This window comes from Psammomys obesus, unplaced genomic scaffold (genome assembly GCF_907164565.1).
Source record: "Psammomys obesus unplaced genomic scaffold, mPsaObe1.curated_primary_1811, whole genome shotgun sequence".
In the NCBI taxonomy this organism is placed as follows: domain Eukaryota; kingdom Metazoa; phylum Chordata; class Mammalia; order Rodentia; family Muridae; genus Psammomys; species Psammomys obesus.
Window position 1 is genome coordinate 215,312 of NW_026593895.1, and position 72,089 is coordinate 287,400.

At 44.5% G+C, this 72,089-nt stretch overlaps 1 protein-coding gene across 1 annotated transcript; it reads right to left on the reverse strand.

Moving 5' to 3' along the window:
• Positions 1-22,212: 22,212 nt before the first annotated feature.
• On the reverse strand, positions 22,213-29,984 carry Prokr1 (prokineticin receptor 1). The gene is made up of 2 exons (XM_055617452.1): positions 29,500-29,984; positions 22,213-22,926 (listed from the first exon to the last, which is right to left on the reverse strand). Exons 1-2 carry the CDS (start codon positions 29,982-29,984, stop codon positions 22,230-22,232), a joined length of 1,182 nt encoding a protein of 393 aa, XP_055473427.1. The 3' UTR covers positions 22,213-22,229.
• Positions 29,985-72,089: the final 42,105 nt, after the last annotated feature.

A 72,089-nucleotide genomic window follows, 5' to 3' on the forward strand; every position in this document is an offset into this window, starting at 1 on the left:
GTTGGAGTTGGAACACCTGTAGCTGCTTTGTGGCTATAGGAAACATCTGTGTCTGGCAGGACACTGAAACACATATATAGGCAAAAGATAAAGTTGAGTATAGAGAAAATCCTGTAGGTATACATTGAACGGTTTGGATTGATGAAGCTGGTACATGGGAACCTCTGTCTACCTGGACAGGACTTTATTTACCCAATTACTGGCAATATTAAAAAAGGCTTTGTTTTTGATCGGTCATTGAGGTGAGGTTTGGTTACAGAAGCGTGTAAACTTAGAGGCCCTGGTGCCAGCTGGCACTAGGTGTAGAAACCTGAAATTTTCCAGCCTGTCTGGAGGGACGGGTGTCTGGGCATCTCCCATTGGGGGCAGAGAAGTCCCTATGTAGGGATGTGGTTATGGGTGTTATCCATTGGGAGCTGAAAGAGACGAGGCCTTCTAATGGCGTCCCAGGAGAAGGCGGGTCTCTGGAGAGAGCGATCCGGTCTGATCAATATCTCGTCAGATATTGGCCAGGGATCGAGGGCCAGGTGCCCCGTGGCATGGCCGAAAGAACGCGTTTTTGCCTAGCTAGGACTTGGTGCACGAGCACGTAGAGAAAAAGAAACGCGTGTAGAAAGCTCCCAAGGGAAAATGAGGAGAAGAACTCTGTGAGGGACCTTCCCATGAGCAAGTGAGTGAGCGCGTGCACGAGCGAGGGGGGGGAAGGAACCCGTAGAGGGGGTGTACCGCCCAAGGGAGAGTGTGGCCCTAAAGTGAAAGTCAGCATAGAGGGTCAAACCTAGATAATTAAGGCTATGGCTGAGGGGGGGGGTCCCCCGTCTCAAAAGATAGTAGGAAGTTGCCAGAGCTCTGTGGTCAAGCTTCCCCTACCAAGAGTCATGTATGCTAAGAAAATGGAGTGAACTCACCAATCTAGCCAGTGGTTGTATGCAGTAAATAGCAGTCTGGTAGCCAGGAAAGGAAGTCCCAAAACCAGGGAAAAGGGAGGAGTAGGTGGACTTTCTGCAGCTTACAAGAATTACTTTTAAGTTTTAAGAAGGAGATAAAACTTTAGACATGTTAGTATTATGATTGTACTCTGCATTGAGAAATAGGCAGTAGACATACATATGTGTTAATGGCATAAGTACTTTTTAAGGTGAACTCTGAAAAGGCAAAAGCCTTTTATGAAATAAAAGGTAAATTTACTTGATCTTAACCTTTAGTATAAGCATAGACATTATGGAGGCTTACAATCTTGAGCTTAGAACCATAATAGTGGAACAGTGGTATAGTGGAATGTTTTTGTATCAGAGTCAGATTAATAAATTAGAGTTTTACTGATAAAGGTCAAAACTCTGGAGAGTTAATACAACAGTAGCATAACAACAGGAAGAAATATTAAGCCCTTTTGCCTATTTAAGATACCTTAAATTACCTTAGACCTTGTAACCTTTATAACTTGCATTTACCAACCTTAAAATATTTTTTAGAACCTCAAACATCTATAAGTTGAATTATCAAACTTAAGACACTTTTTAAGACTCTCAAATATGTGTAACTTGTATTTTTATAACCTAAACTCCTTTTATCCTTAGACCCTACATAAGCTATTTATATTTTATCTAGTGATATATCTTAAATTGATTAGTGAGCTAACAGTGGATCTAATTGTCTGCTCTTTAGCTGCAAAGCTACCATTAGCTTAGCATAGCCGTCAAGGTGATCAGAGACCTGAGAAGGATAAGTTATGAGCTAAATAAATATACCAATTTATGTGCCAATTAAAATGACAGAGATGACTAGTTAGTCCATCACCTAGGCAGTGTCCCTGGCTCCTGTGTCTCACGGCATCCTGAATAGAGGCTGTCCAGCCAGGCACAGAAGGTGAGAGAGACTGCTTCTACTGCTTTTGTGGAAATAGGAACAGAAGAGATTGACCTCACCTTGCCTCTCACAATGTGAGACAATGGCTCTTCAGATGTCCCCGGCTTTGTCCACAGTTTAGGCTGGGCCCTAGCAGTGGGCCAGTTGGGGCAGTATTGTCCAGTGGTTAGCATACCACAATCCAGAGTCACAGTCATCTGTTGTTGTGCCCAAATCTTCTAGGAGACCTTGGGGGAACTACTGCCAGGATTTCAAGACTTTCTGTCACAATAAGCTTACACATGTTAAAATGCCATATTCAGATTTCTGACAAGCTTGAGGGCCAGCATATCTGAGTTACTGTTTTTATCATCTGCTCTAAACTGTGTCCTATAAAAACAGAATGCTATACTCTCTAGTTCTAGCATATTTCTGAGATGCATGTTCTAGAATTATATATTTTAAGACAAATAGGCAAACTTCATAGTTAACCATCCTAGGCTTAACCTTAAAAAACCTGAACAAAGAGGCTAGGTAAGGCTCAACTGCAGTATTTAGCATGACTTTAAATCTGCTCTTTTTGAACTAAAATCAAAGCAAACCTTTTAATCAGATACAGTTTATAGAGAGGCTAGCAAATCTTGCTGATCCTACCACTTTGTATTAAAATTGAACAGTAAAAAGCTTTGCATTTAGCACTAATCAGATGACTGAACATACCTCAGACCTAAACAAAAATGATCGTAAACTTATGGCTTTACCCTCTTTATTTTTGGACTAGCATGGTGGCTGGCCACGTGTAACTGAACTCAGCATCCACGATCCCCATCATCAAAATAGAACTTTGTATTTTGACATGATCCTGTTGGAGCCCAGCGTCTACGATTTGTTTTTTATAGGCAAAGCAAAAACAAGTTACATTAATACAAAGAGGAGTTTTGAAACTGTCAAAAAAAATTTTAATATATATATATATAAACAAAGCAGCTTAACAAACAGCTCTCCGTAAGATACATTTTAAAAACTGTAATTTTTTTTAATTAGCATAAACCATAATCCTAATTAAACCAGATTTTAAAACCAGAATTTACCAATGTAAACAACTTAATTTTTAAAACCAATGCTAACTTAAAATAACATTCTTTGGATGAGGGCTTTTAAATAGGAGCGGCTTGGGAAAGGGGCTGAGGGATGGCACTGGAGAGAGGCACACGGGAGTCGGGGCCTCTTTGCCCGAATTAAAAATGGTGCCAGCCACGTGGAAGCCTCTGATGTAACCAAGGTCCCGCCCATTTTTCCCAAAGCCAAGATGGCTGCGCCCAGGCATTTTTGCGGGAATTTTAAAGTTTGGAAAACTCCCTACCAAGTTTTGATTACGACACTGTGTGTCCTCAAGTCTCAGAGCGCTATCGGCCGCCGGGACTGCCGCGACTTAGGCTGTCTGCCTTGGCGAAGACCCCGGCGGTCGAGCTGGGCAGGGGGCAGGAGGAGTGGGGCAGCGGCGGCGGCGGCGTGGAACTTTATCCGCTGGGTCAAAGGCAGAACTCCTTAGATTTAGGTTAATAGTTAGAAGGAGTTTAGTACGAGAACAGGAGGAACAGAGATAAGGTTTAGAACGAAGGAAAAGGAAAACCTCCTTCCATTTTACAGTTTGCTGACAGTGGTTAAGAAGGTCCCGTAAAATACCGGGATTTAACGTGCCGTTAATCGGCCAATTTGGACCCTTACCTAACGAGTATGTAGGCCAAGTTTTATTACAGAGGTGTATGAGCGTGGAAGTCTTTAGCTGGGGTTGTAGGCCCAAAGTCTTAAAGTTTTGTAGAAGACATCCCAGCGGAGAAGTTGGGGGGATAGACTGTGTCGTATGGGCGTTTCCCATCGGGAGGCAAGAGAGAGACGTGGCCTTCTAATGGCGTCCCAGAAAAAGGCGGGTCTCTAGACGAATCGGTCCGGTCTGGTACAACATCTCGTCAGATATTGGCCAGCGACCGAGGCCCTGGTGCCCCGTGGCATGGCCAAAAGAATACGTTTTTTGTTTTGCCTAGCTAGGAACTTGTGCAAGAGCACGTAGAGAAAAAAACGTATGTAGAAGGCTCCCAAGGGAAACTGAGGCCCTAGGTAGAGATGGGGTCTAGCGATAGGGATATGTTGACCCAAGGGGAAACTTACCAATGTAGTCGGTGTTGGATGAGTTTGTCGCAAACTGGAAGCAGGAAAGTGGAGATCTCGGGTGGATTTGGAGAGGAATAGGTCCCCAGAAGCCCCGGCGCGCTCGGGGAACTTGCTGGAGGTAACCTAATCCGGCCCAACGCACCAATGTTAGGAAACGTGCAAATGTGAGGGTTACACGCGGGTTCACAAATCACACCACGAGATCGGTTCCACGTGGGAGGTTTTTTAAGGGAAGGGGGGAGAGGGGTCGCAGAGAGACAAGGCAGAGAGGGGGGGCTCCTGTTCTCTTTGTAGGGTGATTTAGAGCATGCGCAGGTAGTTCCAGGTGGTCAGCAGGTGGTCTGGGTGTCTTCACAAATGCCTGATAACCGGTCTGTCAGGTTTCTTGGAGCTGGCTGTAGAAGTGCCTGCTTACTGATCCCAACACTTGAGATGCATCATTAAATTATTTATTTGTACTATATCTTCATTTGTGATTTGTCCTAGTCTTTCGTCATTTTTCTTTGATTGTCTTTTTGTTGTTTGTTCTTTTTATATAATTTATTTCTTTTTATTTCATGTGCATTGGTGTTTTGCCTGAATGTATATCTGTGTGAAGGTGTCAGATCCCGTGGAACTGGAGTTACAAACAGTTCTGAGCTGCCATGTGGGTGCTGGGAATTGAATCCATGTCCTCTAGAAGAGCAGACAATGCTCTTAACCACTGAGCCATCTCTCCATCCCATAGTTTTTATTTTTAACATTTAATATTCATTAAACTGTTTGGATTAAATCATTTCAGAGATACACATTTTAAAGATTTTCTCTTGATTGGGGCTTGCCTGTTTTGTGTTCTTGGTATTTCAAATGAGCAGAAAACTTCGATTTCAGGAAGTTCTAACACATCAAAATTATATTTTCTGTTATGCTTTTTATGTTCTGTCTGATGAGATGATTTTGATTTGATTCTTGTATCTAAGGTTCTGAAGACATTCCCTGACATTGCCTTTGCAGTTTTTAACCTATGTTTTAAATCTTTGATTCATCTGAAATAATTATGTTGACTCTATAGAGAAAAGACTTGAAATTCATCTCTTGCTGTTCAAATATCCAGCTGTTTCAGCAACCTTTGCTGAAGAGCAAACAAACAAAAAGCTCTTTTGCACCTTAAGTTGACTTGACAATTCGTTTCAAAAAATGAATTGCCTGCATGGACCTATGTGGGTTTCATTCTAGACCTCCTCCTGTCCCTTGGCGCGCGCTGCCTACCTTATGCTAACACCAGTGCGCATTCATTAGTGCGGTGGCGTGCTTTCAGATAGAGTGGCATGGGCTTTTAACCTTGTTTTGACTCTTTCTCCTTTTTTAATTCTCCCAATATGTAGAGCATAGAAATCTGTGTGAGTCTTAGAAATAGCCTGTGGGGTCTGGAGAGATGGCTCCCAGCACCCACATCAGGCGGCTCAAAACTGCCTCTAACTCCAGTCCCATGGAATCCTGTGCTCTCTTCTGGACTCCACAGGCACCTGTATTCATGTGCACACACACACACACACACGGAGACACACACAAGTTAAATGCCGGAGCCAGCCAGCAAAGTCGAATGGTTCTTGAGTTGGGAGTGAGGATTAAAATTAATAAAATAAACACACAGCACACAGGAAACTTTTTAAAGGTCCAGACTCAACAGCCACAGCAAAAGGCAGACTGCTGCAGCAAGCAGTGTCAGCAGCAAACCTCAAGTCCAGTCTGCCTGCCTCCTCTGCCTCCAGTCTTCTGATCTCTTTATTTTTTGAGGAGTTACTTTTAGCCAAGTAAAATGTCTCAGAATAGGTTAATTTGCACAAGGAGCTAGAGGAAGAGGTGTGACCCTCACAAGCTATCCCACCTGCTGTCACAAACAAAAGGAGATGGACTTGCAAGTTCTCCTCTGCCATTAGTAAAGGCCTCCTAAAAGCCATCTCTCCCCCGAGATTTAAATATCAAAGCAGGCCGCTGAGTCACGGCTCCCGACAGTTAAATCATAAATAAAAATAACTCTTGAGGCTGAACATGAAAATGTCTGTAGAAAAGAGTCACTGGGGTTTTAAATGGCACTTGACCGTATTTACAAAAGTGGGAAGAATAAATCTCAGCAAAGCCAAGTCTTCTAATCCACAAACATTGACTAGTTGGTTCTTAATTTGTTTGTTCTTAATTAGATTTCATTTCCCCTTTAGTGATTGTAGATTTCATAGCTATAAGTGTAGACAGTTACACAGCTTTTCTTCCTAAATGTTCGATAGAATTCATGCTATTGTAGACAGTACTATAATACTCATGCTCCAGTTGCTTGCTGCTGTGATGTACTTAAGTGACTGACGTTAGGTTCAGATTGACTGGCAGTGTGCAGACTCCCTAAATTGCATTGCTAACTCCAGCAGCTTGCTTATAAGTTACCTGAGCACCCGACTCAGTAGCGCTTGTAACAGTGTTGAGTGGAATGAGTCAGAGCAGGTGACCAGGTCATGACCCTGGTCCAAGGGACGGTCATGAAGATGCCATGCTTGCAGGCTGGAGATAGTTCCTTCTGTCAGCGATCTTTTGAACTTTGGAAAATCAGTAATTGATATTTTATTTAGCTGATAATAATAATGTTTTATCACTTATTCTGTTAATGTATTGAGCTGAGTTGGCTGATTTGTAAGTACTGTGCCAACCTGGCAACCCTGAAAAGAATTTCAGGTTGTGATTTTATTAAATCTTTCATCTAGATTAACAAGGGGAACTAGCTTGTAATTTTGTTTGAGCTCCACCAGACTGCTGTCATATAAAGTATTTGGGAATAGAGCTTGGTGACTGTCAAGATTGCTGTTTTGGTGGTTTTGGTGGGAAAATATTAAAAGAGGACGGAAAATTTTATTGCAAATTTAACTTTTAAATGATATGAAGTTGTTAATTTTTTTGCCATTTTCTTTTGGGTGATTTTTGATAAGTTGTAACTACCCAGAAGTTTGTCCACTAATCTGAATTCCAAATTTAGTTAGCATAAGATGCTCATATTAGCATAATGTATGGTTTTTAATATGCAGAATCTATGTAGGGTCATTTCTGAAGCCTCCCATCTCACTCTGGAACCACATGCTTGTGGGTTGGTTTTTCCTGCTTTCTATTGATTTGTCTTGCTAAGAAATTTTTAGTATTTAATTTTTTAAAACTTTTTTAAAAGCAGTTTTTAAAAATACAAAATAAAAAGCAGTCTTTTAACTTGATTTTTTTTCTTGTTTTTATCTATTTCTATTTCTTTTACTTCCTTCTTATCATTACTTCCTTCTGTTTTATTTGGATTTAATTTCTCTTTGGTTTCTAGCATTTTTGTAAAAACTGATATCATCAGTTTTAAACCTTTTTCAAAATAGTCACTTAAAGCTATAAACTCCCTTTAAGAAATGCTTCTGCTATAATCCACAATGTACTGATATGTTCATTATCATCCCGTTCAAAACATTTTTAAATCACCCATGTAATTTTTTTACTGGCTCATTTCTATTTGTTTCTTCTTTATAACTATTTTTATATGTATTTTTTTATAATTTCACACACGTATGCAACATACTGTGAACACAGTCATCCTGTTACACTCTGATCTCTTCTCCCACCCCTAAAAACCCTTTCTTCTTCCAAACTCTCCCCTGTCTTGCTTTCCTGTCTTGTGACATTGGCACCGCTGTTGTGTGTTCCCTGACAGCGTCACATCCAAACGACAGCATTCCCTGTGACTCTTCCCCATCCTCGAACCCCTACAGTCTTTCTGCCCTTTTCCCCATGGTGTTCTCTCTGGGTTATTTTTAAATGTCCTGTTAGTCTCCAAACTCTGAAGAATTATTTTAATATAGATATTCATTTGTAATTTAATCTCATTTTTCAGAGAACATATTCTGGATCAATGCAGCTCTTTAAAATGTATCTAAACCTGCTTGATGGGCCAGCACATAGCCTAATTGGGGAAGTCACCTGAGTGCATATTTTGTAGTTGGTGGACATTTAGGCTTTTAGAATATGTTGCCATAAATGTGTTCATAATAGTGTCTTCCTCTTGTTAAAATATTTATCATCTTCACATAATCACTTATTCTCATAATAGGCCTGTCTTTTTTTTTTTCCTTGCCTATTATAGTATATTGGACACATTTTGGAGAGAGGGAACATTTTTAAAGGCAGCTTGTTTTTGTCACTCTTTTACTCAAAAAAACCATCTCCCTTCCCCCCTCCCCTCCACTTCTTAACTACTGAGAATAACATTTGAAATCCTTCAGTGGCCATCAAGATTCTGTGACATTTGGTCTCTACCCTGCCATCTATGTTATTCTTTTCTGTGGAGTCTCTATCACTTCTCTGGCCTTCCACTCGTTCATTCCAGGTTTTTGTGTTTTTTGTTGTTGTTGTTTTGTTTTGTTTTTATTCTGTTTCTTCAATATGGATTTTTTTTTTCTTTTAAGCCCAGGTATCAGCAGTTTCACCTTCAAATTAAGATGCTTGTTCACATGTCAGCTATTCAGAGTGGAAGTATCCATCACATTATGGATATCCATTTCAAGTGCCATGAAAATTTTCCTCTATTTATGAAAACTAACGTATTAAACCAAGGCGCCTCCAACAGGGAATAGCTTCGTTGTTCTGTGGGTACACCCAGCTGCTTTGCAGGTGAGGACTTGGGGAAATGAAGAGCCACAATCTCATGAGTTTCTGGGACTCTCAGGCCCTTATGGAGGCAAGAGTGAGGTCATGAAGAAAATATGTCCAATGTTCTTACATCAGGGCTCCATGCTAAGGGAAAGGTTTTGAGAAGAGATTTGGCCACAAATCAGAGAAACTTGCCTCCTCTCTATGTTGTCTCCAACCATCTGTGTGGCTACCCTGGACCTCAGGCCTGCAGGATGTAACAAAGGACTATGCCCCCAGTTAGACATGACATGTTTGTACGTGTGTCTCTGACCCTTTCTAAACCCACAAGAATAATTGCTCTGGGACTTTGAAACAAAGGAACCAAGAGAGGAAAATTGGCAATAAAGTTTAGAAGTTGGAAACCAAACGGGCTTAACTGTCCAAGAAAGCTAAATCTCACCACTCGGCGTAGACAGATGAGAAGTTGTACTTGCACCATGGAATCCCCACTGTGCCAAGCATCTGTTAAGTCCTGGATCTTTGGAAGCAATAGCAGAGATGAAGCTGAACACTGGAAGATGGAAAGAGCCTGTTGAAAAAATTATTGATTCCAGATTCCCCATCTCTAATTAGCTGGGTGCCTGTTCTGACCTTCTAGTGAGAAAACTAAAAGGTTGCTTTTTGGAAAGGATTAAGCCAAAGGATTCTCCTTTTGGGACACAAACATTTCTGATGGAGGGAAATGTCACTATAAAACAGGGGCTTGGGTGGGGGTGGGGGTTTACAGGAAAAGTCCTGAGCTAAAGGCTGAGAAAGCAGAGGGAAAGTAGACTGACTGTATGTCTGCCCAGCACTGAGGTAGAATGTTCTCCTCAAAGAACGCAGCCCAGGTAAGGACCGGAGAGTCACTCTCACAGGGCAGCTGCCTCCAAGCTGCCCTCAAGATGCCCTTTCTTTAACGTGGGCAAAGATCAAGAAGTCCCAGCATTAGACAAAAGCATATGTACTGCCACAGGCAGACCAAAGAAAACAGGAAAGATGAGCAAAACTGCATTCCTTGTGCCCACCCGGAGCCAGACACTGAGCTAAGGACTGTACCTGTGTTTACACAACCAGGCCTCCCAAACCACCTAAGTTAAAACTATTGAGCTTGTTTGAGACAAGATATCACTGGTTAGCACAGGTTGTTTGAGACAAGATATCACTGGTTAGCACAGGTTGGCTTCTAGTTCACAGTCCTTGTGCCTTAGCCTTTGGAGTGCTGGGACGATGGGACTGGGCCACCATGTCTGCAGACATTAATGGAGCTGTTATCTCCACTGAGAAAGAGAAAGAAATTATCACACAGCCACTAAGAAACTTACCCAAAGTCACATTGTAAGCAAAGAAGCCATTGTTTTAACAAGGCAAACTGGCCTGTTACCATCCAGCCAGTTTGTTTGAGTTGCTATTGTTATGAAACCATGACCAAAAAGCAAGTTGGGGGACAAAAGGGTTTATTTGGCTTAGGCTTCTTCATCCATAGTCCATAGCTGAAGGAAATTAAAACAGAAACTCAGACAGGGCAGGAAGCTGGAGGCAGGAGCTGATGCAGAGGCCATGGAGGGATGCTACTTACTGTCTTGCTCCCCATGGCTTGCTCAGCCTGCTTTCTTATACAACGCAGGACCACCAGCCCGGCAGTGACACCACCTCCAATATGCTGGGCTCTTCCCTATTGATCACTAATTAAGAAAATGCTCTATAGGCTTTCCTACAGTCCAATCTTATGGAGGCATTTTCCAGATTAGGGTTCCTTCCCCTCAGACAACTGTAGCTTCTGTCAAGTTGATATAAAATTATTTAGCACACAGCCTAAAATATAGTGGCCAATAAATTAAATAAAGCACACTAGTTAGCAATAAAGACCATTAAGAAAAAAAGAACACTTCAAAAGGTATAATACTCTGTTGTATAAACTAGAAGAGGGTTCTGTGTGCACAAAACAAGCCAAATGTTATTAGATGGACACCAGCGCCTCAGTGACCAAAGCTCTGGGAACACCGTGAAAAGCTCAGAGGAATGAAAGCTCTTCAGAACTGGAGTCTGAGCTTCACACACCCAGGTCGGTACCTGGCTTGAGAAGCTCAGCTCGCTCTCCCATACCAACTCACCGTTCTCGGCACACTGGACCGCACACACTAATTCAGAGCCACATCAAACCTCAAGCTTTGAAGGAGAACCCATCCTTTCTCCTGAAGGCCTGTGAGGCCCTGACTGGTCAGGTTTGTCACCTCTCAACCCATCTCTTCCTTGTTCCAGCCTCAGAGCTCTTCGCTGTTCCTCACCTCAGTTCCTTGGTCCTCTGTGCCTTTGGTCTTGCAAGCTCCAACACTGGGAAAGACTGTCAGGGTCTTCATCTCTAAGAAGCCCAGCTGCCCCTGAATCCAAACCACACCCAGGTCCTTCCTCCCTCATTCCTGATTGCCACATGCTGGCCCTTCACCCCATTCCTTCATAACACTTACCACTATTGGGATCTCTGTCTGTGCAAAATCTTCTTTGGGTTATTCTATTGATGCAGAATTCATGGAGCTACAGGAAGACAACAGATTTGCCTTGTTCGTTACTGAATTCCAAGCACACCCTAATACACAGCCAACACTAAACAGACATCTGTTAACTAATGACTGAGGAATGCTGGGCGGTAACAATAATGACCAGTTTCGTAGAGTTTCTAAGTGTTTTCATCTGCAAAACAATAAAGCAGTGGTTTGTGCAAAGGGAGAGAAGTTGGTTTCATGGTGTTTGCCCAGCCCACGAGCCCTGAAGTGAGCGACAGGCACGTGATCTGGGATGAGCCGTGCTAACATAACAACTCTCAGAGCCCCACAGGCCCCTCCTTCCAGCAGATCCTCAAACACTGGATGGAGCAACACAGCCCTCTTGAGTGTGTAAACAAGTCCCAGGTTTGAAGTCTGCCGAGACAATACAACGCTCCCACCGGGACAACACAGAGGGAGGAGCCTGCTCGCCAAAAGGAGCCACATCCCCTCCAGCAAAGCAATTCCTGACCAAGGGCTTAGGGGAAACACTAGGGAAGAAGAAAAGTCCCAGAGCTGATCTGTCTCTCCAAGACCTGAGGACCACAGTTGGAGGCAGGGATGTTTTTAAACAAGGAAAGAGGTTTTTCTGAGAAAAGCAATTAGACTGCGGCTCTTAAAGAATATCTCTACTACAATGAGGGACGTAGAGAAAACAACTAGGAGAAATCCAGCAGTAATTCAAATAATTCATCTCATCATGAATAATCGCCTCACTCCCCAAAAATGTCTTGCCCCAGGGAAGGTCCTGTGTCCTCAGCACAAAAGAGCAAGCCCAGGCACCGGAGTCCAACTGTAGGCCAAAGCAGGGAGACACTAAACTGAGGAGCAGAAAAGCCTACATGCCGAATCCGGAAGCGGAGCAGAGGCTGCAGAAGCTTCACCTCTCAGAGCGACCCCACAGCCGCAGGCCTAAGGGAGTTCAATGTCCTTAGCCCTGGAGGTCAGAAGTCCAAGCCACCACGCTGCCGCACAGCAGAGTGAGGGCTGGCTCCTTCTGGAGGCTGTGCAGGGAAAGCGGTTGGCCTGCCCTCTTGAGCATCCTGTGCCTTGTTTGTGATGCCTTTCCTAGTGTCAAAACACATTCCTCCAACCTCTGATTCCAGAGTAGCGTCGCAGCCACCTAAAAGCACACACAGCTCGCCCTCCATTTGCAAGGGTGCTTCTGATGCTTCTCAGGACAAGCTTCCATATCTAGACACCACGATTGCTGATGCAATCATACTGTCGACACCAGGCAGCGTTCACAGGTTCCTGGAATTAAGAACCTTGGCCTGAATATCCCAGGGCCAAGGCTTTGCCCATCATCATGAGAAGAGAGTAAGGTGTGTGTGTGTGTGTGTGTGTGTGTGTGTGTGTGTGTGTGCACATGAATAGACTACCCTCATAGAGAAGTATTAATGTCTGACTGCTGATTCTTCAGTCTAAATGAATGTGGTTTTCTCAGAGCAATCCTCACTTCTTGGTCAGACTGTGTGCTTTCACCTACCCCAAATATGGACTGTGAAAATCCTAGACAATAGATGTTAATTTTTAGTAGATGTTTGTATGTACATCTGCCCAAGAATCAACTAACCGAAGTCAGTTCCTCCTTACTTCATGCTTCGTGAGGACTTGGGCACAGGATCCCCTGGTAGAGGACGGACAATTGTCAGATTTGAGAAACTTCAGTAAACTGCCGTTGGTGAGGGAGAGATGAGGTATTCTGCCAAGCACAGTGTATATGACCTGGTCCTAGAGGAAGAGGCGCAGAGAGGGCTGTAGGGGAAGAGCCTCCCATAGAGGGCCACACCCCGAAGGCTGCTTGTCAGAAGCAATGGGTAAAGGCCAAGCACTTATTTATGGAGCCTAGATCTTTCTCAGAAGCCTCGGTAACTCACGGAAGGTGGGTGGAGTGCCCACCACCCTTCCTGTTACGTTAAGCACCTGTGAGAGTTAAGCACTGATAGCAGGGCCTGCTCAGCATTGAGGTGAAGAGGGGGTGGTATGTTTGCACGGCTTTGCCAAGTGTTATCCTGTCTACAATGACTGATTCCTGCAGCCACTTGTCGGAATATATAGTATCTTCTTATAACCTCTTTTACCCCGGAGTGTGGTTTGTTCTGCAAACTTCCACTCTGAAGGTCTTTAGACAATTTTTTCCCTTGATGATGGCAAAAGCACGGAAGTGTCACTGACACACAAATGGTTGTTCTCGTTCACAGGTTCGGGAAGTTTCTGTGTACATCCATATGAGATGGCCTTTATTGTTCCTTCTTTCTCCTCTGCTATTTATAAACAAAATGTACTCTTTGGGTCATTTTAAATTTATTGCTGTTCAAACTGTTCTTGTCAGAAGTCCATGGGGGACTTTTCTTGGCCACTTCCTAAATTAAAAATCCAGAGAACCTGACACATACCTCTAGCACTGAAAATGTTCTGATCCTGGGTTTCTGCAAGCCTGCACTCAGCACAGCGTCTATGTGGTTCAGCGGTGTGAGCATCTCAGACAGCCACTGTGAAAACAGCTCTGGAGTCCAAAGCCCCGGAGCTCCTCAGTGACCAGCTTATGTCTTTTCTGATTATTGGTGTCTGGAAGCTTATAAAACCATTGCATTTGTCCTCCCTTCATTCTACCTTAGAGATAGAGGAAAATGGTACTTTGACTGAATCCGTATCATGACGGCATCCACACCCTCAACCATTCTTCTAAGTGTTCATAGACATTGGATTAAGGAAGAAGCAAAAGACCAGACAGGGCCTCTCCATTTCGACAATGCTTATCCGTTCCAGACACTGGCCTCTAGATTATAGAACGGAAGACATCTTAGGCACTCACGGGTAACTTTGCTTACTGATATTGACCCAGAGCCACACAAGCCTGGTTCTCACCTGTCAGCTGACTCCCTCTCTAAACCAGCAGCCTTCGGGAGCCCATCACTCTCAACGGCACTGTGCTTGTTTAGTGTGCATAGAGTAAGCAGAGACAGCTGGATAACGAGAACGGTTCCAACATTACAGTGTTAACGTTCTGAGTCACAAACAAAATGGGGCATGTAGGGAATTTTCAAATAAGAAAACCTTGCTTAGCATGATAGAATGCAGGCGCCAGCAAGATCTTGAGTTCAAAGCCAGCCTAGGCTACATGCATGGAAAGCCAACCTGAGCTCTGCAACAAGAGCCTGTTTCAAAACATCAGAATAAGAACAAACAAACAAAAGTAAAATGAAAACACACACACACAAAAGGAAAGAAAAGCTTGCCTTTGATAAAAAGATGCACTTTGAAGTCATGTTTTTTTTTTTAAAGTTTTTTCATAGTCTTGCTAAAAATTAAACTGGAATTATTCTGATTAGATTTTCATTAAGATGTTAATATCCTGGCAAGTACTGATATACTATTCATCTGATTTGACAGTATAACTTTAGTTTTAAAAAAGAAGGAAGAAAGGAAGAGAGGGAAGGGGAGGGCGGGAGAGAGAGACAGAGAGAGAGAAATCCTGTGGAAGACAGAATGTTATAACTAGCTGAAACAAAGCCGTTCTGAGTGGCGGGGAATCCCCCAGGGAGCCGCTAGGAACACAGCTCCTTAGAAACCGCCATAACCATGGGAAGTTTGTCTCTCTCTGAGGTGGTCTTGTCAGCGTTGGTGTGGATACCACAGAATTTCATACAGTAGGCTATCCCCCCCCCATTGTCAAGTATAAGCCTTACTTTAATTATCAGAGGTGGCTGCTAGAGCTCCAGCCATCACAACTCTAGTCCTTAAACAGCAGGAAGTTGGAAAGAAAAGATTAAGCATGTTTCCTTTCCTCCATGAGAAGAATACTTTTCTAAGTTACTGCCTAGATTTTACTGGTAGGTAACCCTTACAGCAAGAGAACCTGGCAAATATAATCTCTACTATGAAATAAAAAGTTGATTTATCTTTACCAAGGAAAAATATGCCAGATAGTGGATAGTGGAAGAAATCTGAATTTCCCAGTCATTCTGAAATTCTTTCCCTCCCCCCAACACCGCCCGTGGATGATCTGTTTGTTTATTTTCAACTTCATCATATAATTTTACATTACATTTAATGTGTGCATCAGCCAAGATAAACCAAGGATAGAGAAGAACAGGAGGCATGGAAGTATTCTCACAGATGTTCATGATAAGACATGGCCAATGCCGCTGCAGGAGCTAGAAAAGCATCCCTAGAGTTCTCAAGCCCATAAGTCATAAGAAGAAGAACAATGACGGGCAGCGAGAGGCTGGTGTGATGTTCACAGCACAGCTTCTTCCTTCTTGGAGAGGTTTCAAGCTGGACTTGCACTCCTAAAAGGTGTTACTTAGGCTCATTGTGTTTATCCATGGTAACCTCCCTTACTTAAATCAGCGGGTGAGAAGTCTGATTGCCTGTGAAAGAATGTTTTTCTTTCTTCTTTCCCATCCTTGGTTCCTGTATCTCCTGCGGTTTCTCAGATGGTCATTCAGCATTTCTATAAGCTCTACTCTCTCTAATTACACAGGGAGCTATTAAGTAGTATTAAGCTAGTGTGTGGCTGACCTGGTTAGTTTTGTGTCAACTTGTCACAAGCTAGAGTCATCTGGAAGGAGGGAACCTCAATTGGGAAAATGCCTCCATAAGAGTTGTCTCTATGGCATTTCTTAATCAGTGATTAATGGAGGAGGGCCCAGCCCATTGTGGGTGGTGCCATCCCTGGGCTGGTGGTCCCGGGTTCTATAAGAAAACAGGCTGAGCAAGCCATGGAGAGCAAGCCAGTAAGCCGCACCCCTCTATGGCCTCTGCACCAGCTCCTGCCTCCAGGTTCCTGCCCTGCTGAGTTCCTGTTTTGACTTTCTTTGATGAAGAACAGTGCTGTGGAAGCATAAACCAAATTAATCCTTTCCTACCCAAGTTGCTTTGGTCATGGTGTTTCAGCACAGCAATAGTAAGCCTGACTAAGACATCCTCTCTACTTCCTGACATCCGATGTGTTCATGTCTCTGCTTCCTGACTTCTGGTGCAGTATGACCAGCTACCTCACATGTCATGTGCCTTCCCTGCCTTGACGGACTCCAACCCCTCAGACCCTGAGCCAAAGTCAGCCATTCCTCCCTTAGCTTGCAGGGATTTGTCCACTGCAGGAAGGATAGTGACTAAGGTCTTAGGTAAATTCCTGAAATGTTCTGCTTTTTAAAGAGAGAGAGAGATCTCATAAACTGAATGTTTCCTACATTTTTTTTGTTTGTTTTTACATTTTTAGATTTACTCATCTTTTACTTTGGAGCAAAGATTGTGTCTGATATGAGAAGATCTGGGAGCCATTGGATTGTCCCAGATGACCTCTACTTTATCAGCACTTGGGTGTTTCTTGAGAATTGACATTAACAGCTTAATGAAGTGTAAATGTTCTAACCTATGAGCTTAATTTGACAATGTGAGCTCTAAGAAAGTTCACAGGGAAACTTCCCTTACAACTTGCTTCTGAGTTTCTAACTGTTCTAGCTACTTGCAGGAAATGCAACCTAAATATTTTATCAATACCTCAAATCAATATATTAAATAATAAATGTTTTATATACTTCCCAAATCAGCTCCCGTCCCAGAAGTCCCAATTACTCAGACTTAAAACAATGTCATAATCCTTTCCTTCTTCCTTACTCGGCCTACATAATAATTTAAAGTTCCAGGTGTGTCCAGCTGTGGCTTATAGCCCACACGAACCCCAGGACAGCATAGAGTAAGCTCAACATATTTGTGGATGAGACCATCCGATGGCCATGTCGAAAAGCTCGGTACCCCTGCAAGAACCACTCTATCTGTCTCTTGGATTATTTTACTTCCAAATCAGTCTCTCTGCTTCCTGTCTTGGCCACTAATCTTTCTGTGGTGGTTTGAACAAGGATGCCCCCCAGAGGCTCATACATTTGAATGCTTGATCATCAGGGAGTGGCACTATTTGAGAAGGATTAGGAGGTATGACCTCGTTGGAGTAGCTGTGGCTTTGTTGGAAGAAGTGTGTTACTGGGGGTGCTCTTTGAGGTTTCAAGGCCCAAGCTGGGCCTTATGGCTCTTTCTCTTCCTGCTGCCTTTGGAACCCGTTATAAAACTCTCAGCTGCTTCTCCAGCGCCATGTCTGCCTGTGCACTACCATGCTTCCTGCCAGATAAGGGACTAAACCTTTGAAAGCGTAAGCAAGCCTCAATTTAAAAAATTTAATGCATTGTCAGGATGTCTCTTCACAACAGTAGAACTGACACCTCCCAAGAAAATAGTGTACATCAGCGCTTTCATTTTCTATTAGGGAGATGTGGCAAATAAAATGTGTCATTAATGTAACCAAATAAATGATAAGATAGATGGAAACAAATGCAGATGTGACAGATGCAAACATAAACTTTTTCAGACTGTATTTATCACCTGACTCGTTGTGTGACAGAATCCTAACAAAAGCAACTGAAGAATGAAAGGGTTTATTCTGCTTCACCGTTTGGGAGAATAAACCTGATTGAGGCCAAGAAGGGTGGGCAGCTAGCGGCGTGTGGCGGGGGGCGGGGGGGAGTGTGGGACTGAGTCCCGTGAGCAGAGAAGCAGAGAGGCAGATGCCGGCGCTCGGGCAAGCTTTCCGTTTCCCCCTTTTGACTTACTCTGGGCCCCAACATTGCATCCACCTTCCAGACAGACCTTCCCTCCTCAGTTAATCCTCCCTAGGAAGCCATCACAGACGGCCAAAGCGTGTCTCCTCAGTGATTAATAACACAGTTGATTCATGTCCAGAACTGATGGTCACACAAACTCCAAAAAGAACAGGGTCTCCCACACATACTCTGCAGTTGTTCTCACTCCTTTAAAAGCACCACAGGAGAAAAGTAAGGCTGGGATGGCCTTTACCTATATTTATATGGTTTTGGGATTTTGATTTTTTTTCTCTCAGAGACAGTTTCAACATGTGGGGAAAACTGTTGCTCACCAGGAACAGAAAAAAAAAAAAAAAAAGATGTTTCTGTTCCTGTGATCCCTGTTTCACTCCTCAAGTACAAATTCTGCTTCATTCACAGACCTAGCACTCTTGGCCTCCCAGGGAAGGGCATGAGCTGGTTCTGTGCAGTATCTAAACTCCAGCATGCAGGGCCTGCTCCCCACTGTGGACATTCAGACAGGCAGGGAGTCATGCTCGGTCAGCATCTTAGGGAAGGGGAGCCAAGATTCTCTCCCATTGCATTCCTAGGAGCCTCAGGCAAGGTAAATAGAGCCATCAGGAACAGCTCTAAACCACTTGCTCCCAACCTTGGAGCCTCTGTGGCTGGCTGTGAGGTCCAGGGGGTAGAATGAGCTAAAACTTGGCTTGCAAGGGAGCCAGGAATGTCTCTGCTAAACTCCTTAAGGGTCTCCAGGGAAGGCCAGGCAGGTTGAACTGACATCTCAAGGATTCTTGGAAAGAATACCTCTCTCTAAGATGTTATGCACCCTGTACCACAGAATTCTGTGGCACAAGAATGCTGGGCTCGGCCTCAGGAGCCCCGAGGTCTGTCGGGCTCACGCAGTGTCCCACTGTGTGACAACGGACTCCATCGTATCCATCCTCCTCGCAGCCACCCCACCCCCACTCCCCCCCACTTGCTGCACTTCAGTTTCTAAAACTGTAGAATCTAAATTTGAACATCTTTTTTTCACTCTAAGAAGGAAAACTGGGCTCATCTCTGAGACCATGCTACAAAAGATGGTGGGTTTTTATTGTTGTCGTTGTTTTGGTTTTTTTTTCAAGATGGGGTTTTTCTGTATTATAGCCCTGGCTGTCCTACACCTCACTCTGTAGCCCAGGCTGGCCTCAGATTCACAGATATCCTCCTGCCTCAGGCATGCACCACCACTGCCCAGCACGGTCTTGTTTTTCAAGAACAGGAGTCAGATGTATAACCTGTTTATCTTACAAGTGCTCAAGCATGCATCTTGCTTCATGCTCCAGAGCAGGCTGTGGGGACCATTACATCACCTATTTTAATGTCTTCGACCGAAGAATTTATGATTTATTTCCTCTCTTAGTTATGAATGGTATGAGTTTTGCAAAATCACATCTACATCCTTCTGCACAGGTTATATGTGTGTCTCTTTGAACACTGAAAGTATTTAGGGAACACAAAAAAAGAATCTGCCCTGAGTCTCATCTTGTTGGACTTACCACCAGTTGGATTTTGTGTGTGTGAAGTTTTTGGTTGTTTTTTGTTTGTTTGTTTGTTTTTGGGGGTTTTTTGTTTGGTTTGGTTTGGGTTGGGTTTTGGGTTTGGGGTATGGAGTTTTGTTTTTGTGTTGAGAAGCCCATTGTGTGAGCTGCTAGCCCAGGGAATCTGTATGCAGTCTCTCCCTCATCCTCGAGGCACCTGTGGACAGTAGGCCTGCTCACAGCTTTAGTCCTAGAGTTAGCATACATGAGTCCACAGTCATCTTAGTATTCAGATGCTGAAAAGTATTCTTGGCTCCATCAGAATCAAGGGAAGAAGGCAGTGAATCAACCACAGCTCTTGACAGAGATGGGAGGCTCTCAGCAAGAGCAGTGTGAGGCAACACTGTCCTCACAACCCTATGAGCTTGGGATCTAGTCAATGTTACCTCAGAGACCATCACTGTGGAACCTGGAAAAGGATGGGGAAGAATGACAAGCACAGCACAGTTAGTGATCATATGTGTACATCTATTTGGTATTCCATTTGATAACAACCATTCACCATAAAATCACAAGCAGAACACTAATACCTGGAAGTTTTACAGACAGTTGAGATGAATGAAACGTTGATACATTTTAGGCCCAAAGGCAGGAAAGTTCACTTGTCATGAATTTAAAAAGACAACAATGAGTATTTAGTACTCACCTCTTACTTAGCCTTGATCGGAAGAACAGTGAGCATAATCCCAATAAGCTAGATTGTCTAAGCACTTCTCACGCCCCAAACCAGCTTAGCCATTTCAGAATGCAGTACGTGGCTTTATTCTAAGACATCCGAGTCTTTGGATCTGGTTAATTTGGTATATTGTTTCCTTTTCTTTCGTTCTTCTTTTTGTTTGTTTGTTTGCAATTTTTTTGTAATAAAGTTTAAAATAAAAAATAGGTGTTTTTTTTTCCCTCTGTGTTTGGTTTGAATTTGTACTTTAATGAAGTTTTACCCTCTGAGAGAATTCTGATTTAAAGTAAGGTGAGTAGTGAATAAGAATAAATAAATGGATATTTGAAATGTGTTTTCTGGGGAAAATAGACTATTAAAAAATAAAACTTTGTGGTCAACAATAGAATTGCCTGTATTTGGAGAGAAAGCCCACACAGGTGTCACTTGGCCTCATTACTGCCCTGTCCTATCATGAAGTCTGAGGAAAGGACACGGTGCCTCTGTGGCTCTGCAAGGCTCATGAGAATAAAAGCAGGCTGAGAGACGTTGCTCACGCTGGCGGGGAATATGTGTGGGATGGTGGCCTATGAGGAGCATGTGTGGGAAGCTGTTCTGCCTGACAAGGATGTTCTGCTCTGGAGGCTACAAAACCTGCTGTTTACCTTCCCCTGATGGCAGACCACGTACACACACCACCTCCTTGGTGTACCCGCCATGGTCTTGTTTGTATCAACATGCTATGATGGAAGGGTGCACTGTCAAGAAGCATAAAAAAATAACTCACATGAGGAACAATGAGCGATGGGTTGAGACTGATAGATATACAAGCAAGATATGTATACAAGTTTGCCTTCGTCCAGACAGCCCACCGTTGCTAGTTCACTGGCGGTGGCGGTGACGGTGGTGGTGGTGGTGGTGGCGGACTATTCAAATGGCGGAAAGTGTATCTTCCACATCCTATTCGATCTCACAACAGTTCCTACCAAGTTTCTTAAGTATTACCTTTGTCTTCAGAAAGTCTTATCTCTGTGTGCCCAGCATGGTCAAAGCTGGGCCTCAGATCTTCTCCAACCAGAATTATAAACTACGGAGGGGAGTTACCAAATGCGGTGACACTTTGAGGCGTCAGTGGGGTCACTGGGCCTCAGTGCGGAGCCAATCTCTTTTTCCTGAGTGTCTAGGCTGCACCACTGACATGTAAGCAAGTCTTCGTTCATGCTCCAGGGCAGAAATGTGGTAATGTCTCCAACGTCACCTTCATTTTAAGAGAGCAGCAAGTCTTAATTCCCAGAATCGTGACCAGGCCAAGATTCAGGCACCAACGGCTAAGAAATCCTTCTCCCAATCATACCAGCAAGGGAAGCTCATCAAATAGGCTGGCTGGGCTGAAACACCTCGTGTCTGAGAGCTAGTGGGGATGGGAAAGCTCCATAGGCACAGAGGCCTGAGGACACAGGAGGTGGAAGTGGTCCAGGCCGTGGTAACCGAGAAAAGAAACGGAATGGCAGCACCCTTTGGCCCGCACACATGCTTCCAGAAGTCCCATCAGAACCCCCCTTCTTCTGGCGCTCAGAGTCCATGTGGCGTCATCCCCAAGTCCTTTCTCCAGAGAAGCCCCCCTACCCAATGTCTGTGTGAGGAGCCCTGGGCCTAAGAGGTGACCATAGGTTCACAGTGAGGGTGGTTAGAACTTGGCCATGAGTCCTAAAGTATCCACACATGCATTTGAATCCCCTTCCAGTGGGGAGTCCAGGATAAGTAGAGAAAAACTACAGGCAAAGCTGGAAACCTCTCTTGCTCCTGGCTTGCCAGTGCTGACAGAGGTGTCAGCACCACATGTAGCCCAGGCTCTCCACCCTAAAAATAGACAGGAGAGTCCTACACAACCTGCTCTGCCTTCTCTCTGGAAGCTCCCTCTCCCAGACACTGCGCCATATTGCCTTGCTGTAACCCCCACTTCATTTTGTCAGTCAACTGAATGATTTTCACTGGTGTCTACTCTTTGCAAAAGTTATGTCTTGAAGGAACCCTGACCACAGTGACATTTCAGAAATCCCACTGTTCCTTGACTAGTGCGTCTAAGTGGCTGTCTCTTGTCTCGCCGTCTGCAGAAGACCGAGTTCATCGCTGCTGGGTGCATCCGGGCGCTGAGGTACCATTTTGCCTATTTCAGCCTGATGCAGTCCACCTCCTCGGTGGCGGGCACGCCCGTGGTCCTGAGGTCGAGGTCGGCGCTGCCCTTGCTCCCGCCGGGAGAAGCCCTCCACTGCAGCCGCAGGATCCTCTTGAGGTACTTGCTGGTGTTGTTCCTGACAGTCACAAAGCACAGGGTGTTGATCATGCTGTTGCTCATGGCGATGCACTCCACCACGTAGAAGGCGGTGAGGTAGTGCTTCTCCTTCACAAACACGGAGGGGAAGAAGTCGCGCACGATGGTGAAGCCGTAGAAGGGCGCCCAGCAGAGCACGTAGGCCGACAGGATGCACACAAGCCCCAGCACCGTCCGGCGACGGCAGCGCAGCCTCCGGCGGATCTGCTCCGTCTGGAAGCCCGGCACTGCCTTGAACCAGAGCTCGCGGGACACCCTGGCATAGCACAGGGTCATGGCGACTACAGGGCACACGAACTCGAGGCCGAAGACCAAGAGGAAGTAGGACCTGTAGTAGAGCTGCTGGTCCACCGGCCAGATCTGGCCGCAGAAGATCTTCTCCTGGCTCTCCACGATGACCAGCACCGTCTCGGTGGTGAAGTAGGCAGCTGGGATGGCGATGAGGATGGACACGGACCACACCAGGAAGATGAGGCCCGCGGCTGTTTGACACTTCATCCGCGGCCGCAGCGGGTGCACTATGGCCAGATACCTAGGCAAGAACAGAAAAGGCGTCAACCTCAAGAGGGGCCTGCCCCGGAGAATTTCCCTCTGAGGACATTCTGCAGCTATACGGGATGTTACCTGAAGGGGGTGTCCAGGGCGAGGGCTCGGCAGCAAACCTCAGCTCCGCCTCTCTCCTCCCCATCTCAGCTTTCTCATCTGCCCAACTATTGGGGTGCTTTAAAGATTACACGTGATGATGAATACAATATCCCTAGACAAGTTTTAAGCCTGACGTATACCAAGGGAAAATGGTGAAACTTACATTTAAGTGTAGTAATTTAAAGTACATAGAGAAAAGAGAAGGGCTTCTCTTTGTATTTCTCTATGCACTCCTCATAGGTCTGCAGTCAGACCCCAGTCCATCATTTCTCCGAACGCCTGCGATTCAAAGTAAGCCCCTCAACTCCACCTTGAACAAGTTGATGGGGAGAAATCACCCTTTCCAACCAAAGCGTGGGCCAGAGTTTTGGTTTTTTTTCCACGTTTTAGAAAGCATTGTTCTGGATGCAGAGAGAAAGAATATATTTACCTCATTTTCCACCTGGAAAGATACAGGCTGTTAGGAGATGAGACACTTTCTTTCTCGGGGCTTTCTTTCTCGGGGCCACAGACCCTTGACAGAAAGCATTTAGAGCCTATCTCACAGGGCTGATGTGAAAATCAATTAGCGTGTACATGACTTTTTTTTTTTTTAACCACAAAGCATCAGGCAGTAAAAGATGCTGCCTTTGTTCGCTCCCAGAGAACCCGCACTGTTTCCATGGTGGTCCAGGAAGCAGAGAGCACTTTGTGGGGCCATGAGTCACCTGGGTGGTATGATGGCACCCTTCCCAGAGCGCACGCTTGTCCAGAGAGCTCCGGCTTCCTGAGAGGCTTTGCACAGCTGGCAGGGTTAGGAGGAGAAGGACGGGAACGAAGCAGAAAGGACCGACCAGCACTGGAAAACAAACTCTTTTGCGTCCATAGTGGATCCCAGGCAGAGTAGATGGCAATGTGACAGGGTCCTGAAGAGAGCCAGACTCACTCTGCTGCCTCCGTAAACCCTTTGAGACCATCTTTCTTGGGATTTTGATCCTTGTGTTTTTCTGATTTAATTTCTCAATTCATCACCCCGCAGTGGGTGAACCTGGCAGATCACTGGAATGAGATCCCCATTCTCTTTTGGCTCCAGAAATCTGAAGAAGCTAGATAGGGTATGTTTGCCCTCTGGAAACCCCAGATGGCTGCTGGCCTAGCCACCAGCATGCATACCAAGGACTCTGGGCAACTCCTCAGTGCAGAAAAATTGCACCAGGATTGTGTGCATTGTTGGCATTGTGCATAAACATGCCCCCCCTTTTTGGTTTTTCAAGAAAAGAGTTTCTCTGTGTAGCCTTGGCTGTCTTGGACTCACTCTGTAGACCTGACTGGCTTCGAGTTCACAGCAATCCACCTGCCTCTGCCTCCCGAGTGCTAGGATCACAGGTCTGCCCCATTGTGCTCAGCCACACAGGCCCTTTATAGCGGCCATCATGCTAGTTGGAGTGTGGCCCAGTGGTAGAGTAACCTGTCTAGTAGTCAGAGGCTCTGCATTCACATTGCATCAACACACACACACGCATACGCACATACACGCACACATGCACGCACAATGTCTTAGATACTGAGTTGTGATTAAGATGCTCTGACAAAAATTCTCAAGGAAGGAAGGGCTTATTTTGCCTCTTGGTTGGAGGTTCCAGCCATGTTTTTGAGGTTACACGGCAGGAAAGCCAAGGCAGTAGAAGCTTGCAGCCGCTGGCCACATCACCTCCGCATCGGCGGCGTGATGGATGCCCCTGCTCAAACTGGGTTAGCCATTCCACACTCCCACCTAGGTGTAATCCCACCTGAAGTTAGCCCTGATCATCACTGAGACACAAATCAACAGGCATAGTGCAGACAACTGTCCCGGAGACTCCCATCAGCCTTTGCTCTGGAACTTTGCGTTAGGAAGAAGCTTACGGTTGCAAGTCCATACTTTGGTTTAGGTAAACTCCCTCAACCCTTCCGAAGGAATAAGAGAGCAAAGATGCCCGTTTGATGGAGTCCTTTTCCAGCAGGAACAGGCATACTCCCTTCCTCCTGACCTTCACCAGCCCTTCTCTTCTCTCTCTCCCACAGGCTCGTTTTCCGCCTATGATGTTCCTTAAAGCAAAGGCAGCTCCTTTTCTCTCTTCACTTGCTCTGTGTCTGTAACTACAGTGGTTTAGGTTCGGAGCCACCCAAAGCGAGTAGTTCACAAAGAACAACAAATAAATGCTCCAAGGCAAAGAAGTAGCTTTGCAGTGGTTGCGTGACAGCCAAGGACAGGGTGCTTCAGCAGAGTTTGCGACTCCTGTCTGTCCCCACTAAGGTCTCGCATGAGAACAGCGGTTGTAGCTGTACTAGGCTGATCAGGGCATGGGTAACCAACCAACCCCAACTGATGAATTCATCGGGGGCCTCTGTGCTTTCCAAGCCTGGGCAACATGATTTGACACGGGTGAACACACACCCTGGCTGGGTTCCTCGGCACCCCAGGCCAGAGAAAAAGTCTCCCAGCATTTCATAAGCAGCAGACCAGAAGGTTACATACAACTCAAGGAAGGTGCCTGTGCGCTGGCTGTTTCCACATCAAAAGAGGAAGACGAGAGGCCCTGGCCACCCGGGGGGCAAGGGGGAGAGCTGGCCTGGAGGTGGGGACTTCCTGAAGTGTCTTGCTGACTCCTTCAGTCTGTGGTCCTCTGGTGGATTTGTTCTGTCTTCTGAACTATGACCTCATCCTTTTTGAACGCTCTTCTGAAGATTCAGTGCCCACTTCCCATGCTTTCTCCAAGGTCACTGAAAACATTTGCACCTCCTGGCTTCTTCAAACACTGGTCTCGGCTCTTAGAAGACCTTTCCACCTTTGTTGATGGCCACACTAAGGTCTCCCTCCTCTGCTTACTATGACGCCCTTCTCCAAACTTCACTGTGAACATGACCCTTGCTTATCATTTAACCATTCCTCCTTGTCTAGAGATCTTGTTTATGCCTTTCTCACTTTTGCATCTGTGAGTTTGGGGCATCCAGTTTTAATAACTTTAATAAAACTTTACCCCATCAGTGGTTTGTCAGTAGGTGAATAGAAACCCTCATTGTCAAAAAGACCATTATCATTTTTGAAAAAAAAAAAAAAAAGACAAAGATGTGTTTACTTAGCCTGAGCCTGGGGTGCAGTGTGAGGCTAAGCTACAGAAGGCTGGAAATGCGGAGAGATTTATTGCTGAACGCGGCAGAAAGGTGTGCTTCAGCTAGGTGTGTTGCTTTTGACAGGACATTTCACTTCTGGCCTCAGCTCCCAGGTTTGGAATGTGTATCAGTTATTTCAGCAAGAAATCAGCGTTCTACTCAAGAAGATTTGTTCTTTTGCAGCCTCACTTATCTCCTGTAAGCCACAAAGCCTTCTCTCTGTTCCTGGAACCTGCCATGTCTGTTCCTGCCTCAAGGCTTTTGTGCTTACACGTCCCTTTATCTGAGACATTTTCTCTCTGTCCTCACGAAGTGAACCTTCAGCATCACTCCTGAGTCATCCAAATGTCCTCTCAGAGACACCTTTCCTACCTTGTCCAGATTCGCTCTCCTACTCAGTCTTGGGTTTCTGCTGGCGTTTTTGTTTTTGTTTCTCACTTATGAAATTACCTTCCATGGTTCTTTGCCTGGCAGAGAACTCCCTTCATCCCTTTGCTATAGCTTCATGGGGGTCCAGATGTTTTATTTTGTTTACCACCATATTCCCAGCCCTTGGAACAGAACCCGACGCTGGGCAGCCATTCTGCATAGACACACTTCTGGAAAGAATGCATGTATACATGAGTGAATAAAAGCTAGGATGCATAGGACAGGGGCAGCTGAGCGGAAACCAGCGACAGTGAAATCAGACCACCAAAGTAGAGCATGCTGGGACTATGCATCCAAGTGAATCTTTGCAGGGACAAATGTGACCAGGACAATTGATCAAGTACTCTAGAATGGACAGATGGGCTGTGCCTTGATGCCTAGGAGGACAGTGAAAGCAAAAACAAAAGCACTAAATCCACACTGGTAGAAGATTAACTGTTCTGTAAGTCAACACTTCATAGCCCATTTCTTAACCTTACGTTATGATTTGCACATCATAAAAACAACTCTTGGCTTACTAAGTTAATAAACTCTAGTTTATTAACTAGTTTGTTGTCACTTATGGTCTTTTAATATTAACTCAAGAATGATGATATCCACTGCTTATTCGGTGCTTGTTCTGACTTCGCATTGTTATGTCCCAGCTTGGCAGCACATGCCTGTGATCCAAGCATCCAGATGCATGAAGTAGGATTATGAGTTCAAAGCCATTTTGAGCTTCACAGTGAGACACAGCCTCAAAATACCAAGATAAAAAAAAAAAAAAAAAAAAAAAACCCAGCTTGTATCGCAGATATGATTGCATTCCATGTTCAAAGCAACCCAGGACATGCCATTCTTACTGTCCTCAAAGCCTGAGGCAGAAAGAGGGCAGATAACTGAGGGAAGGCCCCACAGGGAGTGGAGGGCACCAAAGATTCGAATCAAGTACACACTAACGATTCCTACAGAAATTTCATTAAATAAAGACATTTTAACAACAAGGCGTATATTTGTTTTACATTGGGTAGAAATTTAGTTGCTCCAAGCTAAGAAAAAACTCAAATGTGAAAAAAAAATCATTGTGTTTTGAACAGCACACAAAGACAAATTTTAACGACTCCTAAACCACAAAACTGAAATTAGATGGTAGTAGCACAGTAATATAAAAACCATTTGGGGCAAAGATTACAAACATCAGTTTAATCAACAAAAACTTGATTTGCCGAGGCAGTTAGTCACCTAAGACTAAGGAAGGCCTAGGCATTGCTCCCACATCTGTGTGTATATTTTCAATCCGAATCCCATTGCAAGCATCACCGGTTGTCCCCAGGGCAAAGCATGACCTGATCCATGTTTCTTAACATGTCTAGTTTTCACTGTGCCCTGTTCTAAAGCAGTTGAGCTTGGTGTGGAAGTGAAATGTGTGCTTGGGCTGTGTGGAGGATATTAGTCCTGTATTGTGGTTGGCTTAATAGTACCTCAGTGCTCATCTGTCTAGCCTGGCCTCTTTCGCCCTCAGTGTGAATGGATCTCATTCAGGAGCAGGACAGGCTCCCACCTATCCTACTTCCAAAAGCCAAGAGCATCTCCTGGGTAAAGCTGTGTCACTCATGTGAAAGCCCAGGAGATGACCCTACATGTTTTATACTGTTCCTGTGGAGGGACAAGGCACCTTTTCCATTTCTAGAGAAGGTCAAAGAGGAGCCTGCTCTCAAAATGACTTGAGATGCAGCTATTTTGGCTGACAGTATCCTCTGCTAGGCTTATTTGGATTCCTTGACTAAGTAAGCAAATGCCCCAGGGTCAGTGACTTATACTGAGGACCTCAACATACCTCTTATGCATGACAGACCAAGAGCCCATCAGCTGCTGACTCTCTGACATCCTTGTCCAGGAAAAGGAGTCAGGGGCTCTGCCCCCCACCAATGGTCTTAAGGCCAGGCTTTTAGTGTCCCTTTCCTTAGAAGTTGACCTTTCACAAGCCATCCTATCACCAGCTGTATTGCCACCAAACTTGCTCCGTTGTTCAGACTTTGTGCCCAGGTCAAACACCCCAGAGCCCCGAGGCCATAGAACAAGGAGAGCCTGTGCAGAATGGCAAAGTGTTTTTGTCAAGGTATGTGGAAGCCTGATTAGCCCCTCAGGGAAGCTGTCCACAGACCATAACAGGATGCTTTGTACTTAGAGTCAAAAGCACACAAAGAAGCTTGCAAGCTTTGCAAGACTTTGCAAAAGCTCCCTAAAATCCTGGCCATCCTGGCTCACTAACACAAGTTTATACCAAGTGAAACATCTACAAGAAGGGAGGGGAAACTACAGTCAGGATGTAATAATTAATTAAAAATTAATCAATTTAAAAAAGAAAAGCATGCAGAGGTTACTGTCACCAATCTCACGCCCATCACTAGAGAAGGTCTTGTACTGTAGCATGGTGGCTGTGAAGGGAAGAGAGATTAAGACAACACTAACAAAAGTAGGCAACCACACGCCCTTTCTGTCCCCACACCTTTCTATTCAAGAGAACTCCCGCAATCTTATCTAAAAATCACCCAGTGCTGGGAGATCATAGTTTGACAGAGGAGGTCTAGATGAGCGAGGAAATTCCCTGCAGTTTCACGGTTCTGCAAGAAGTAACTCCTTATAACTTGCTCTCACCCCTCAACGCTTCCTCCTACCTGTCTAAGTATGATCAGGCACAGCTAGGAGACAATCCACAGACAGTGATCAAAGACTTCCCTGTTCCCAGGCCTCAGCTGCCTCCAGCCCTGGCTAAAGATAGCTGTTCAGTCAGTAGGTTTTCGAGTCTCCATGGGTCACGCTTATGGGGAACTCAGACACAAGTCATTAGCATGCAGCTGTAGGGAAGGAAGGGATAAAGCCAACACCCCCTTTCCTCTGCTCCTCTTGCGGTACTCACCTGTCAATAGCAATGGCCAGCAGGGCATTAGTGGAGACATAGAGGGAGACGGTGCGCAGGTAGTTGACGGAGGTGCACAGGACGTGGCCGTGCTCCCAGGAGAGCTGGCGCACCACGTAGTAGTCCATCTCAAAGGGGCAGCACACGATGGCCACCAGGAAGTCGGAGATGGCCAGGTTGGCAATAAGCAGGTTGGTGAGGTTGCGAAGCTTTTTGTAGCGGGCCAGGGCAGTGATAAAGATGAAGTTGCCAATGCCACACACCAGCATGATACCCACCAAAGCCATGCCAATGACAATCTTGGCAGCAAAGAAAGTCCGGGAATTGGTTACATCCTCCTCTTCATCCAAGGGCGTGTCATAGTCACCATAGCTGAAAGTGGATGGAAAGGAAGCAGTCTGGGCTCCGTAGGCGTTGAGGGAGGAGAGGAAACTGGTGAAAGTGTCTGTGGTATTCTCACCCAGAGCCCCCACAGTGGTCTCCATCTAGGCAGCTGGGGCCGTGTCCCGGATCTGTGTCTGCAAGGTTGACAGCTCCTCTCTCTGCAGGTTCTGGGTCCTTCCCCGTGAGTCAGACCTTCCTAGCTGGCATCTTAGGGGCACAGCACCTGAGTTCCATTTTAAACCTTTAAAAGACACACAAACACACACAGTTAGCTACATGTTGAAATGAACCTGGAGGAATTTAAAATCATCCTGAAACCTACAAGGGCCCATTAGCCACCTGCTCACAGTACACACAGATAATGGAGTGGAAGAAAGGGGCCAGTGAGAGAACGCAAGAGAATGGAAACCACACATCCACTCAGCTGGGGAAGGCTGGGGGGCTGTGAAGACAGACCACTCCATTTATTCCCACTCCAGTGGAGACCGGAAAGCTGTGCTTTCCCTCGAAGCCCAAAGCTAGCAGTGTGAGAAGGTGGAGCAGAGAGGAGGCCTGCCCGAAACCCCAATCCCTGAACTTCATCCTTCTGCAGTAACAACAGCTGCTTCCCACATCTGCAAAGAAATGACACGCTGCAGGCGCGAGCACCACACACCTGCAGACCCGCAGAGCCTGGAACGGGGATCCCAGTGATCCCAATGCACCGAGGACTGAATGCAGAGCCTGTCCACAGAGCCCTCCAGCAGCCACCGCACCCCGTGCCCCTGTCAAAATCCGCTGTGACTCTTTAAGCTTGGCACAGTATGTGCCTGGGGTTGGGGTTGTCCTAGGCAGGGGTCAGAGGGCACAATCCAGGCTGTCACTTAACCTAGAGGGTTAGAAAGGAGACCTGAGAGCAAAACCCCCCGTGGTGAGTGGTGCGTCCTCGGGTTAATAGCTTAAACACGCAGGGTTTTAACATCCTCCGGGCAGATCAATACTGTCTGTAAAGATCAGGGCTGTTGCAAAGGCAGTGTTAAGCCCCAGAACCACACGAGTCAGTACCCAGGCCTCTAGGCCAGCTGCAGGGAAGGGAGGGAATCCTGGATCAGACACCAGCATCCACAGAGCAGGGCAGGGGGAGCGGGTCTGTCAGCAGTGAATCTCTCTCCTGACTGTCTCCCAAGAGGTGAAGACATCAGCCTGAGAAACTGGGTAGGGTAGGAGAGAGGTCTGGGATCTGCAAAGCAGCCTAAATGTCAGAAGAGAAGAAGATTGCCAATCCCGAGATCCTGGAAAAGGGAGAAAGTAAGTTAGCCCTAAGATTCCCTCCCGGAAACCTGCTCTCCAGGGTAAGCAGACAGGGCTGAAGTCCCTCTGCACCCCAGGGGGCTCCGTCCCACCTGCGTCCTCTCACAGCCCTCCTCTCCTGGTCAGCTCCGTCCGCAGCTCCCCGTAGGTAAGAGGCAGAATCCAGAGCTTAGAGGCCAGCGAGCTCTGCCTGGAGCCCAGGCAGACTCCTTTTGAGGGTTACCCCTATCAGCAAGCTGCCAGCCCCGCTCAAAGTCTGGTCTAGAGAAAGGGTCCGGAATCTCCTCAGGGAGATAGAGACGGCTGGAAGCCTGTCTGCTGTCCTTCCTGGCTCTGGGGAGCAGCCCACTACTCACTGTCCTCTGCTGCTGGAGCTGCAGTGCCGAGGGACCCTCTCCTGCCTCATTCCCCCAAGTGAGGGCAGTCCGGCTCCGTCCACCCCTCCACGCGAGGTTCTCTGAGCGTCTCCCGGGCCGTCGGTACCTGTGGACCCGGGCGAGGAGCAGACGCTGCTCCGGAGCTCTGCGGCAAGGGACAGGGAGCCGTCTGCCTTCTGAGGGTCTCGCTGTCTGGATGGCAGCTGGGTTCCTGCTACCTCAGAGGACGAGCGAGTGGAGCGGAGGCTAAGGCCAGCCAGCCCCGCCCACACACGCTGGCCCCGCCCAGCCCGGTGTCCCCGCCCACAGCCACCGCGCTCCCTCCCACGGCCCTGTCCCCGACCGCGTGCTCACCGTCCTGCGCCCTCCGTCTGCACCCTCGCTCGCTCGCTCCCACCCTGGAGACCCTGAGCTCCGAGATGAGCCCTCGTGGACCGGAGGTGAGCCTGCTGAGGTGTCTGGAGGCCGAGTGGGTGGCTCCGTGTGTCGCCTGAGGAGTGGTCTGTGGTGACCCTTCACGCACCTGCCCTGAGCACGGGCGCCTCGGGTTCACCTGTCTGGCCCGTTGCCGCCCGAGTGATCACGGTCACGGGAGCTTGGCGACTTCAGAGAACAGAGAAGCTCTTCCCCTGCTCCTCTCCCGGGACGCCGAGATCTCACCCCTGCCTGGGCTCATCTCCGCGGCCCTCAGCTGAGCGCCTTGTCAGATGCCTGCCCTTTGTGGTCGGAGAGTAGGAGCAGGGGGGAAGCCTCCACGCCCGTGTCTGTCTGTTCAGCGTGACCAGGTCTCCGAATGCTAGTACGAATCCCCATGCAGCTAGCAAGCCCATCTAAAATACATGACTGGAAAAAAAATGTAAGTGGGAAGTTAGTATGTCCACAGCAGCACTGTTCACTTTTATCAAAGGGCAAAAACAACCCAAATGTCACCAAAAAAAAAAAAAAAAAAAAAAAAAAAAAAAAAGGAGCATGTGCCTACATTTGAATACTCCTAAGCCTTCACCATGTGTGAGCTCTAACAGGTAAAACCCTCGTGTGTGCTGGTGGCAGCTGTGGGAAACAGCACGATGCTTCCTCAGAAAATATAGACTCTCCGTAGTTCCCAGGGCTTCCACTCCTAGGCATTACCTTAAAATAAAATAAATACAGCGACTCAAAGAGATGCTGACATATCCTGTTCAGAGCAGGGGGTGGCTCCCCCAGGACACCGGCATTCATTATTTAACTCATTGCTGTACTCGACACTGGATAAAACCAGACTGACAAAGTAAGGGTTAGTCTGGGCCAGGGTTCAAGAGGGGACACAGTCGGTCACAGCAGGGAAGGTGTGGCATCCGGAGTGTGCAGCAACTGTTAAATTCCTTCTGCAGTTAGGAAGCAGAAAGAGGTGTCTCCTCTTCATTCAGCTCAAGTCCTCAGACCATGGAGCAGCGATATTTTCTTCAGGACTGGCCTTCCCTCCTCACTTAACCTTTCTGAAAATACCTTCACAGACATGCACAGAGGTTTGTCTCTTAGGTAATTCTCTCAGGATACTAATCAAGAGCAACCAGCAGAAGATGACCCCTTGTCAACTTTAATCGCCAAATAAATCACTTTAAAATACTCCCTGCTTGGCTCTCAAAGATCCGCAGCCATCTCATAAAACAAACTGCTTTCACCCCAGCTTCAGAAGTCCTCACAGTCTTTAACAGTCCCAGTACTGTTCAGTCTCTTCTAAGACTCAGCCAGACCCTTTACGGTAAGCTCCTGGGTTTGTTTTTTACTGTGTGTTTCTAATTTACAGTGGCATAGGCTGGACATCCATTCCCAAAGAGAGGAACAGGATAACAGTACAGAAATATTGGAGAAAGCAAGACTGAACTGAGCAGAGCAAGCATCAAGCTTGGCACACCCATACCTGGCCCTGGGACTTGCTGTGTCATCGTGTGGCTTCCTGTGGGCATACGCAGCTGTGATGTCTACTCCTCGTTGTCAGCTTGACTACATATAGGATGACCAAAAACCCCCAGTCTCTGCACACATCTGTGAGGGATTTTCAGCTAATCGGGTCATTTGAACAAGGAAGACCTACCTTAAATCCAGATCACTTGAGGAGGGAAGACCCACCCCACTCCTGGTACCACAGTCTGCATTAGTCAGAGTTCTCCAGAGGAAGAGAACTGACACAATGACTATCTTTCCAGAAACATACCAGTTGGTATATGGTGTGTATATATGAGACCTGTCAAAGAGGCTCACTGGCTGTGGTCCAGCTAGCCCAACAATGGCTGCCTATGAACAGAAGGCCCAAGAATCCAGTCAGACCACAAGGCTGAATGTCTCTGCCGGTCTTCAATAGAAGCCCAAAGAAGAAGGATGTAATCCCGTGAAACTAGAGGAAGAGTAAACAAGCAAAGAGCAAAAGCCTCCTTATTCCTTGTCTATTCTGTAGGTTGCTGCAAGAAGGTGTGGCCCAGATTTAGGCTAGGTCTTCTGGCCTCAGATGGTCCATATTTAAGGTGGGCTTCTTCACCTCAGTGGATCTGGATTTAAGGTGGATCTTCCCACCTCGAGTGACCCAATTAACCAAAAACTCCGCACAAGTGTACCCAGAGACTTTGGCTTTTGGTTAATTCCGGATGCGGCCAAGTTGACAGTCAGGAGTCCTGCTTCTACAGTTCTGTCATCTGTGGGAGGTGCAGCCTCTTTTGGTCTAGCTCCACTCCATTCCAAAGCTTTTCTCAGGGATGTTTCGTGCTCCTGGCACCTCAAACATTCTGCAGTCTCTAACTTCATTCATAGCTTCAGGCTATGGCCTCTCAAAAAGCCCAGTGCAGCCTCATGGTGCCTGGGCCTCAGTGGTTTCTGGGGCTTTCGTGGAAGCCTCCATGGCTCTGATTTCTTTTATTTTGCATTCCTGTAAAACCAGCACCAAGTGGATGACATAGCCAAGCTCTGCTGCTGGTTCCCGATGTCGTGTGACTGCCTTGTACAGCTGCTACAATGGTTTCTGCATTCGGCTAATGGCATTGATTAGCTGCCAATCCTGGAAAAGCACTTCCCTAGACAGCTGGTGGTGGTTTCCAAACAGGGACTCTTAGGTGGCCTTTCAGCTCAGGCTCTCTTCTTTCAAATGAATTAACATCTTCCTAAATTTGAGGCCCTGATGGGTGGGGTCTTGTCCTGGAGACACCTTTCTTATTGTCTAAGCATAGGGCACGGGACCATCTGCTCTCTTTAACAACTGCAGATGCTTTAACGGCACCCTCCTGTCTGCAGCTTTAATCTCTTCTCTTGAAACGCATTTCCTCACCAAGATGCACATTTTAATATCTTTCTGCTTTCTCTCACTATAGTTCTGAGCAAGAGACATTAGCAGTAACCAGGCCATGGCCTGAATGCTATGCTGTCTTCAAAATTATGCTGCCAAAGAAATTAGCTCATTGCTTATGAATTCAGCCTCTCTCGAGTTCCCAGGGTACGGATAGAATGTAACATGAACAGCCTGCAGCCTGGTTCCTCATAGTACCCTTGTTCTCCACTGAAACCTCACGATCCCGCCTCCATTCTTCCCGTCTCTATTAGCAAGCCGGGCTTCCAAACTCCCCCAAAGTGACCCAGGAAGCTCTGTTTACGGCAGTCTAGAGCTTCTCTAGTCCACCAGCCCAAACTCTCCCAAATTCTCTTCACCAACCAGCTCAAAAGGCCCACATGGCACAGGATCCTGGAGCAACACCTCCCACCTCTTAGTGCCAGCTTTCAACCCAAGTGCCTGTGGATGGAAGAACGAAGAATAAAATGCGTTAAAGATGGATCACAGAGACGCATAATGGAATAGTATTCAGCCCTAAAAAGGAAGCAGATATATCCTAACACAGATATAAGCTTTTATCCATTAGCACATTATCCTAAGTGGAATACATCAGGCCCAAAAAGATAAACACTGCAGGGTTCCACTTACATGAGCTACCAGGAGGAGTCAGACTCACAGGGAACAGAAGCTTGGAGAACTGGGGAGTCCGGGTTCATTATGGTTGATAATTATTATTTTTCTTTCCTTTTTGAATTTATTGTATCTAGACTGCAGCCTTCCCTTCCTCCTTTCCTCCCAGTTCCTCCTCCCAGGGCTCCCCTCCCCCAGATCCACTCCTCCTCCATATCTCAGAAAAGGCTGGCCTCCCAGGGAGATCAACCAAACATGAAGATGTAGTAAGACTAGGCACATCTCTTCATATGAAGTCTGGAGGAGGCAACCCAGCAGGAGGAAAACATCCCAAAAGCAGACAAAGAGTCCCACAAGAAGATATGGTTGGAAAATAAATGTCTCCTCCTTACCCCCACCCCCCAAAAAAAGAAATCTGGAAAAAAAAAAGTTTAGCAGAACTGTGTTCCTATGGAAACAAGGTGTGCTCTGTAAGAGGTGTGGCCTAGTTAGGTGGTTGAGAGTATGCTTGAGGTAAACTTTGGGACCCCACCCATCTTCTCTCTCTGTTTTCTAGCCATCATGAATGAGCAGCTTAACCATGCTGTTCTGCCTTCACCACGCACCCCAAATCAGGAGTCAGCTGACCTCTGGCTGAAGCTTGTGAAGTCATGAGCCATGACAAATTGTCCTTTTTAAAGTTACTTTTCCCAGATATTTGTCACAGTGACAGAAGGCTGACTAACACAGGGTGTTACTGCTTACTGGGAGCAGAATTTTAATTTCACAAAATGGAAAGAGTTCTGAAGAGGAGCAAAACGAGAGGCAGGAAGTGGGGTCAAAGCAGGGAGGATCGCGTAATATTGCTGACTGGGTCACTTGAAACAGTTATGATGGTAAAGATGTGTGTTCTCACAATCTGAGGGCCGGGGGGCTGTTATTTTGTTTGTTTGCTGCTTTTCAAGACAGAGTACTTTGTGTAACCACATCCTGGAGTTAGCTCTGTAGCCCAGGCTGGCCCAAACTCACAGAGCTCTGCCTGCCTCTGCCTTCGTGAAGTGCTGGGCTTAAAGGTGTATGGCACTGGGGCTTTTGTTGCTCTTTTTTCTTTTTTGTATTTCTACATTTTAAAATTTCATTTGTTTATTTTGTGTGTGTGTGTGTGTGTGTGTGCGTGCACGCGCGCACACACGCGCCCTGTGCACTATAGAGGAGTTTATGCAGGCTCCTATAGAAGCTGGAAGATTTATAGGTGGTTGTGAACCACCTAATGTGGGTGCTGGGAATTGAACTCAGGTCCTCTGTAAGAGTAATCAGTGCTTTTAACTGCTAAACTATCATTCCAGCCCCAAAGGATTCTCTCTCTCTCTCTCTCTCTCTCTCTCTCTCTCTGACACAATGTACTCTTGCCTTAATGTCTGGCCTGAAACTCCATATGATTTCAAATTCACAGAGATTCCATCTGCCTCTGCCTCCTGAGTGCTAGGACTGAAGATGTGTGTCACCATATCCTGCAATCATCCATACTTTTTAAATAGGGAGAGGAGGGGATGAATTACTATCACCTGGGTAAATCTTGATAATATCACTGTGTGAAATACTTTGGTCACAAAGCCTCACAAACACTGTATCAGTCCTCATGTGTGAGGAAGAGCTGGCAAAGGCAGCCAGAAAGTCTACTGGTGGAGAAGAGAGTGGATGTGGTTATTGAGCAGGTTTAGACCTCCTGTGTGATAGGATAAACGGGTCCTGGAAATGATTAGTGACAATGGTTGCACGTTGCCAATGCACTCAAGACAGCAAACTGTTCTGTTTTTAAAAGTGCTTCTCCTGGGGACCCCTTCAGACCCCCTTGGCAAGGCCCTGTCTAGTGCTGGCACATGGTTGGCCCCTCCTGTCTGCCCAGGCCACTCTCCACCTGCTCTGTTTGCCCTTCTCTCCACTGTCCCAGGCTCCAGGGCCTCAGCCTAAGTTCCTCCTGTCTGGCAAATGGACTAAATCAGCTCCTTTTCCACTGTCATCAGATTTGTGCTCAGCACACCCTCATGCAGAGCTGGCTCAGAGCTCATCCTGCCTCCCCTGCCAATTATCCTCTCCAGAAAGTGAGCCAAGGAGGCCTGAGTGCCTCCCGAAGCCCACTCAGCAGGTTCTTTGACTGTCGCCATCCCAGACCCCCCCCCCGCCATTCCACACCCCCTCTTACTCCACTCCTGAGCCTTGCCTGAGGGGGTGTGAAAGGATAAGCAGATCGATGCAGGGGCATGCCCTAGAACAAAAGCCTGAACAAGCAAAGAATAGTAATGCTTTTAATATCATCCCAAACAAATTCTTCATGGGACTTCTGGAAGGTGGAGAAACTATTCCTACATTTATTTGGAAGTATAAACAGAAATGAGCAAACAAGAATTAAAAAAAAAATGCAACAGAAAGAAATTTGTCTTGTTACTATCAGACTATTGTGGATGATTAAGCAGCCTTGGCGGCTAAGCTCCACTTGAAAGTGGAAGTCGCATGGCAGTCAGCTTTGTGGAATAACTTTTCGCATGGAGCAGTGGAAGGGAGAGGATGATGGAGATGGAGTCCAGCCTTCCTGCTTCAACCCCTAGTGGAAGGAGGACACAGGATGCTGTTCTGAGGCCGCTAGTGCAGAGAGAGGAAGAAAGTTCTCTCCTGTGAGAGATCTGCAGCCTTCAGGAAGAAAGTGAGGGCCCTAGCCCCCAAAGCTGAGACAGGTTTTCCTCTGATGTTAAAGTCTTAAGGGACTAGCATAGACAGCACCCCAAATGCCTTTTAAGAAGATGTGTTGATGGGGGAGTGGATGGAAGGTCAGAGAAGTCACTTTCAATCCTAAAACAGCCTCCCAGAGGTGAGGGGCTGGTTTTCTGTGCTAGGTAGATGGCAGAGGTGAGGGGCTGGTTTTCTGTGCTAGGTAGATGGCAGAGGTGAGGGGCTGGTTTTCTGTGCTAGGTAGATGGAGGCAGCTGTGTCCCCAGCGGCTGGGGCAGCAGGTGGAACTGGAGTTAGCTGTGAATGCCTGAGTGCCAGCTGCAGCAGCTGCTCTAGGATGCAGCACTAGGAGGTGGGGTGTGGGGACTCACAGCCATTGCCGGTAGGTAGATGGTTCGCACTTACACGTTCTCCTGAGAAAACAAGTTAAGGAAACATTCATGTATAACCTGTAAGGATAAAATGATAAGGGGAAAATAGTAGCATTCAAAATCAGGCTCCTGCAGTCAGGGCTATCAGGAGGAAGTGTCAGGCACAGCAGGTCGGGGGTCTCAGGTGTGCTCGCCTGAGACTGGGATAGACCCTCTCTGGCTCTTTCTTTCGGTGACCATTCCTCGTGGTACTGTGGCCTGCAGCTGCCGCCGCTCTTCTGTTGTCACAAAAGTCCGCTCAGTGAAGAGGACACGGTATAGTAATGTGATTGACATGGAAACCAGCCACGATACAATACTAAACGGAAACCATCAAGGCTATAAAAGCATATCATAATTTCATTCCGTTTGGAAAGGAAATACACACAGCCTCCATCCACGGCAGGAAACGTCAGGAGGGACAGGCCTGCTGACACTCAGGTCAAGGGAGAAAAACAAGAATGTTTTCCCTTCAGTTGCCTATTTTTAATCCCAGCACTCGGGAGGCAGAGGCAGGAGGATATTTCGAGTTTGAGGCCAGCTGATCTACAGAGCCAGTTCTAGGACAGGCAGGGATACACAGGAACAAGCTGTCTCAAAAAAAAAAAAAAAAAAAGCTTCAATCATTAGGGAAAATGGCATTCTAAATTGTAACAGGGAGAGAGTAAAAAATTTTAAGGCAAAAAATAAAAGCTATAAAGAACATTAATAAAACTACATTTGATTTCAAAGCAGTAAAGGGTTTACTAAGCAATAACAACAAAGAGGTATTATCCCAAAGGAAAAATAGATAGATTTTTTTTCCACATTAAAATTCAAATACTTGAGGCTGGAGAGATGGTTCAGAGGTTAAGAACACTGACTGCTCTTCCAAAGGTTCTGAATTCAGTCCCCAGCAACCACATGGTGACTCACAAACTATTTATAATGACATCTGGTGCCCTCTTCTGGCAAGCAGGTACATACAGGTAAACACTATTCATTATAAATAAATCTTTTAGAAAATTTAAATACTTGAAAAATAAATACAACTAAAATATAACTGTCAAAAAAGAAAATATTTATGAAAAATATAGCAAAAAGGAGCAAGATCCTTAGAATATGTAATATGATTACATTTTAATAAAGAAAATACTAGTGCCATAAAAAGAAGAGACAAATATCCAAATAGGCAACTGAAAAAAATACCCAAAATGTTCAATGATAAGAATGCTTTTCTTTGAGCCAGGTGGTGGTGGCGCATGCCTTTGATCCCAGCACTCAGGAGGCAGAGACAGGCAAACCCTGAGTTAGAGGCCAGCCTGGTCTACAGTGCAAATTTGAGGACAATGAGGGCTATGCAGAGAAAGAAAAAAACAAAACAAAAACAAAAGCAACAACAATAAAAAAAAATTCATTATCCTCACCAGTAACCAAAACAATGCCCTTAGAAACAGCAAGGAACCAGGAACAGTCATGCCCATTTGTAACCACAGCTACTAGGATTCTGAGACAGGAGGATTGCCACTAGTTTGAGACTAGCCTGGGCAATAGAATGAGTTCCAGATCAGCCTGGAACACAGGAGATTGTCTCATAAACAAAACAAAACAAAGCAAAAGAGAAAGAAAAAAAGAAAGAAAGAGGATGGGGGGGGAACACCAATAAGGATAAACTACTGTTTTTTTATACAGTGTTTCTCCACCTGTGGGTCATGAGACTTTTGGGCATCACATATCAGAGAGTTACTTTGTGATTCATAACAGTAGCAAGATTACAATTATGAAGTAACAGCGGAATACGTTCATAGTTGTGGGTCACTGCAACATGAGGCACTGTATCAAAGGGTCACAGCATTAGGAAGGCTGAGAACCACTCATTCCAGCAAACGTACAAGAGCATAAACTAAAAACGAAAGTTGGACTGGGAGCTTAATTTAAGAATCAGAGAAGCACTCTAATCTGGAGGCGTGAGAGCTTTCTCGGATTCTTCAGTCTGCACTGCACGCTGCCCCACTCTTTGTGACACACCCAGGCTGTTCAGTGCCTTCCATACAGCCTTCCCCATCTCCTGCTTCTTGGTGTGCCTGACATTTGTTTCAGCTGCTGCCAGTAGCCAAATATCCCGGGGCATCTGACCAGAAAGAAGACATCATTCAAAGCTCTTGGGAGTGTCAGAACTCTGAGAACCAACACAAGTCTAGAGCAATGTCCTAGAGATGAACTCAGATGATGCTCAGGAGGGTCCTTAAAGTGTGTAATTCATCTTTTGCATAGTTACCAAGTAAGTTACAAGCTGGCTTATGTTATATAATTTTCAAGTTGCAAGAATGAATGAGTGTGTGTGCGTGTACAAGTGTGCCTGTATGCACGAGTCTGTGTCTGGGGGATGGGTAGAGACATAAATGGGAAAGCCCCAGAAACACATTTTAAAAGACTTCTCAATGGCTTTTTTTTATTCTAGGATATGATACCATAAAAGTACCTTCATTAATGACCAAAAGCCAGGGAAGTGCAACAGATTTGACCCAATGGAATGCTTTCAATGTTAGTTAGCAAGTAATTAAAGCATAGTGGGGAAATGGAATGGCTAGAAATAGCAGCACAAAAGGACTAACTCTGTCTACGAAGCAGGTAAAAAGTAGAAGTTCTGCTTATTAACAAATGTTACACAGGCCACACTACGGAGTGGACATGCCTGACCCCTTGACCTCTTCACCTGCGTGCTTCCTACTGATGACATCACCATGCTCAGTCCATGCTCAGGTGGTCCAGAGCTGTAGCACCTGCCTGTGCCTCCCAAGTGCTGGGATTAAGGGTATGCGCCACCATGCCTGGAAATTAATTAATTTAAAATATTTTATGTATGTGAGAGTTTGACCTTCCTGCTTGTACGCACGATGAGCACGCAGTGTCTAAGGAGGACAGAGGGAGCACTGGACTGCAACAGAAGCTTTGGTTTCTTTGTAAACTCAGTTATGTTATGTAAATATGCTTTTGTTTTAATCCCAAGTGTGGGATTTTAGTTGGGGTATAGTTTGTCCACACCTGTTAATTGGCGTGGCTTTTGCCAGCTGGTAAGGGACTCTGAGTGAGCCGAGACTCTGTGAGAGCCGAGAGTGAGGTGTGGCGTTGAGTGTTGGCGTGTGTCATGGAGCAGTTTGGAGAGACCAGAGACAGTGTGGAGGTTTGGAGCAGACAGACAGAAACTTCGGGGCGCAGCGGCGTGGAGGAGCCTGCTGGCTGTGTCTGGTTGACAGATTGGTTTAGAGCCTCACAGAACCCCTTGACCCTAACTAGCTGGGGGAAGTAAAGGGGTCTAGGCCCCTCTACCCACTAACCTTTTCTGTCTCCTACTTAAGATTGGAAGGTAGGTGGAAGGGAGATAGAGACCTAACACCCCAAATAAAGGAGAACTTAAAAAAAAAAAAAAAAAAGACTGCTACAGGTAGCATTCTGCTACACTGAACCCCCTGGAACGTGGTGTAAGCCACCGTGTGGTGCTGAAACCTGAACCCCAGTCCTCCCTGGGCGTTACTGAAGGTAAGGCTCAGGAGAAGCTGTACTTTGACACGGAGAGCACCCTCACACAAGCCAGCCACCTTTAGACCCTGTACCCATGAGGAACGTTGTCCCACAGTTTCCATTCTACTTCACTTCCCCAAATCTCCACTGGCATCCTTCAAATTCATTTGCAAGCACAAGAGTTTAAGCGGATTTCTGTTTTGTTTTGTTTTTCTTCCCAAAGGCTTGCTGGGTGTGGCGGCCTGCTGCGAGGATGGCAAGCTTCAAATGGTCACCGACATCACCTTGTGAGCTGTTTGTCCAATCTTGATCTGTCTGTAGCTTCAAGATTTTCTGCTGAGGGAACAGCAGCCACTGGGGCTCAAATGCCTGCTGCTGCCCCCGTCCTGGAGTCTGTGGGGGATGGTGGGAGGTGCTGTCAGTGCAGGGGGCCCTGCACTGAAGGTCTGCAGCAGACCTGGGCTGGTGTCCCTGTGTACCTCCTGGCCAGAAGTCTCAGTGACTGGAGAGCGTGACTGGAGAGCATGCCTGGGGATCTCTGCTCCCTGAGAAATCTCACTCCTTCCATCACCTTGGGTGCTACTTAGATTTACTGTGGAGCTGGTGTGGCAGAATGGCTTGGATGGGGATTGATGAATCTCAGTCCCTTAATCCAGCTTTCCAGACTCCTGCCATTTCTGGGTTTATATAGGAGAAAACATGCAATTCTTGCCTTTTGGGGTCTGGGCTCGCACACTTAGGATGACTTTTTCTAGCTCCACCCATTTACCTGTAGATCTTAACACCTCAGTAATACCTCACTGTGTAAATGTGCCCCATTTTCATTATTTGTTCCTTAGTTGACAGGCTGTTTCTTATTTCTGGCTATTATGGGGAGAGCAGCAATGAAAACGTGGATGAACACATGTCTCTGCAGTAAGTCCTTTTGGGTATATGGCCAAGAGTGGTATAGCTAGATTTTGTGGGAGATAAATTTTCAGGTTTTTGAGAACCCTGTTCACTGGTTTCCATAGTGGCTGTACCCGTTTGCACTTCTACTGGCAATTAATAAGTGTTCAACTGTTCCCCCTTCCTCATATCCTTGCCAGCATGTGCTGTCATTTGTTTCACTGATCATTATTGACCATTCTGACCAGAGTTAGATGAAATCTCAAGGTAGTTTTAACTTGCATTTTCCTGATGGCTAAGAATGTTGGACATTTTTTAAGAAGTCTGTGAGTGTGCGTGTGTGTATGTGTGTGACATTATTATATCATCTGTATATAAAGATACTTGGGTTTCTTCCTTTACTATTTGAAGTTCTCCTATTTCTCTAGCCATAATAATTAAACCCAGGCCTGAAATCAATGCAATAGAAACAACAAAAGAAAACAGTACAAAGAATCAACAAAATTAGTTAGTTCTTAGAGAAAATACAGAGTATTGAGAAACCTTTAGCCTAATTAACCAAAAGACAAAAAGATAATCCATGTCAGTAAGATTAAAAATGAAAAAGGAGGCATTACAACAGATATCAAGGAAATTTAAAGAATCATAAGGACATGATTTCGAAAACTGTATTCCACCAAACTGGAAAACCTAAGATAAATGGATGAGTTTCTTGATATATATGACCTACCAAAGTTAAATCAAGATGAACTAAACAGTTTAGAAATACCCAGACCCACTAGTGAAATAGAAACAGTCATTAAAAATCTTGCAACTAGGCTGGGCATGGTTGCACACACCTTTAGTCCCAGCACTTGGAGGCAGAGGCAGGCCTTCCAAGTTTGAATCTCTGAGTTCAAGGCCAGCCTGGTCTACAGAGTGACTCAGGACAGCCAGGGCTACACAGAGAAACCATGTGTCAAAAAAATTTTTTTAATCTTACAACCAATTAAGAAAAGCTCATGACAGATGAATTCAGTGCAAAATTCAACCAGACCTTTTTAAAAAATTAACATCAACATTCCTCAAATTATTCTGCAAAATAGAAGCTGAAGGAACATTTTTAATTCTTTTTATGAAACTACTATTACCCTGATACCAAAACCACACAAAAATCCAACACAAAAAGAAAGTTGTAGACCAATATTCTTTATGAACATAGATGTGAAAACTCTCAATAAAATACTTGCAAAACAAAATCAAGAGAACATAAAAAAAGATTATCTACCCTAATCAAGTTGGCTCATCCATAGGTGCATATGTAAATCCATAAATGTGAGCCACCACAAAACAGACTGAAAGACAAAAACTACATCATCATATGAGCAGAGGTAGAAAAGGCCTTATATAAAACCCAACATCCCTTCAAAAGAAAAGTCTTGTAACGACTGGGAACATAAGGAACATGCCTCAGCATAATAAAGGCAACATACAGCAAATTTCCACCGAAATCAGGAACAAGACAAGGACGTCCACTCTCTCCATCCCTCTTCAACATGTGGGTCTTTCCTGCTAGCCTGTGTTTTGGTTCTGGCTGCTTTTTAACCTCTAGATATGCTACTTAAAAAAAAAAAAATCTCTCTTCAGAGACTTGAAATTTTTTTCATACAAGTCTTGCTTGGTTAGGGTCACACCAAGGTACTTTATGTCTTTTGTGGCTATTGTGAAGGGTGTTGTTTCCTTAATTTCTTTCTCAGCCCTTTTGTCTTTTGTATACAGGAAGGCTACTAATTTTTTTTTTTGAGTTAATATTGTATCCGGCCACTTGGCTGAAAGTGTTTATCAGCTCTAGGAGTTCCCTGGTAGAATTTTTGGGGTCACTCAGGTATACTATCATATCATCTGCAAATAGTGATAATTTGACTTCTTCCTTTCCAATTTGTATCCCCTTGATCTCCTTCAACTGTCTTATTGCTCTAGCAAGGACTTCCAGCACTATGCTGAAGAGGTATGGAGAGATATGGAGACAAGCCTTGTCTTGTCCCTGATTTCAGTGGGATTGCTTTAAGTTTCTCTCTGTTTAGTTTGATGTTGGCTATAGGCTTGCTGTATATTGCCTTTACTATGTTTAGCTATGTGCCTTGTATCCCTGATCTCTCCAATACTTTAAACATGAATGGATGTTGGATTTTGTCAAATGCTTTTTTAGCATCTAAGGAGATTATCATGTGGTTTTTTTCTTTCAGTTTGTTTATATGGTGGATCACACCAATGGATTTCCACATATTAAACCACCCCTGCATGCCTGGGATGAAGCCTACTTGGTCGTAGTGGATGATATCTTTGATGTGTTCTTGTATTCGGTTTGCAAGTATTTTGTTGAGTATTTTTGCATCAATGTTCATAAGGGAGATTGGTCTGAAATTTCTCTTTCTTTGTTGGGTCTTTGTGAGGTTTAGATACCAAGGTGACTGTGGCTTCGTAGAATGAGTTCCTTCTGTTTCTATTTTGTGGAATAGTGTGAAGAGAACTGGAGTTAGCTCTTCTTTGAAGATCTGGTAGAATTCTGCACTGAAACCATCTGGTCCTGGGCTTTTTTTGGATGGGAGACTTTTGATGACCGCTTCTATTTCCTTGGGGGATATAGGACTATTTAATTGATTTACCTGGTCTTGATTCCACTTTGGTAAGTGGAATCAATCAAGAAAATTGGCCATTTCATTTAGATTTTCAAATTTTGTGGCATATAGACTTTGAAGTAAGTCCTAATGATTGTTTGGATTTCCTCAGTGTCTGTAGTTATGTCCCCCTTTTCATTTTAGAAATTGTGGTACATCTACACAATGGAATATTACTCAGCAATGAAAAACAAGGAAATCATGAAATTTGCAGGTAAATGGTGGGATCTGGAAAGGATCATCCTGAGTGAGCTATCCCAGAAGCAGAAAGAAACACACAGTATATACTCACACATATAGACATATAATATAGGACAAACCTACTAAAATCTGTACACCTAAAGAAACTAATCAAGAGGGAGGACTCTGGCTAAAATGCTCAATCCCCATCCCGAAAGGCAAAAAGGATGGACATCAGAAGAAAAAGAAAACAAGAAACAAGTTAGAAACCTGCCACAGAGGGCCTCTGAAGGGCTCTGCCCTGCAGACTATCAAAGCAGATGCTGAGACTTATGGCCAACTGTTGGGCAGAGTGCATGGAATCTTATGAAAGAAGTAGGAAATAGTAAGATCTGGAGAGGACAGGAGCTCCATAAGGAGAGCAACAGAACCAAAAAATTTGAACACAGGGGTCTTTCCAGAGACTCATACTCCAACCAAGTACCATGCATGGAAAAAACCTAGAGCCCCTGCACAGATGTAGCCCATGGCAGTTCAGTGTCCAAGTGGGTTCCATAGTAATGGGAACAGGGACTGTCTCTGACAAGAACTTATTGGCTTGCTCTTTGATCACCTTCCCCTGAGGGGGGAGCAGCCTTACCAGGCCACAGAAGATGACAATGCAGCCACTTCTGATGAGATCTGATAGCCTAGGATCAGAAGGAAGGAGAGGAAGACCTTCCCAATAGGCGGACTTGGAGAGGGGCATGCGTGGAGAAGGGAGAGGGAAGGTGGGATTGGGAGGAGAGGAGGGAGGGGTTTATTGGGGGATACAAAGTGAATAAAGTGTAATTAATAAAAAAATAAATTTAAAAAAAGATTAAAAAATCTCTTCATTAATGAAAAGTTGCTCTCAAACTACCCATCCCTGACAGTACCAGTGTCTAGGCCCTCCAGCCTTGCTAGCATGTCCTCTGCTTCTTTACAGAACAGTACATCTTTGCAGCCTGCGGGCAGCCACAACCATTCGTCTTAACTCAGGGAATCAACAGTTGCTTTCAAATGAGATGGTCAGTGACCTCCAGCTCATGTCTTATCTGGGTGACTGGGTGATTGGGTGATTGGATTACTCTCAGAGTAGGTGACAGGAAATAAGCCATACATACTAATTATAAAGTTCTTTGCGTCTGCTTTTGTTCTTTTGATTCTCATGTGCCTGATGTGATGAAGAAGCAGGAAACCAACTGAAAATAGATCTGGCTTTGGCTCTACCATTAAATATGTGCATGGCCTTGAAAAAGTTATTTCATCTTCCTGGATCCCAGTTTCCCCTCACTCAAAGAAATATGTGTGTGCCTCCATGTGCCAGCTGCTGGTGAGCTCAGGTAAGGAACGTGGCCCAGCCTCTGTTGGCAGAGAAAAGAAAAAAACACAGAAAAGGAAAGGGAGGGAGGATGGAAGAAAGAAGTGAATACATTTTCCCAAATTTTAAATAGAGCAGGTGTCTCTCAAATGCTTCCTTGAGCTGCAAGGCGCCAGACTTCATGATGCCCACCCTCTTGTGTGTTGTCCTTCCTCTTTCTACCCTGCCCCTTTCCTCCTACATCAGCCCCATACCCCAATAAGTCTTGACATTTGATTCCCCTGTGCTCAGAACAGGCTCCTGTGTCCCAGATAACCTAGCCTCCTCATAAAGGACATCTCTCTCTAAATTAGTTCTGCCTCCCGATGCCTGCCTTTACTTCTCTTGCCTTTTCCTTTCTTAGCATTTACTTTCTCCTGAAATAATATGTCTTTCCCTTCATGTTCCCAGTGTTGTGAATATAAATTCCATGGCAAAGATTCTATCTTACAAGCTTCTTGTCCATAGCTGCTGAGGCGTGAAACTGGGAGTCCCTGCTGACTCTTCAGACCTAAACTGCATTCTACAGGACTTCGGACTCGCAACACAAAGCACTTTTCTTACTGCTTTTCTTTCCTCTGCTCTGCTAATCCTTAGTATAAGAGGCAGTCTTGGGCAGAGTATGAATCTTGGTCCACATTCCTGTGCCTCCTACTAGCTAAACTCCCAAACTTCCCATGCAGGAAGAAGACTTTGAGTCTGCCAGTGGAAGCTGAGGACATAGGTTGGTGCACATTTAGATCTGAAACTGTCTGGAGAAATCGAAGAATTAGAAACAAAATTCTGCCTTAGTGAGGCTAGCCAGCAAAACATTCTAGAGCCACGGGTTGCACACGCAACTGCCTCCCTGGAAGGTCACATATAAGTAGGTGAAGCTGTAAGTATTTGATTTCAGGCATCCCTAGGTCCCTGCCTGCTTCAGGGAGTGACTGGCACACCCTGCCCTCTGCCCTGAATTCCCTAGTCCAGGGGTGGGGCTTCCCATCTCCAGAGGCTCTTCACTGTACAATCCAGACATTTTAGTTCCCAACCCCTCTCCCTCTCCCCTCCCCTCCCCTCCCCTCCCCTCCTCTCCCCTCCCCTCTTCTCCTCTCCTCTCCTCTCTCTTTCTGTATTTCTCTTCTCCTTCTCTCTCTCCTCTCTACATGTTCTCTCTCTCTATCTCCCCCACTGTCTCTCAGCACCTGAGAGCCACTTCCAATAAGCCTGCCTTTACACATTATAACCTTGTCTTGCTGTCAGCTCATTTCGATACTTCAATCAGTAAGCAACGGGTGCAGACAGACTCATTGGCATCTCCCCCCAACAGAGACTGAAAAGTGCTCAGTGTGGGCTTTTATGCTGGCTTCTTGGCCAGATGTCAGCAGCCTTGGAGATGCTTCAGGCACCTGAGGGAAGCTGATGATTATCCTCAGAAGCAGCAAGACATCTCCAAGCACGCAAAGCTAGAAGACACAAGTATGCCACAAAAGCATTAGCATGCGCAACCAACAGAAGTTATTTTAAAAGGTTTTCACCCAAAGTGCCATCACATGTGACCTTTTGGTAGTGACGGAATCCTAGAAGTGAACCTCAGATGTGTTGGGTAAATGCTCTACCAATGAGATACAGCTCCAACACGTGACCTTAAATTACATCAATGAATATTCTTATAGGCTAAAGTTCTCTAATTCCTTTTTAAATGTGGGCTGTCAACGGAAGCCGTAATTATCAATGTGTTGCCTCCATTTATGAAATTTTTCTTAGAAGCATTTTATATCAATACCATCAAATGATTCTGACTGAACGTCAGGTAAGATGACTGCAACAGAGAGTCATGTGCTTCTGTTATTTTAGGAATTTTTATTTTAGAAATGTTTATGCCTTTGAAGAAATTTTTTAACTAATGTACCTTATAATTACATAAAAATTTAAGTTTCTCTAAATTTTGGCTTCTCTTTGAGCATAAAAATTTTAAATTTTCAGTTTATGTACTCAATGACTACAAAAAAAGTTACTTAAATTTTGTAGCTTTAAAAGAATTGCAAGTTCGGAGCTCTGTGAGTTCAAAGCCAGCCTGGTCTACAAAGTGAGTCCAGGACACCCAAGGCATAAAAAATAAAAAAATAAAAAAATGTCTCAAAAAATTAAAGAAAAATGATTGCTAGTTATTAAAATCAAAGGGCCTTAACAGAAACATTTATTTACCTATTAGGAAAAGCTAAAAGAACTGAGACTAAAAGTCAAACAACACAGTTTTATCTCTGATGGTACTTTGGAATGAATATCTCTACCATGAAAAGAATATTTTTCTAAATTGTGGCAAAACAAACACCATACAACATAGACGTCTCCGTTTTCACCATTTGTAAGTGTACTGCTCAGCGATGCAAACTACTGAGCAGTAGTGTTGTTTGGTAACTGATCTCCAGATTTTCTCTTGCAAAACTGAAACTCTACACCTATAATTAACCGACTCCCACTCCTTACGTAGCCTCTGACAGCTGCTGTTCTGTCTCCATCTCTGTGAAGCTGAATTTCCTCTGTGGAATTCTGCACTTATCTTTTTGTGCCTGGATCGTTTCACTTAGCGCAGTGTCCTCCAGTTTCACACGATGTAGCCTGTATGCAAGCTTCCCTTTTGTTTATGTTGAGGACACTCCAAGTAACGCATGTTCCCGGTTGCCTTAAAACCATCTGTTGGACATGTGGGTTGCCAGTGCCTTTTGGCGGTTGCGATGAACGCTTCTGTGACCATGAACTTGAAATGTTCCTTTCAGTTCTTCTGGCTATGGTCAAAGTGGTATTTGAGAATCATAAAGAAATCATACTTAAGTTCAGCCTAGGGCCACCTTCCCCTGGACAAAAGATTCACTTTTCTATCTTTTCCAACCCTTGTCAGTTTCTGCTTTTGGTGTATTTTTTTTTATTCCTAACCACGCTAATAAGCGTTAGGTGATATCATACCTCCAAAAATGCTGTTGGGATTTTGGCAGGGTTTCTGTTGACTCTGTAGTTCCTTCTGGGAGGTGCTGACATCTGTGTAACATTAGATCTTCCAATGTCTTTTCATTAACTTTTGTTATCTTTAATTTCATTCAGCATGTTTCACAGCTTCATTGCATTAGTAACTTGCTTATGTGCTGTGGGTTATTAGTATTTATTATTGGTTCATCTTTTAGGTAAACAGTGGTTATTCCTAAACCAGCTGTATACCCAAATCACCACACAGAGACTAGGATTTACTTAATTAACCTAGACCACAATGCTGGGCAATGTTTACTCCATCCTAAACCTCCAAGCCCGCATAGCTTCCTCCCATTCAGATTTTCCCACATTATACTTGCTTTTAGTCATATCTTAGGTCCAATTCATCTCTCTTCATGGTTCCAAGTCCTCTGCTCCAGATCTTACTCCTCCCCCTAGCTTCCTTCTCCTCCCCTCCAGACCAGGATGTCCCATCCTATTCTCTCCATTGCTCAGCATTGTCTGGTTGTTTTACTGAAATTACCGAGAACAAATGGCGGCGTGTTTACACAGACTTTAGACAGGTGATGCTTAGAAGAAGCATAACAATTCAATGTCCAGATTCAAACCAGATAGTGAGGTAGAGAAATCAGCATTTGAATGAACAAGGGTAAACTGTATACATTCCACAAAAACATTATACCAACATTTCCCTCTTTAAATCCAATAAAAGGCTCCTTTTCTTTCAATACAATAATAATTATAAATGTTATGAAAACTATTAGGTAAGATTTACAGTGCAATGTCCAGTACATGTGCATTTGGCAACTTAGGAGAAAGTATCTGATTATCTATCCTATCTTGACAAGTTTAGAGTTCTATACCTAAATTAACTTTTATTCTTATTGGTGTTACCTATATGAAAACATTTACTTAAATTCTAAACAATTTGAGCTTAGTTGTAGAACTATAACTATTTGGTCTTCAAACCCACCAGAGACTTGAGAAGGAATAAAATTAGTTACTGGAGTAAATAGGAAGTGCATGTTAGCAGCTTCCAAAAAGTAAAAAAAAAAAAAAAAAAAATTGAGAGTTGCTGCCTGAAACGGTCACCCATAACTCTTTATAACATTGGAGCATCATCTTCAGCCTCTGGCTCAGAATATTTGACAGACATATATGAGAAGCAGGAACTATTTAGGACTTGCTCACCCTGTCTTGGCAGAGTTTGGCAATTGACTTGTCCTGCAGTTAAAGTTGCCCATTTTTGGGGAAAAAAATCTGTCTGTTGTAAAAAAGGGCATTTTCTTTTTCCCTGGGTGGATCATTTGCCACATTTGAAGCCATCTCCATATGGAGGTTCTCTGATGCTCATCATCTTCTTTGAGGTAGGCAGGGTGCTGCCAGGAGATTACCTGTCAAAGAATCTTTAAAATAATAAAGACATTTTTAAATGCCATATTCTGAAGGTCTCTGAAGTTTTTGAAGACTTACTTATCTTTATGTAACTGACCTGTCTACAGAATCATATCTATCTGTTAAACCTAGGATGTATACTTCTGTGAAAAATTAGACTACTGTCTGACATGACCATGAGTTGATTAACTAGCAATTAACTAACTTGCATTACCTAATACCCTAAACAGTTTGTAATAGCAGTTTAAAAGTATTGGAAGTAACCTTGAATTTGTATCAATATACTAAAATTTACCAATGTATTAAAAATACTTATTTTTGCATCAATATATAAAATCCTATATCAGAGTTAAAAATAACCTTATTTGAGAATAACAAATAAAGCCTTATGTTGAGTAGATTCAATGACCTACCTTTTGTCTTATTATTCCTATAAGATATCCCTACATTCCCCTTCCTTTCAACCCCCTTTCTCCTTATCTAAGAAAGAAAGAGAAAAGAAAAAGGGAAAGAGAGAAATTCCTGAGTCTAACCTTGTATTCTCTCTGAATAAGACTATTAATAATTTATAACCATCTCCCAATGACAATCAACATTCATAGCCATAGAAAACAACGAAAAACCTACCTAATCCCCCTTAAAGGAAATTCGACGTTGTTCTCATGATTTTTTTCTAGCTGACCTTTTGGACACACAGAAATCCTGTTAGGGGACCTAAAGGAAATTGGGGGAAATGGTTAATTAAGCAAGCATTAACATTGGTGGTCCAGTCTTTGAATATTGAGAAATTTCAGGCTTAATAGAAGTCCTGTTTGGAACAGTCTAAAATGCTGGACCAATTGAGATTTGTAGCTTTCTTCAAAGCTCTCTTGGGAGCAGGCTTGGATGAGAAAATTGAATTGAAAACTGCAATTGAAGCAGTTGAGGCAGGAACAAGCAGAATGCTGGAACAGATGTGTCAGTGTCTCAGCATACTGGAAGGATGAATTCTGTCCAGTCCTTTTGTTCTGCAAACATATAATTTCTCCCAAGCGTTATACAGTCCTAAAAATTATAAATGTATGAGATGTGCAGGATGAAACTAAACAGTAAACCAATTTATCTATGCCAATTAAAAGAATTGCATAATAAAATTTGAGGATATTGTAGCCAAGGATTTATTGGCCATGTATTGCTGAAGTTCTGGCAAGAGACATTTTTTATGTTTCAGTCAGTTTCAGAGTTGTTCCCATGTGAAGGGATCAGCACTGTATGTTACCTGTTCTGTTTAGTCTTCTTGATTTTTCTCTTCTTGTCTATGCCAAGATCTTCAGGTGGTCTTCCTCTGTGAATATATGCAAAACCTCTTCCCCAGCGTAACACAGTCCCTGTTATATAGAACCTTTATATGCTGCTCTAATTCAGCAGTCCTTTCTAAATTCTACCGTGTCTTAGCAGGTGTGCTACTTATCTCATTTAAACATTTTAAAATTGATAAATCATTATTTAATCTATTTTGGGAAGGTATTACATTTCCCTTTTGTTTTATAACCATCTTTTTAAAATTACTGTTAGATAGTTTCATAATTGTTTGACCTGTAGGATTATAAATTATATCTGTAAAAGGTTTCATGTCGTAACGTCTAAAATATTGTTGAATTCCAATTGATATACATGCTGAAGCACCAATAGACCCAATTTATAAGGGCATCTCCAAATAATTCACCAGCTCTAACAAATGTATAACCTTAGGATCATGCTCTCCAGAATTTAAGGCAAAAGCCCACAGAATTCTGAATAGGAGTCTATGGCATGGTGCATGTATTCTAATTCTCCAAACTCTGTAAAATAGAGCACACCAGCCACTGTATGACCTTGTTCCAAGACAACACTAAACAGGATCTGCATTTCTACCTTAGCATAGAGACCTTCATCTAGCAATTGAACCTTGACAATACACATATAATATCCAGTCTGACCAAGCTGGCCTATAGCTGAAGACTTTCTCTCCAGCATCTCAGTGGGCTGCCATTTTGCAGTATCTTCAAGCCTCTGTGGACTTTTCTCATCTAGAACCACCTCTTTGGGTATTATTGTAAGTATTACATTGGGTTGCTCTGAATGCTCTCTATTTTGATTTAAAGATTCCGCCAACCTCTGTTTTATAGCCTTTAATTTAGCATCTACTTTCTCAGTCTCTTCTTTCTCCAACTCTGTCTTATCCTGATCTTTCCCAAAGAGAATATACAAAACTGAAATCATCAGTAAAAAAATTATTTGTATGCGAAGAGAAACAAACTCAAATGGTACTCAGAAACACTGTCTCATTGTGTCTTCCTCCATTTCAACATAGAAAATTCTCTTTTTTACTCTCAAAACCTTTCCCTAAGGACTTTACTTTCTTAGACCTAGCTTCCCTTTCAGACCTTAACAACTTGAGGCTTCTCAGTCAGTCTCTGGCTCATGCTTCCAGGGAGAGGTATTTTTCTGCCTCCCTCACTGGTTTCTTACCCCTTCTTCACTCTGGGAAGTTATTGGGTCCACAAAATGTTTGTTCCTCAGACCTGCAAGAACCCCTTCTCAAAGGGATTTTGCTTTCTGCCTTGGCTAGTGAAGTCTGGCTTTGAGAAGTTTCCTTGTTAAAGAGCTTTTTTTCTCTACCTAAAGAAACTCTCTCTGGGGTTTGTATGTGTCAATTTCTGTTTTTCTGCAGCCTGCAGGAGGCCTTGCTGTTCTGCAGGGGTCTGTCTAATCAGGAATGTATGAGCTCCTAGTTTAGGAACTGCCATTGCTTTGTTTTTAAGGAACAGAACTAAAAAACTGCTCTATAGTTTTACTTTCTATGTAAGTTCTTGCTAGATTACTGTAAATTCTGCCACACGTTGGTATGCCATTTGTTGTAGAATATCAGTATCTATTATTTATTTAACTTTTAGTTAAAGAGCAGTTATTTCTAAACCAGCTGCATACCCAAATCAACGCACAGAGACTAGGATTTACTTAATTAACCTAGACCACAATGCTGGGCAACGATTACTCCATCCTAAACCTCCAAGGCCGCACAGCTTCCTCCCATTCAGAATTTTCAACATTATATTTGCTTTTAGTCTTGGGTCCAGTTCACCTCTCCTCATGTTTCCAAGTCTTCTACTCCATATCTCTGCTCTCCCACTCCTCCCACTGGCTTCCTTCTCCTCCCATCCAGACCAGGATGTCCCATCCTCCTCTCTCCATTTGCAGCATTGGCTGGTTGTTTTATTGAAATTACAGAGAACAAATGGTGGCATGTTTACACAGACTTGAGACGGGTGATGCTGAGAGTAAACATCACAATGCACAAGAACATTGTACCAACACCTGTGTTTAAAAGTATTTTATTATTTTGGATACTATGTTAAATTGAATTATTTTCTTTGTTTGTTTTGAGACAGTGTTTCTCTGTGTAACATGCCCTGACTGTCCTCGACTCCATTTATAGACCAGCCTGGCCTCAAACTCACAGAGCTGTGCCTGCCTCTGCCTCCCAAGTGCTGGGATTAAAGGCATTGTGCCAGCACTCCAGGCTGGAATTGTTTTCTTAATTTCCTTCTCATATTATTCTATTTTGATGAAGAGAAGATGAATTTTGCATGTTCAGTTTATATCTTGAAACTTTTCTGAATTTTACATGAGTTAAAACAGGATGGTGCATATGTTCCTATATTCATGTGAGTACTTGTGTGTGAATGTATGATCCATCTTTAAGGTTTTTATGTATGCTTTCAGCAAATAGAAATGAGTCCTCCTTAAAAAAAAAAAAGAGTCCTCCTTTTTAAATTTTTTTTTTTTTTTTTTTTTTTTTTTTTTTTTTTGCCTTTTCTCGATTTTTATTATCTGATTTCTCTGTCTGGGACTTTTGGTGAAAACAAGTGATGAAAATAGGGGCTCTTTGGCTATGATGTTCGCTGTCTATTTTTCCTATGTACTCTATACTAGGCTCATGTGATTTCTTTCTGTATCTCCTTTTATAATGTTTTCTCGTAAGAAAGCGTAGAGTTTTGTCAAATATTTTTTCTGTCTGCATCTTTATTGAGGACACTGAAGGCAAGTGTTTTCTTGTTGTCTTTGTCTGGCTTTGGTATCAGGAAGATTTACAACTGGGGGAACAGTGGGTCCTGGACTTTTCTTAGTCTTCATGACTGGCTCCACCCCCTGGCAAGTTATATGTCTAGTCAAAGCCTTGTTTGATTGTGTGTTTCTAGAAATTAACCCATTCTTTGCTGGGCCAATTTACATACGCTTCTAACCCTTAGAAATCCTATAAAATTAGTTGCAGGGTCCCCTGCCTTCCTTTTGCTTTTAGTTGTTTCGATCATCTCTATTCCTCATAATCCAGCTAATGTTCTAATGATATTATTGATATCTACAAAGAACAAATTGTTGCCTTGTTGATGCCATTGCTTTTCCAGTCCCATTTTGTCTTGTTCTCATCTTAATTATTTCCTGTCTTAGCTTTGGGTTCATCTTTATCTAGTCCTCTAAGTGTAAGTTTTTCACTTAATGTCTTCTCGCTTAATTTGTTAACATACTATAAATTTCCTTCTTGCTGTTGATTTTATCCCAAGACCCAATCTGCTGCTTCCTTCTCTCTCCTTAAGGCAGTTTCTAATTTCCCTTGTAATGTCTTCTTTAGTCACCTGGCTGAATAGAACTAAGCATGCTTCTTTATTTCCAACAGTCATGCTATCTCTCCAGTTTCTTAATGCTAGTAAATGTCTGGTTTTATTCCATCGTGAGTGGGAAAATCGCTGGATTTAAAAGTTGTTTGTGGTTTAATCTATGGTCCATATTGGAGAACATTCCATGTGCACCTGAGAATAATGTGCATTTTGCTCCTGTTGGGTAGATGCTCTTTATATGTTACTTAACTGATCTTTGCTGTTGTCCGCATTCCCAGCTTGTTTCTTGAGCTTCTGTGAGGTTACTTATTCTTTATCAAAAAGTGGGCATTCGAGTTTCCTACCACTTTTGTACATCTGTCTAATGCTTTTTTGCTTTTTATCAACATTTGTTTTATACATTTAGAAGCTGTAATGTATAATACATATATATAACACAGATATAATGCATGAACATAATACATGTGTTCATAATTATTTTATTTCATGGTAAAATGATCTTTTAATTGTTATGTATATCCTCGATGATCTTTTATAACAGTCTTTAAAGTATATTTTGTGTGGTATTAATATATATGTTTGTGATTTTTGTGGGCTGTCCTTTTTAACCTATTCACTTTTGTTACACTGAAGATCAAACCTAGAGCCTAGCATATGCTAGGCAAGTGGCCTGCCTCTAAGCAATCCATTCACCTTAATATCCTTAAGTATGCAGTGATTTTGATAAGGAACTTTATTTTTTCTTGTTTTTATTAGTTCTTTGCAAATTTCATACAATATGTTTTAATTGTATTTACCATCTCTTCCCCCATTATTTCCATATCCCTTTCCCCTTCCCTACCCACTCAAATTTGTGTTGTTTTCTAACCCATCAGTACAGTTTGTGCTATACATGCTATACATATAGTCTTGGCCTTTGCTGGAGCATGCTGAGCCAGCAAGGGGCCACACCCTTAGAGAAAACCCCTTTACTGTCCCCTCTGTGCAGCTATCATTTGCCAATAGCTCCTCATCTGGGGGGGAGGGGCTTTGCACCCACCTCCACGCTCCATGCTAGAACTCTGTCAGGCCTGAGCTTGTGTGGGCTTTGTGCATGCTGACTCAGCACTGTGAATTCCTATGGACAGCGGCCCTGCTTGGGCGCTAACCTCTGGCTGTTACCTTTCTATCATTTCATTCTAACTGCCCTTCTTTGAAATCCACCCCGAGGTCCTGGACTGATGTCCTCATTTTTATGGGCATTCCAAATGCGACACACATATCTGAAGAGTCAAAGCTAAGACACACCAATGAGAGAAAACATTTGATGTTCACCTGTCTGGGTTCCCTCACTCAGAATGACTGTCTCCAGCATGATTCATTTACCTGCGAATCTCAGAACATGATTTTTGATACTGCAAATGAACATTATTTTGTACATGTGCATTTTATAATTTTAATAGATATAAATATACTTAAATTTATTTTATCAACAATGCAATAAAAGCTGTTGATAAAACTAAACAACGGAAGCTAATTTGGGAGAGCTATGAAGTCACAGACTGGAAGTATTTATTTATTTGAAAAGTACCCAATAGAAGAGGGACTGCCTCTGACATAATCTGATTGGCCTGTTCTTTGATCACCTCCCCCTGAGGGGGGAGCAGCCTTACCAGGCCACAGAAGATGACAATGCAGCCACTCCTGATGAGATCTGATAGACTAAGATCAGAAGGAAGGAGAGGGGGACCTCCCCTATCAGTGGACTTGGGGAGGGGCATGCATGAAGAAGGGGGAGGGAGGGTGGGATTAGGAGGGGAGGAGGGAGGGGCTTATGGGGGGATACAAAGTGAATAAACTGTAATTAATAAAAAAATAAAAATAAATTAAGAGAAAACAAAAAAAAAAAGAATTAAAAAAAAGAAAAGAAAAGTACCCAGTAATATGTGAAGGGTCAGGAACAGGGAAAGAGCCTGTGGTTAACCATGAATACTCAGAGGGCAGTATTTGTAAGTGGAAGCCTGAAGGTGTTCAAAATGTCCCCAATAGGAGTGAACACTTAGAATCTGGGTAGACCTGTTAGGCTAGGCAGAGGAGAAAGCTCAAAGCTGGCCTGAATGGTTCAGAGGGAGCCATGATCTGATGATAACTCCCAGCTGAGATCCCTTTCATGAACTATGGCAGAAGGGACTGCATCTTAATCTCTCCTTCCAACAACTTTATGACCGTCAAGCGCTCTATAGCCGAGTAGCAGCCTTGTTTCAGCCGCTGTTCAGTGGTGCACATAGAAAGAAACACAGTCCTTAGTTTCGTACCCTCAGAGGAGATGGAGTTTCCTTCCGGTTCAGCAGTTTTCTCAACTTGCGCAGCCTAAACGCTGGATGAGCGGTGACACTCACGTAGACCTTAATCACACTGTACCGACCCTTTATGTGTAGCAGCGTATTTAAACCCGTGGAAGTCCTGAGAAAACACCGCTGTGGACCTCTCCCCTCAGAAAATGCTTTAAACTGTAGTACAGAAAAGAGTTTATGTGGTGGGTATAAAGTAACAGAAAGAACTGGGTAACTGTATCCCAAACATGTAAAGCAAACCAACCAACCAACCAAACAAACAAACGAAAACCCCATGTTACACAAAATGTCACCTAAAGGAAACCGTGTTCTTACAAGTCAATCGCAGCTGCTTCCCTTGAATAAGGAGCACTGAGGTGAGCAGGGCAGATGCCTCAGCTACGTGGCTTTCTCCTCTGGCTCCATATTCTTTCCTCACCATTTTTTTCTCCCTTTCTGATTCTCATTCTAAGAACAGATTTAAAAACCAAACAAAAGTAATGGTTTGTGGTTCAAGTTACACCATGCTGAGTCTATGTTTGGGAGTAAGCATGCTAACCCTTATTTAAAAAAGCATAATTATCTTTCATGCATAACAAGAGGGAAAATTAATACATTCCCCTTAACAGAGAAAGATAAATTTGCAGATTCTTCTTGTCAGAATAAAAGATGAGTGTTTTTCTGTACCTCTGCATGCTACATTGTAATTACCTTCTCGGCAGTATATTAATTCGTCACCCTGAGTAGTCTAGAATTCTTTGATGCTAGGTAATGAGATTAATAAAAGATCTCTATCAACCCTCTGGAAACTCCCACAGACATCCAGTATTGCCTACATGAGAAGCCCATCAGGTATCGGGGCTAAGCCAAAACCCTGGCCAGCATTTCACAGTGCCTAGTGCTTTCAAGAGTGACATCCATGAGAGCAGCACACCTGTGAGCCAGGCCATCGCTGGTGAGGCCCTTTCTCCACGGGAATAATCTGATGCTAGCTAGTGCTGGACTAGTTGCAGCTTCCCAGGGACGAACAGTACTGAAGTCAGAAGACACAGAGCAAAAGCATCCATCAAGAAGCGTGTCCTGGAAACAAGGAAAATATCGGAAAGTTCTGAAGAGCAATGTAGTTTACATAGAGTGATAATAAAGACCCAAATTTTTTTAAACTTCATTTTTCTTAACAGCTGGCTAATACTCTGTTGTGTAAATCTGGCACACTCTGCTATCTGTTATCAGCTGACAGGCATCTAGGCTGTTTCCATTCTAGGTATTGTAACTAGAGAGGAACACTTACTCATTGCTGGTCAGCGTCCACACTGGTTCAGCCACTATAGAAATCAGTGGAGAGGCTTCTTCAAGAGCCAGGGGTAAATCTACTGCACACACACAATCCAGCTGTAGCACCCGTGGGCATATACCCAAAGGACTCTATATCCCACTGAAGAGATACCTGATGGGCATCCACACTGATGGGGAACCTTAATCTTATTTATATTTGATGTAACTATAGACTGGGAAAACTGTTGTTGCTTTTTTGTTGTTGTTGTTGTTTGATTTCTTTGTGTAGCTCTTTTTTTTTTTTTTTTTTGGTCCCTCTAAGAAGAAACTTTGATGGAGCTCCTATTCATAATCAGAGCCAGTGCTGAAGTTGGTCCATGATTTTTAATGCATCTGCAGTCCTTTGCTGAACGTATATTTGATGAGTCTATTGTATAAAAATAGGCAATAGAAAGACATTCTGAGTGGAGGCACAAGATAGTGTCTCTAAAAATATTTGAGTTGACATAGCTCCCTATCAATACAAAACTAAATATACTTGGGACAGTTCTATTTAGCAAGGTTTGCTCTTAGTTCACTGGATACTTCAGCATCTGTGATAGGTACTTTACAAACTAGCAACGTTGTGTTCTTCAAAGAAAAGTAAAATGGTTTCAAGTTGCTTTCCCAAACATGACAACCATAAAGATGCAGAAACTAATGCCATATTTTAAAAATGTCTTCTTCAGTAAAATACCCATGTCACAGAGCAAAAAACAGATAAGGCTAAGAAACCGACTAAAGTACCAGAATCTGTACAAAGAATGACTGTTATACTAATGTCACTTTAACTCAGAATATGCAATTTTGATAAATTGTACATATCTATATACTTACGTCTTAATTTTTATTTTTGAAAAAAATCAGTTTGAATACAACAATTTCACAGGTCTTCTAATAGAATATAATTAATTTGTTAGTTACTAAAAACATATTTTTTAAAATCCTTTGCTTTTAAATCATTAGTATCCCCGACGTTCGGAAGCTGTGTGGCTGTGCACGACTCATGCGGACACCTGCACCCCTGAACAGGTGCTTCTGAAACCCCTGTTCCCTTTCCTGGACTCCGTTCACAGAGGAGGCTGCCACCCGCAGCCCGAGCTCACGCCAGGAGAGGACGGAGGAGATGGCAAGGTAGAGGACAGCCAGGTAGAGAAAATGCCCCCAGCGGGTTCTGGGACGGCCAAAGTAATCCTGACGTGGAGAGGAAACTTTCTCCCGGGCAATCGTCTAGGAAGGATTTTAGAAAATGTGTCAGAATGGGAAAGACCACACAGTAGGCGACAGAAGGGTCCTACAGACGACATTAGATACACAGGTGAAGAGCTGCCTGGTGGCTTGTTCGCCACACCAGGTGACAAGCTGCACCACCCCGCCTTCCCGGGGGAGGGCGTGGGGAACGCCTAGGGAAGCAGGCCTGGCGGGGGCCTGTGGCCACCCCGCCGCCCCAGTCCCTCACCAGATCTCCCAGGGGTGAGTGCAGCGCTCTCCCCACGTGAGACGCCCCGTTTACGTCCAGCGCTCAAAAATGTGTTTCGTGGTGAAGGTCAAGAAACGCAAAGAGCTTGAATTCGACTAAGCCAGTAACAGGCGGGAAGACATCTGACGCAGGAAACCAGCTGCAGTCGGCCAGTGGGTCCTCGTGTGTCTCATCAGAGTTTCCTCTTTCAGAATACTTCATTTGCGGCTGAAGGAGTGATGCCAAGCGGGCACCCACTTTGGGGCACCGCTTTGGGGCAGCTTTCTCTCTTCAGCAGCAAATCCAGCAAACGGGAGGCCGGGTCTCCGCGACGGTGGCTCCAGTGCGGCCTTAAGGCAAAATCTAAGCACAAGACAAAAGCCGCGCCCTTCGCGGCTTTAGGCAGGAGAGGGTGTATCCGTGTGAGGGTACTAATTCAGTCCCTGGGCAAATCGCTAATTACGGCCGGGTTAGGAAGTTGGAAAGGACCCGAGTGAGCTGTCCAGGGTGGCAGGCGAGCCGTGCACGTGAGAAAGAGCCATGGTCACGCGGCTCCCTTCTCAGCCTCTCCCTTAGCCTATCCCGTTTCACACCAGTCTAACTTGCCAACTGCAAAGCAGGACTAGGCAACACAAAGAGGAGTCACCCCCGGTGTCGGTGGCAGTAGCTAGACGTGGTTTGTTCCCCGTTTGGTCGGCTTGTCTGTTTTCTCTGATCTCACTGATACCATAACATTCAAATGCTCTTTGACCATTTCACGTTGACGGTTCCTAGTAGTCCATTGTATGGTTCAACAACAGATATTCTTGTGTGTTTCTTTACACTTTTTAATGGATTGATTTGTGCAGTGAGAGAGCAGCTGTCGGGAGCTGGTTCTCTCCTTCCACCCAGCGGGGCTTGAGAGTCGCCCACGCTGTCAGGCCTGGCAGCAGGCTCCCTTACTTGTTGCACATCTCACGGGCCCTCTTAACGTCGTTTTTGAAGATATTTTATACACGAGGTAAGCGAGGGACAGTCCATCACACTTCGTCGGTCAAGGCGAAGCTGAATGACCACACCGCTCTTGCCCAGCATCTCCTCAGTCACTACAATGGAACAGAAACGATTTCTGAGGCTGCTGTCTGACTGAAAGCAGCTGAGAGGAAAGTGCAGGGGTCTGAGCTAACCTCAATGAAAGCAATAAGTCACCTGCAGCATGATAAACCACACTGCCAGGCGTTTTTAGTACTTTCATATATGGTGATGAGTATGCAGAAGAAACTGCCTTTTCCAAATTAGCTAGAATCAAACACAATAAAAGTTTGAAACAAACCTAAAAGCTTTGAAGCATTAACAGTTAAATAGCCAAGCATGCACATATGCCTGTGAAGGTCTGGGGTCTACTCTTGCTCTCTTCCACACTGTAGGCATACTTGAAGACATTCCACTACCGTGCATGCAAGCTGGCCCCATCACCCTTGGAGTTTGTTTTCAGCACTGAGTAATCTGGGTGTCATGGGTGGTTATGACAGATATGTTTACAGTGCTGCCTGTGTTGCAGATAATCTCTCTCTTAGCTAAGATGGACCTGGGTTTTGCTGGCTGTGAACAGACTATGCACCCAGCCCCGGGCTAGAGCTGTGTGAGAATAAAGACGGCCCTCACCCTCAGGAAAACTGGTAGCGTGTGTGGTGCGACCAGGCTTTCCTGCCGGGCCACACCCCTCAAATGGAAACCAGGAATCCTCAAAGATCTGCAAATCTCCTTTGCAACACTCTTTCTTCTCAATGCTAAAGAGTCACCTCGCAAACTCACTTCTAGTAGTCAATGACATGCCTCAAAATGAGAACCCATCTGCAGCCAGCACCTCTTCACCCTACAGAATGAGTTCCATGGGAAAGGCAACAGTCAGACATGGCCATCTGCTGGGGGCATTTTAGGAAAGGAATGACCTCCGGCAGCCCCCTGCATCCCTTCCCTTCTTTTTTCTGTCATTTATTCTTCCCTTTCTAGGCCAGGAACAACCCCCAACCTCAGTAGTCTTGGCCATCTGATTAAAAGCAGAATGCCTTCCGTCTAATTCCATAAGCCCCCAGGGCCTTCAAGAACTATGACACAGATTAATAGCCCAAAGCCTCATCTGAGACTCAACGCTATCTCTTAACATCCATGGCATCAAATGACAGATTGCATAGTTCCAATGCACGAAAGCACAGGGTAAACATCACCATCCTCGGAGGGAAGGCAAAGAATGGTTACGCCCAATCAAGGCTGAGATGCAGCAGGGAAGACAGCAAATCCCACAGCTCTGAGGGAGCCGTGGGGAGGAACTCGGGAAGCTGGCCCTGCACTTGGTTTGGCTATGCTCACATCCCTCTCGTAGCAGTGCGTGTGGCTCAGCTGCACGCACAGTGTGAACGCTCACTCCTGTCACAGTGCGACCCTTGCCTGACCTGTGTCAGCCTGCGCACGTGTCTGCTGTAAACAATGGGTGTAAGTTATGCCCTTCAGCAAACCCTGGATAATTCCTACGCCAACACGTCTCAGAACACATCCCAAAGCAAGGCAGGTGGCTGATCTAGCCTGAACTGGTTTGGGGTGGGGTTAGAGCAATAAGGTGAAATGTGTCCTCTGAGTGAACTGTTCGGGAGACCCCCTTACTTGCAATCTTACGCCTGTGTGTAGTGGGGGCGTGCATAGGACTTCAATCAGATGCATTACGTGAATGGGCATGTGCAAGGAGCAAAGGTTGACACAATCCGAGCCTGTCAGTTCAACGACCACAGTCGCTATACCCCCTAGCAACCAAACTCCTCCTCCTCCCCATCTCCGTAAAGAGAGGCCACACCTGGACCTTTGGACCCTCCCACACCGCTCCTGATGGCTGCTCTGTGTTACCACTCCAGTTTTCTTGCGACTTTGCACTCTGTGTGTTTTTACTTCAAGCCCTGAACAAGGGGCCAAGAACCTGGAAACAGCTAGCCCAGATACCGACCACTGGTAACAGCTCTGTAGGAGCCCGGCCAGCTCTGCTGCCATGCAACTCACTTGAGATGGCCCCATTCTGTGCGGCGGGGGTGGGGGGGGTGGGGGAATAGCCCAGCACCCTGGGCTCTCCCCTGCAACTTCAGCCTCACAGCTTCTCAGAGCCTCGCTGAAGGGACTCTAACCCTGCCACATGTGGCCTAGCCTCGGCTGCCGTCCGAAACCTTGGGGCAAGACTCTATAAGGCCCAGACTTTTCACTTATGCCTGAAGAACTAGCACTGTAAAGAAGACCCGGAGGTCCATCCTGAGCTGGAGATGTTGCCTGTGTGCCTGAGAGCACAGCTGTGTCCATTTCTGGGCCAAACCTGAGCACATTGCCCGGACATTTGCTTTTGAGGGTTTAGAGAACCCATCTGCTGTCTCAGCTCAGGCTCTCCCTTTTCAACTAAGTTTATATTCTAACAGTTTAGAGCCTTTGAATATGCCCTGGGGGCGCATTTGCTATTGCCCCATTGCTTAGCAGGGTGCTTCTCTTAAACCTCTATTTTAACATGCTCCTTGGCTTCAACTCTTAATCTTTTTATGTTCTTTTCTCCTCAACAGACTATATATATATACATATATATACATATATATATATATGTATATATATATATATGACTTTTTGCTCCTTTTGCTCTGTAGTCTTGGAAAAGTATATTAAGCACTAGCTGTGCCACAGCCTTCAATGTTATTCAGGTTCTCAGGGTATGGGCAGAATGAAGCAAGATTCTGGCCCAAAACATCCCACAAAATGGCCCCTAGCCCAGTTCCTGATAAATCCCTTGTCCCTCCCACTCCCCCAAAGCCACATGAGTCTGACTTCATGGTTTGCATTTTTCTCTTTCTTCTGGTTTTTCCAAACCCCATCAGAATCACCCATTAAGTTCTGCCTAAAGCAATCGAGAAATTTTCTAGCCCAAAGTTGCATTCACTTCCACGGTTTTCCCCACAAAGCAGCTCCAAAGGCCCAGGCGCCACAAGGTAGAGTTAACACTAGCAGTGGCCCAGTTCTCCGCACCATTCATCTCACTCGGTCGCTTAACATGCTGTGATAAAATGCTTGTCCAAAGCCAGGAAGGGAGGGAAAGTTTTGTTCCAGGTCACACTTTCAGGGTCTTGTATTCCAACTTTCTCTAAACTGAACCGGAATGTTTCATTACTGGAGTTGACATTACTGGAGGTAATGTCACGAAAGTCTCTACACATTCTAAAAGGAGACTCAATAAGACTTAGGAAGTGAACAACTCTGGTATCAGGAAATTGCAGGATCTTCCCAGATTCACGGCCCCTCCCTCACCAAGGTCGTGAGAGTAATAAAGCGTGCTGAAGGGACTCTTGGACCAGTGGAACTGCCCACGGGTTGTGCAGGGTGCTCTGGGGTCCAGCTTTTGTAAGCTGTCACTCCTGCTGAGGTGAGCTTCTGGTCATCCATGGGGGTCGTTCAAGAAACCCTTCATCCACGCTCCTGTACGTAGCCTCAATAAACTCACTGGTTCGCCAAGCTGGACTTTGGTGGCATCATTACTTTGGCACACTGTGGATTCTGTATCCGGGGTGATATGGTTGTTTAAATCTCCCCAGGAATAGTATCACACAGCACAGGGTTCAGTCTGTTAGGACAGAGCAGCAGGAAGACAAGGCACTGGGCCACACGACATCTGCCGTCTGGAAGCAGAAAGCCACAAAAGCTGGTGTTTAGCTTTTTCCTTCTTGTGTAATAGACCCAGGTAGTAATGCTGGCCAAGAGCCTTCTCCTCAGCTCAGTTACCCTGGGTAAAAGAATCCCTCACGGGTGTGCCTAGAGGTAACCCCTCTAGGTAATTCTAGATCCTGTCAAGTGGACAGTGACTATTAACCATCACATCCCATTCTATCTCCTTCCGATCCTACACAACATACAAGCTGAATGTCATAAAGCTCTGTGCCATGATGGGTGGCAGAAATACTGACACCCTGTATGTGTGTGTGTGCGTCTGTGTGTGTGTGTGCACGCGCGCGTGCATGTGTGTGTTTTAAATAAATTCTTACATGTACGCCAACATACTAACTACACTTGTCATTCCTCCCCGCCGCTTGGAACTTCGTTTTAGCCTCCGAGTTATCTACTCTGAGGAATACCAGCCTTGGTGCTTGAATCTGGCTCTGGGCCCAGGAGACTAGTTCTTGCATTTTTTCATACAGAATGGTTAAAGAAGCAGTTTCCAGGCTGGCAAGCGACAGCTACTCACCCTGTACAGACATGAGTTTAGGTCAGCTTCGAACAAACCCAGAAGCGGGCCTGTGCAGAGCCAAGTTCACACACAGGAGGGAAGCGGCTAGGATGAGGAGTAATGGGAAGGCAGAGCTCATTGTCCTGTCTCCAGCGTGAGTTGCCATGGCCTGCCCCACTTGTGCCCTCTTGGAACTATCAAAGGCATCCTCGAGGAAAGGCTCAGCCTGCCAAGAAGTATAACTTGTGCGGCCTTTGCTCTGCTTCCAACCTTCAGAATCAAGCTTTTCCATAATTGCAGTATGTCTTTAACCTACAACGTAACCTCCAAACAGCTGCCACTGCAGCTGTGCAGAAATCTGTAACAAGCCAGACACTCTGGCCCACCATGCTGCACACAGGGCTCCGGAGAGCCAAGGAACTTTTCCGTGTGAAGTTCCTGCATGCAGCTGGAATTCAAGGGGGGTACTGACAAAGTGTTTGCGGGACCACATAAATTCCCAGACACTGTATCAGGAAATAGCCAGACCATCACGTCCAGTTAGTCAGACATCCTAAATGACCTGCGTTAACCTCACCTCAGCAGCAAACATGGACCTAGCTAGGAAATCCAGAGAGCTAGCTCCCTGAAGCTATTTTATACAGAATGAAAACCAGCTAAGCCAGGAGAGTAGCATCTCTTCCAGGTGGCGTGGGGAATCTGTAGACGCGGTGAGAGGCAGCACCCTGAGATGTCAGCCATTACTTAGAAACAAGTACTGAATCTACGAAGACCATCAGCATCGATTAGCGGCTCATAATTAGACCCACCGAGCAACTAAATTGTAACTCCTGTCAATCAGCACTTACCTTTCAACACAAGCCAGAGGGGTAAATTTCTCCAACAGGTAACTGAGGACGTTTGGTGTGTTTTGCTTAATCTCAGATTTTGGAACACATAACTTGTCTTTTAAAGCCAAAGAGATGAGTTCCAACGATCATCTTTCATTAAACCAGCATAAATACAATTAAGAGAATATTCCACTCTCCCTGCCTAAGCAGTGGGGTGAGGGTGGACGTGGCGTAGTAACCGTCCAAGTTTTTCAATTTGCATTTGTCTTGCCTCCCAGTCACACGCCACAGATGAGCAGTCAGTGGCCACTGCTGACCCAGCATTGTCAACACTGTGGCAGAGTCCGTGCTCCAGAGATGGGAGAAAACAGCTGGCTCAATGCCATCATGGGGATGGAGAGCCACAGAGAGAGAGCGACTCTCCACAAGGTGAAGAGGCTGCTGGGGTAAAGACTTCTCACTCACCCGATTTTTCTTCTCCATCCGCCCACCCCATTCCACCAACCCTTTGCCTTACAAAGCTATGCTGATGGTTGCAGCAATTAGGGGAACACAAGGAAAGTCCAGGCATCAGAAGTGGACCAGGGCATTCGATGTTTAACCTGTGACAAGGAATATGCCTGGGATCCACAAAACCTCCTAAAATTCTAATGGTTTAACAGTTTTTGTTGTATGCTTAGCAGATGATAGGCGATGGCTGAGGAGAGCAAGTCATATTTAGCAAAAACACTTGCTGGTCTCTGTATCACCAGAAATAACAGTTCACCACGTCTCTGAGGGCTTCATCTGGAGATGGCATGCTGTCTCTTTCACTTCCAGAATCAATCGCAATGCCCAGAAACATATATTTGGGGCAGAAAGTGTTACTGAAGCACATTTTAGTATGAATCAGGCAGCATACTGACATGTACACTGAATCTGAGCGTTCACCCCAGGCCCTGCCCTTCCTGTGGTCATCCTTATTTGGAGGATAGACCTACAGCAGTTATGTGGGTCCTTTATTGTCTATTTATATGTAAATACAGATACAGAACATAACTGTTATGCCTATGATTACACAATTATAATTATTCACCTTGGAGCCATGAGTTAGCTCTATCATTTTCATACATGGCTTATCCCCACCCCGCCGAGGGCCGTTTCAGGTTGCATCCTTCTGTATTATTTGCCTGCTTGTTTTCCTTTCCTCCTCAGAAGACTGTACTGTACAGATAGGACCATGTTTCCTGGTGTATTCCTCTCTATAGTGAGGCTCAGATGTGTCTGGAGTAGAGTTTCCTAAAATAGGAACAGCTGAGTCAAATCCTTCAATATTGATAGCTATGACTAAATTGACTTCTAGAAAGATCTGGCCAATTAGCACTTGCCACTGAGCATTCTAAGTGCCTAGATCTGAAAGGCGGGTGATCAGAACTTTCCTCATGTCCGCTCCTGGTGTACTCCATCCCTTCGTCCCTCTTCCCGGTGTGGCCACACTGAGTAAATCTTACCCTGTTTTTGGTTGTAACTCTGTAATTGGCGTAAGGTGGCCAAGCACGACTTGTGGGTGCTGCTGGGACCCAGGCTTCATACCTAAACCTCCCGGTGACATGGTGGAGTACAGTACATGCATCCATTCACGGCACTAAAGTCCCTTGAATCTGCAGCGTAAGCCCTGCCAGGCCCGGTGTCTCAGTGCCGTGCTGGGGTGGCCAACCAGTCCCTTAGGACTTCCTATGTTCACAGTGAGAGCAGCTTTTAAGATCTTTAGACGACCTAAAGAACTGTGAGGCCCTGCACTTTCCCACACCTTAAGATTTCCAACAGGAAGGCTACTTTATGAATGTATGAGGCCTACATGTAAACACAGGGCTTAGGTGAAGTAGGGTTGACTTCTGAATGCTTCCTATTCCTTGGATCTATTAAGATTTTAAAGTATCTCTAGAAGTAAATTTTAATAAACTGTATTTTTCTAAATTCCATATTCATATAGACCTGAAAAATGACAATTATACATACCCCTTTGCAAAATGTAAAATACCCGTATTTATAATTGAAATAGTTGTCTATTTTATTGATCATTTCAAAGACTATTTTTTGTTTTATTAATTAAGTCTACTGCCTTTTTTAGTCCTTTATCTTAAGATTTTTTACTTTAGTCTGTACTGCTTTTCCTGCTTTTATATAGATACCTCTGTCTGGTTTGCGGGGGGTAAAACACCCAGTTCACTCATTTTTAATCTTTTCTCTTATACATTTAAAACAAAATATATACCAAGCATATTATTTGTGTATCACACAATGTTATACTTATTTTTAACTTAAAATTCCCATCTGATATTTTTTCCATAAAGATGATTTTATTCAGAAGATTAAAATTTCACATTAGTGAAATTTTAGTTAGTGTGGTGAATAACCTTATCAATTTAAGAGAATCTAGAATATCACCTTCCCTTCCCTTCCTTCCCTTCCTTGGGCAGGTGATCCTGGTAGGTACAAATGGGCAAATTAAGATGAGCACTTCAAGCATCCATCACTTACTGCTTCATGAGTGAATATGGAAATAATTCAGTTCCTACTCCCTCACCTTCTCCACAATGATGGACTATGTACTCTTGAACCACGAGCCAGATAAACCCTCTTCTCCTTAAGTATTTCATTGCAACAACAGGAAATGAAACGAAGGACAGGTTTATATTTTCTCATCCTCTAGGGGTTTGTTCCTGCACATCTCCGTCACGGGCTCCACAGATATGATTCTCCACTTCATATATGCACTCTCTAGCTATAGTGACTGGTCCCAGGAGAAGCTGAACTCACACCTAATGGAGTTTAAGGTGTTAAGATTCATATGGGATGCTGATGAAACCCTCAAACTTGTGGTTTGATTTCAAAGAGTATTTGCTACTGCTCCATCTTTGTCATGAAAATGTGTGTCTCATACACTAATCATTTTCCTGAGATGCTTGGTCCTTACTGATGGGGCTGAGCTGCTCACTGGTGACCCCATAAGAGGCTCACTCTGTCTGTCCTCTGTCCCCTTCACCAGCAAGTCATCCTTGATGCCAGACCGCAGTGTGAAGATCTGTTCTTCTGGCTCTAGTGCTGGTGCTCGTCGGAGAAATTCTAACCCACAGGTCTGTGCTAAAGCCAGCACTTACACTTCACAAGATTTCCAGGAGGAATTCTAAAGCACAACCAAGTTATTCTAATACACAACCAAGTTGAAAGTCGTTTTTAATAAATGTAAATTAAAATACGTACATAATAACAGTTAAAGAAAAAGAAGCCATAAATTTGAGAGAGGAGGGTACATGGGCTTGTGGGGGGGGAGGGAGAAGGGGAAATCATTACATTAGATACTTCTCTCTTGATGTGATTGAAAACATCATGACCAAGGCAACTAAGGGAAGGAAAGGTTTATTTTGGCTTTCAGTTCCAGAGGCTTAAGGGCCCATTGCCACTGTGGGTAGGGAGCATGGGAGCAGGTAAAGAAGCAGAGCACAGAAGCAGCAACTGAGAGCTCATGAACAGGAAACAGAAGGTACCCTGGGGAGGGCAGGAGGCTTTTAAAACCCCAAAGCCCATGCCCAGCAGCACATCTCCTCCAACAAGACCACGCCTCCTGATCCTTCCCCAACAGTTCCACTCACTAGGGACCATTCTAATATATGAGTCTATGGGGCCATTCTCATTCAAACCACCACAGTGATGTGATTATATTTTAATTTTAAAAGAAAAAAATTAAATTTAAATTAAATGCTAGCTACAGTGAAAATATTCCTGGACAGTCATATCTTTTAACATCCTCCTACAAGTCCCTGTGTTCTCATTGTCACAATGCAACAAAAACAAACATCCCATGATCGAGGCTGAGACACAGTTTAAACTCACTGAACACTGTGCTACACAGCATGGTTCTTAACTGATGTTTAGGACAATTAATTTTTAAAAACAAGGTTTTAAGCTGGACATGGTGGTGTACACCTTTAATCCCAGCACTTGGGAAGCAGAAGCATGTGCACCTCTGTGAGTTCAAGGCCAACCTGTTCTACATAGTGAGTTCCAAGACAGCCAGGGTTACATAGAAAGACTGTCTCAAAAACAGATCAAAATAATTTGAAACAAAATTTCAACTATTGTTTTTGAGATGGGGGTGTACGTCTCAGTGTGGGACCCAGGATTCCGTTCCCAGCACTGCAGAGGTCAGTGTGATGGTACATGCCTACAGTCCCAGTACTCACGACATAGAGGGAAAATTCCTGCATTTGAGGCCATTCTCAGCTTCACAGAGTTCCAGGCCAACTCTGAGACTGTCTCAAAAACACCTCTTCAACTTGTATCCTCATGCACTTTTGTTTATTTGCATTGTGCAACTATCACCCCTAATTTTAGAATATTTGTATTTTTCAAAAAGTAACTTTATATCCACCAGCAGCCTCCCTACCCACCTCCCCAGGCCCCTAACAATCTGGGTTCTGTCTCCCTGGATTCGCCCATTTTAGACATCTTACAGAAATAAGTTCACCTAACAGGTAGCTTGGCCTAGCTTTTCCCAGCATGTTTTCCAGGCTTACCCTGCAGCACGTATTAGAACCTCACTTCTCGTTACGGCCAAATATCCCATAATACAGGTACTGCAATGTTTATTCGCTCATTGGTCAACGGGCACTTGGTGTATCTAATGCTTATCTACAAAGAAAAATGCTTTGTATTTCTTCAAAAGCCATGGTTTCAACTTCTTTGATATATACTTAGTAAATGTGTTAAAAACCCTTTA

What these genes read in the sequence shown, in the direction of transcription:
- Prokr1 (XM_055617452.1), bottom strand. Translation starts at nt 29,984, where the DNA reads ATGGAGACCACTGTGGGGGCTCTGGGTGAGAATACCACAGACACTTTC. An exon ending in CTGGCCATTGCTATTGACAG is followed by an intron (nt 22,927 to 29,499) that starts GTGAGTACCGCA and finishes GTTCTTGCCTAG; the next exon opens with GTATCTGGCCATAGTGCACC.